The sequence below is a fragment of the Cryptomeria japonica genome, chromosome 10 (assembly GCF_030272615.1).
Source record: "Cryptomeria japonica chromosome 10, Sugi_1.0, whole genome shotgun sequence".
Classification (NCBI taxonomy): Eukaryota; Viridiplantae; Streptophyta; class Pinopsida; order Cupressales; family Cupressaceae; genus Cryptomeria; species Cryptomeria japonica.
Window position 1 is genome coordinate 7,091,076 of NC_081414.1, and position 72,089 is coordinate 7,163,164.

The 72,089-nt window shown below is 36.7% G+C and overlaps 1 protein-coding gene across 1 annotated transcript; it reads right to left on the reverse strand.

Annotated features, from left to right (window-relative positions):
- Nucleotides 1-26,604: 26,604 nt before the first annotated feature.
- On the reverse strand, nt 26,605-54,146 carry LOC131069395 (protein BOBBER 1). Its single transcript, XM_058004793.2, has 6 exons — nt 53,451-54,146; nt 51,207-51,379; nt 51,002-51,050; nt 50,729-50,895; nt 26,975-27,058; nt 26,605-26,863 (listed from the first exon to the last, which is right to left on the reverse strand). The coding sequence occupies exons 1-6, from the start codon at nt 53,866-53,868 to the stop codon at nt 26,825-26,827; spliced, it is 930 nt and encodes a 309-aa protein (XP_057860776.1). The 5' UTR covers nt 53,869-54,146; the 3' UTR covers nt 26,605-26,824.
- Between the last annotated feature and the right edge of the window lie 17,943 nt (nt 54,147-72,089).

Here is a 72,089-nt window from a genome sequence, read left to right on the forward strand (position 1 = left end):
ATTCCTTTCTAGGCTTGTTACAATTTTTTGAGCATATTTGCACTATAATGCCATTTTTTGGCTTACAAGGCACTATGGACCAAAACTAGAAAGAAAACTTGAGAAAAATTATCTAACTAGCTCTAAGATAAACTTAAACTATAATGAAACCTAAAACACACACCTGGACTCTTACAATAGTCCTTTATTCAATTCTTGATCCCATCAGGATCAAACAAGCCAAAATTGTGAAGGTGCTCCTGCACCAGTGTCTAGGAATAATTAGAACAATAATGTGGAACCTAAAAAATCTTGTTTTAAATGGTTATTTCTATTACAAAAGCTACCTTATAAAGATTATGTTAACAATAATAATATATGCTTTGTTTGTAGGAAACTAGAAAGCACCAAACATATCTTCTTCGAATGTTTCATTGCCAAAGAAAATTGGATGTTATTTGCTACTAACATGAAAGGATGAAATGTAAATATTGTTCAATTTGAAATATTTTTGTTGTTATTATGAATATGAAAAAACATTTCAATTCCTTTTGGAATCTTCTTTCTATTGAAATTCTTTAGCAAATCTAAAAAATTAGGAATGAGGATAAATTTAATGGGGTTGGGAGGGCACTTACTGAGTCATTTAAGAGACTCATTATTTTCAATGTTGTATTGTAGGCTACTGTTACTATGAACATATCCAAGTTCAAGTTTGAAAAGTTGTTGGAAGATGGTACAATGAGGGTGAACCTGAGTGAGGTCTCACATGGTCATACATGGGTAGATACTAGTGAAGAGTATAAACCCTTGTCAAAGGATTGCAGTAATTTGTCAAAGGGTATAATGAAGAATGTACGAACAAGGAGAGGACCAAAGGGAAAAAACCAATTGGATTAGCAAACTATTGGTAAACAAATTTGTCACTGTGATTATTTCTTTGAAACTGGCCCTATTTGCCCAAAGAGTAGTGACAAACATTCCAACAGTTGGAGAGATTGCAACCAAACTACAATCTTCCTCTGCGTTTTAGAGGGGCAGCTCCCTCGTATGATGGGGGTATTTTGGGATTTTTGTGTACTTTTAACCTGAAAGTACAGAAAGGAAAGAAAAAACAATACTAAAGAAAGTAGATATCAGAAACCCCAATGCAAGACACACGAATACACACTGAGATTCCAGAATAGATAACCATTACAAGGGGGGTTAAGCATAAGATGGGTTTAAAATATGCAATGATGATTAAAGAAGAAAAACAATTCTCAACATACGAAGGGATAGGCTATACTAGCACATACAAGTCAAGATACCAAGAAACAACATGTTTCATCAAGTCAATTACATAGACTATTAAACTAAAAACCAATAGATCCGACCGATACACAAAGGGATTACTAATTTAACATACGAGAAATTAGTAACAATAAATCATGAATACATTCAACACATACGAACTCAATGCATTGTTAATTATTCTTTTGAAAATATACAAATCCAAAAGCTTTGTGTACAAAATGTGAAAACCAAAAGTTCTCAAAAAGTTTCTCTAGAAAATTCTCTAGAGTTTCCCCTCTGTAAGAGTTCCCCCCCAAAAGAAAAATCATTGTATTTATAGGCTAACAATCCATAACTACTTTTCCTAACTACTTAGAATAACCACTTGGAATAACCAACTTAGGTGCCCACTTAAATTAACTACCTTTTCTTTTTCAAGTTAGAAACTACGTCACTTTTGCACATAAAGAGTTTGGTTAGGAACTACTTTACTGTCATGCAAAAAGAGTCAACTTTCTAAGCTTGGTTACAATAATGACTAAAGTCACATTTACAAAAGATAATTTAAAACCCATTGTATCAAAATAAGAACTTGGTGTTAGCTTTGCTAAGGCACATTTTCATCTCTATCTTATTCTTTAGTAACACTTTCTAAAAACACACCCTGCATTGAGCGTTGCCTGTCTTTGCTTGCTTAATTTGTACACTATTTCACGGTATCGTGGTTCAAAACAATCATGATGGTCATAAAGATTTAAGATAGCACTAGTTGGAGCCAACTTCTTTGAAAACCTTGGTTAGGATAGACATGTTAATGTGGGCATTCAAGTTTCTCCTAATCCATGAATCATTCATTTACCAATAATTTATCCTTCACATAAATATGCATTAACTGTATGTTAATGTTCATAGTTTCCTTCCGTGAGCATGCCATTCCCTGGATTAAGATGTATTCTTGTGTGAGGTATGATTAATATGTCTCTTCAGATGTGTAGGAGATTCCATTTGGAAGAAATTATTTCCCAACAAGAAAAACCGTGTAGATTCCATCTAATGGCACAACTCGTAATGTACCGTAGTGTTCATGATTATCCAATTCACAAAGATGGTCCATATTTGCTTTTGAGAAATTGCCACCAGGGTTGTTGATGAAGAGCATTTTCAATTGTATCAGTGCACATAATCAATATCCATATTATAAAGAATATGGAAAGTAATACTTAATTCCTATCGATGCCTTGTGGAGAGAATGTCTCGGTTGAACTCAATCAGATGCCATTTCATTTCGATCATTATGTCAAACAATTCAACAACATTGTCCATGGTTCCACAATCTACATACATGTCAAGTAGCGCAATTGCAACTGTGAATTTGCCATCTTCATTTGCCAAATCGATTTCACCAACTTTATATTCATATGATAATTTTGCACTGCCAGTTACATTTATTTGAAAGCTTCCAAAGCCTTTCCACAAATCCATTTTGTGTCACCGTGTTGTACTTATTGGATTCTATGAGATTGACACCTCTTTAGAGCACTCTGTCAAATCGTTAAATGCCACACCTTGGCTGCAATCTTTGTGCCATGTGATGACATCTCTTTGGGTCATAGTATCAAACATATCGCATGCCTTCTGCATTCTTTTCCATAGGCCGTGTATTGATGAGGATGTAGATGTAGAGTTTTTGTCTTACACCAATTGATCACATTCACTTGAAAGATTCTCAAGCATGTTCTACAAATTCATTTTGTGCATGAATGTGAAGTGATTCCATTCCATGAGATGACATCTCTAAAGCATTTTGTCAAACGGTAAACGTGCATTGTCTATGCCTCCACATTCCATGTGAGAATTCTGTCAAACAGTTCGCACGCATTGTATGGATGGGCTACATCACCTTTGTTGAGCTTCACAACACATTTATCAATGTGGGTGCGGTGGGTATCAAATCTCCTAAGGTATTTCTCTCCTTTTATGGAGGATCCTCGTGGATCTACTCTGCGAGCCTTACATAGTGGTTGCGTCCTCCCTTCCTCAATGGCTCAATGGGTGTGGTAGCATAGTATTATCGTCATACGTGTATTATGTATGGCTCTAGTCCCTTACCGACTAGGACACTGCGTGCTACTTACATTGGCATAAATGAAAGGCCATTACCATATACTCCCCCATGATCATACTTCTCAGTGGATTAAGAAAGGCATGGGTATTGAGCATCTAAACATCAAGCGCTATCAACTTTATGGATCCGTTCTCTCTATATTCTAAACTGCTCCAAGTCAAATTCATCATTCACCGCTACCTTTACTATCTTAATCTATGCATTTCAAACTCCAATCGAGTTCCAAGTCAACTGCATAGCATTGGACGACATAGGCCTGTGAAGGATAGTGGAGAGCTTCCTTGCAAAGCCTATTTTATGTTCATTCTTCAATCATTCATTTCACTCATTGAGATGACATCTCTTTGGGGTACTCTCTCAAACAATTGAGTGCATTGTCTATGATTCCATATTTTACATGTGCTCTGTTAAAAGTATGGACTTTTGGTTTATTTAATTGAATCAATATACTTTGATGGGTTTTCCCTTTACAATTTGTAAATCCGATAAAGCTTAGAGCAATGTACACCAACACATGCAATCCATGCCTTGTTCTTGTGTGCATATAAACTTGACCTGCAATTTTGCTCATCATTTCTATCTAAGGTATCATCTTCCATAATGAACGCCTAATGAATTCCACATTTTGCAAATATGTTGACATGGCAACTGCAATCATCGCTCTCCATGATTTTACATCTCTTTAAAAGATTTGTTCAAACTAGTAGCTTTGTTTGCCAGCACAGCAACAACCCATCTGATAAAACCCAATATTACTTATGTTCAATGGATGAACATAACTTATAACTTTATTTCAAATGCTCAAATAGAGGTTAGAAAGTTAGGATTTTTTAGCAACTGAGCATAATAGGTTAGGATTGCTCACTTTTTGAGAATTTCTAACCTATTAAGGTTATAAATATGAGATTTTTGAACAACAAAGGGCATTAAGAAAAGGATCACTTGCAACTATTCCATCAGAACCTACATAAAGACTTTTGATTGCTTTTCATCTTCAAAAAGGGCAGAATGGGAAATATATTGAAAACAATTTAAAATATTTGAATTATTTTTAAAAGAATAATTCAAATTTCCCATTAGACTTTAATGCCTTGATTTAGAAAATATGACCACAACTTTCAATTGGTAAGGAGTTAGGCTCCAAAATTCAAAAAACACCTTCAAGGTAGGAGGATGAGCAAATACCATCATTTATTCCTCATGATGATACCTAGGGTGAGGGGTTTTAATTGTTGTAGAGCAAGGAACATCAAATTTTGAAAGTTTAAAATATGGCAAACTGTGAACTGGGTTCAGCCAAAAACTGGTCATATGACACAAAACGATGCTTAAGACAATGTTCACAAACCGATTTCCATCAATTATTTGTAATTTTGAAAACTCATCCATTTTTCACATTTTGACTGGCACGTTTATGATTGATGACAATGTAGGTTAAGAACGACAACCTTGGATCACATGCTCACTCATTTTGTAGAGATACATATTTGGGCCTACTTTCAACATTCAGACCAATTCAAAGTTCAAAGTTTGGGTATTCCAAATGTGGGGCAACACAAACCAAGGTAGAGTAGGAGGGGCAAGGTACCACATGAATGAAGGAGAATGCTTAGGCATGGAAGTGGTTAGATCCAATGAGAACTTGTCTGACATTTACCCACCTCTTGGAGAACCTAAATAGGATTTTTACAGTGATAGTAGGAACTAGGAGATGAACTTATAATCTTTAGGTGTCATGAGTCAGTCATTTTTTTATATGAAACTATAATATGATTATTTTTGTATATGGGTGTAAAAGGTTGTACAAGGTTGTAATTGTTCCTTCTGTATATGGAAATATATGGACATTATTTCAACAGGTTTACCTATCAAGTTTGATACAATGGGCACACTTCTAAACTCATTTGTTTAAAACTAATCTGTTATTACTCTATATTTAATATATATAAATATAATTTTTATCCCATCCAAAGTATCCTGCTTGGCTTCCACATTGTTTCTCCTTCAAGAGATTGTCACTCATTGATCCTTTCGATATGCACAATTTGGTTCATTTGAACAACAAACCCTCCTATAGCATAAAATCAATCCAAGGTCTTCTATCTTCGCTAATAGGATTACTACAAGTTTCCTAAGCATCTTTAAAATTTCCATCATCTACATATAATTCCTTCAAACTATCAAAACCTACATTGTTAACCTTAATTTCACGCAACAACAAATTCTTCCTACTTAATTCATCAACAACCTTATTTGTTTGTCCACTTTTACGCATCAATACAAAGTTAAAGATTTGAAGATACTCTACCCACTTAACATGTCTTTGGTTTAACTTATGTTGGCTATTTATAAATTGCAAAGCATTTTTATGTATATTAACAATAAACTCGATAGGGAGTAAGTAATGCCTCCACTTCTTCAATGATTGAATCAATGCATAAAACTCAAGATCATAGGCAAAATATTTCTTCTTAGCATCATTCAATTTCTCACCAAAATAAGCCATTGGTTTACCTTCTTGACTAAGAACAACCCCTATTGCCAATCCACTAGAATCCCACTCTACTTGAAACACTTTATTGAAATTAGGCAACATAAGTATAGGGTACTCACTCACATTTTGTTTGAGAAATATGGAACTTCTTTCAGCCTCCAATGTCCATTCAAATTTCTTCTTAGACCCCTTAAGTGTTTCGTGATTTTTTCAAGCATGGGAGCAACTACATGACTGAATTTTTTGATGAACTTTATGTAAAATCTAGCAAGACCATGAAAAATTCTTGCTTGCATTGAACTCCTTGGTGTTGGCCAATAAATAATGGCTCAAACCTTCTATTTGTATATCTTTAGCCCATCCTTGGAAACTAGAAAGCCCAAATAAATCACCTCGGTCTGCATAAAGACACACTTCTTCAAGTTAATCTACAACTTTTCTTCATGTAACCTTGTCATAACCAATCTCGAATGCTCCAAATTCCCATCCTTGGACCTATTAAACACCAAAATGTCATCAAGATATACAATCACAAACTTTCTGAGGAATGGTTCAAAACCTCATTCGTACGCCTCATAAAGGTACTAGGTGCATTAGAAAGTTCAAAGGGAATAACCAACCATTCACATAGAAAATTATTGGTCTTAAATGTTGTTTTCCACTCATCTCCAAGTTTGATCCTAATCTAATGATAACCACTTTTCAGATCTATCCTAAAAACATATATTGAGTTACTCAAAAAATTCATTAAATCTTCAATCTTAGGAATTTGAAACCTATATCTAATATTTATCTTACTAATGGCCCTATAATCAGTGCACATTCTCCATTCACCTCCTTTCTTAGGCACTAAGATGGTTTGAATAGTACAAGGGCTAAAAAATTCCCTTATCAAACCTTATTTGAGCAGTTCTTCAACTTGCTTTCTAATCTCCTCATTTTCCTTTGGAGTTAATCTATATGTAGCCTTATTTGGAAGGATAGCTCCTGGTATCAATTCCATATAATGGCTAATACTCCTCACAAGAGGCAATTCATCAGGAAACTTTGTTGCAACAATTTCTTTGTTGGCATATGTGCAGAACTTGATGACATGATGATATTGTATGTTGTCATTGATGTCAATATGTTGAAGTATGAATCGGTATATTGAAGTAAGCAAACCGGTATATGTGAGAACCGATATGATATTGTGAACTGGTATATGTGAAAAAGTGAAGCGGTATGTTGAAATGAGAACCGATATATGGGAAGTTTTGTATCGGGGTTTCACTTGGCATGACTACTGGTTGATGGTCTCAATTTCAGGGTTTCCGGTTGATGCATTCCAAGCCTGTGTGATTCAACCAATGACATCTTGTGATGAGTTAACATTGTAAGATCAGATAGTGTTTCCACATCAGCCTTGTGCGCATGAAGGATTTCCTTGAGGATCTTGCATGGAGATTGATCTTATCTACCTCGGGAATGCGCGAAGTCTCTGTAAATGGTGGAGAACGCGTGATGGGTTATCAACCTCCTGAAGCGGCAAAGAATGAACGTTGGAGAACATCTTGAGATCTGTTCAAGACTGTTGTATTCAATACAGTATGATTAACGATCAGGATTGAACTGATTGAATTGTAAAACCTAAATGTTTAGGGTTTACGGTTTATGCTACCGACCTATCTATTTCCTATAAGGTCGATGATGTTTTTCATTTTGAATTTGTTGACAAATGTTATGTGTGTATCCTAGTGAGTGATACTTGATTCTTGCCAAACCGGAGAAGTGTGGTGATACCTGCAGAGTGTGATTGCAGAAGAAAAGGAGCTAAAGTGAATCTGCCTTGGCATTGAGTGTTGTTATCAGATCAATGTATTACCTGTTGACCTCTAACCATTTCAACAGTTGGAAAATCCCTTAACCGGGTAGCTTTAACAGGATTTTGTGTAAATCCTTTAACAGGGTGACTCAATTCAATGAGTTCTTCAAATCCTCTTGTGAGGTAACCTTTAACCGGGTATTTAGCCATCCCTTAATCGGGTGATCCCTAGCAGGATCGGTTCCTAGCAGAACCTATTGTAAAAGTCTTTAACCAGACTAGGCTCCTAACATAGTGGGCTTCAAAAGAGTTCAAAGAACAGCTTGTGAGTATTCATCCCCACCGTGGTTTTTCCCAATTGGGTTTCCACGTGAAAAATAAGTGTGTCATGTGTGATGCTTTAATATTCTCTGTCAAGTGGTAAAGCATGTTGAGCCAGCAATCATTATATTTCTGATGATATATTACTTGTTTATGCATAATGGTGAAGTGGAAATGAGATATTAGATTGTGTAGAGATCTAAGTGTTTACCGGTTTATGTCTTTTATACTCTCACTGTGTTTTATCGGTAGTGCCCTGAAGTAGACCGGTGTTACTGTTTACCTATTAAAGTACAGTCTTTGCAGTCAAACTGGTTCAGGGAAAGTTTTTGCCTGTACTGATTCACCCCCCCCCCCTCTCAGTACCGGTTTGGCACTAACTGATTCATCATTATTCATCATTCTTTATGCTCCTCTAAGATTCCTTGTATCTCTTTAGTGAATCCCTCCAATGTTGTTGATGTAAGGACAACCTTGGGTTTGAGTACCAAAGCATATCCCATTTCTTCATCCTTCATGGTATGTAAAAACTCCTTTATACTCACTACCATTATTGTATTGTTGTTTCTACTGCTATTGTCCCCTTCTTGTTCTTTCATAGGCAACAAGGTATGCTTGATATCGTCCTTCTCAAAAGTGTAGGTGTTCTCTCTTCTAGTATGTACTACCTTCCTATTAAATTGCCAAGTTCTACCAAGCAATACATGACACACATCCATGGGCATAACATCACATAACACACTATCCTTATAACTACCAATCTGCAATTCAACAAGAGCTTGTTCATCTACCAATAATTGGTGTGCGATGTTTAGTTTTCTTAAGGCCTAACTACTTTACAATCTTTGTTGCAACAATATTATCTATACTACCACTATCAATGATTAATTTGTAACACTTACCTTTTCCCTTACACTTGGTTTTAAATAGAGTTCGTGTTTGGACTGGTTCTTGACTTTCCTTGGGTGTCTTTAACAATACTCATTTGAACAACAATGACTCTCCTGATTTTGGTTCTTCTTTTTTATGGATAGGTTAACCCATACTCTCTTGGCCCGCTTGCATAATTTGATTACTCCTTTCAAACTTTGTATGCCTTCTTTGTGAATATTTAGGACATTCCCAAATTTTGTGGCCAACATATTAATTACACTTCAAACATTTACCAGCAAATACTCTGCCTCTTCCTTGAAAACCGCCTATTCCATATGATCTTCCTCCCTTATTCTGTTATCCTCCTCTTTCAGTATTGGTTGTCCCATTGGAACTTCTAGCCCCTTCTTCTTGATGTTGTTGTTGTCCTCTTCCTCTAAATCCTCTTCCTCTCCTTCTTTCTTATTGGTTTTACTTCCTTGATAGTTTCTCTCCTGCCTTAATGGCAAGTTGATAAACCTTTTCAAGAGTTCTAGGGGATACAAGACTCTATTTCACACTATCGGATGCTGAGAGGGGGTGTGAATCAATATATACTAAAACTTGATCAAAATCATTTAATCAAATTAGGTTTCATAAAATCATTCATCACATATGTATGAGAGTAAATAACTGAAATAGTAAACTCATCCATACAAGAACAACAAAAGCTTTATGTGGAAAACCCAAACTGGGAAAAACCATGGTGAGAATCAAACTCACAATATATGTACTAAATGTTTACAATGATTTAGGTCATAGCCCAAGGAGCTCACTACTTCAAAATTGTAAGCTAAGGCGCACAAAGTTAGGGCAAGATACAAAGAGGACTTGCACAGCTAAAGATCACTTCTCTAGGTAAAGATACAAACTCCAATACATAAATCCTTCTAATACATATATGGTGCAATCACATACCACGAAACCATAATACAGTATACCAAAGTAGTCACCTGAAATAGCTATACAATTTCCAAACCAAACAAAAAGTTATCAATCCTCCAAAAACACAACATATCAACTATATTTTCCATCCAAAACACCTCTAGATAGATTCCATACATCTGCATAACATTTGTACACAATATATTCATACACAAGTTTGATGCACTCATTCCATCATATCTGCATAATCTTGAAAGTACCTTATTACAACATCATACATACCTACAAACTTACAACAATACACCTCTACACCATATTACTACTAGACCAGAATCAAGACTACTAATCATCAACAAGCTAGATGTCAATAACAAAACTTGACCACATTAGTTCTCATATCACCTTCGAACCAACATCTAAAGCATCAACAAGTTATACATCAATGACAACATAAACTCAAATATGCAACAATCTCCCCCTTTGTCATCGATGGCAACACTTGCACATCTATACAATGTACTTCTCTCTCTTTGACATAAAAGACAAAGGGAAACGATATTCACCATGTTATCTGTGTACATTTGTAACTCCCCCTATCAATAACAATCACCCAACACTCAAAATAAAAAAGATCAGCTTGTATATATGTACCTTAAAAAATAGATCATCCAAAAATTGTCCAAGAAGCTAGAAAACTCTATGCTTTATTACCAGGCTAAACATCTTTGAATTGTTTCTTTAATTCCATAAGAGACTAATCCTATGAACGAATAGTAGCAGAAAGGATTATGCTATGACACTCACATTCAAGACACAATTTAGTACAACATCAAAAATATCAAAATTCTGCAAACTTTGGTCAACCTTTTCAGCATCGACAAGCAACTTGATAAAAGAAGAGATTCACAATTCCACAAGATATTTAAGAGCACAAAACTATCCCTTGTACTCGTTTCTTTATCTTTGTTGTAAAGACAACTAAAAATAAAGTTCTTGAATCCTAGATCTCACATCACCATTACTGTCTCTATAGATATCGAACAAGTAGGCTAACTCAATAAGATGAGACTCAATTGAGTCTATCTCTTCCTTAAACTTCTTAGCAAAAGTTTTCCTTAAACTTCTTAGCAAAAGTTGGCCACCTCAAACAATAGCAAGATAACCATGCAGCATCATCAACAACCTTTCTAAAACCATCCAAATAAATTTTGAGATTCTGAAGTGCCCTTCCAATTTTTTGTCATCTTGTCGGCCATATTCACTTCTATACAAGGTTCTTCTGAACTAATACTATTAGCACCCTCTGAAGCTATGCACTCAGTAAGAATATCCACTAGTACTTCCAAAAATAGGTTAGCAACATCATTAGGAACAAGGTTGTTCTAGAGTAGATGTGTAGTCAATGCTTGCTCAATGACTTCACAATCCTATGTAGGTACCGTAAGGTATAGATTACTAGCATACTTCAGACCATTAGGCCACCTAATCAAATCAAGCACTTTGTCAACTTCAAGAGAAATTTCCCCATAATATTTAGGGGAGGTCACCAATTCATCAACATCCTCTTGCACAATAACCTTCTCTAGTTCACCTTCATCACTCTCCACAACTATAGTATCTACACTCTCCTTCTCAACTAGACTTAGAAGTTCATACTTTAAAAACATAGAAATAGTGGAAGATGCCTCTGTAGATGAAGTAAATAATATCCTGGTACTTCCTTTAGAAGTCATGCCAATATCACCTTCTACCTTTCCAACACAATTCTTCATAATCTTGTCAATGTTCCAAATCTTTTCTCACTCAAATCTTAAGACAAATTAAGATGAATTTTTGCAATAGCCATACATTCATCTTCAAAAAAATTCACAAATAAGATTAGATACCCATGAAGTTTGCAACACTACTGCCTCCATAAAACAATTGTCCTTATCCACCATGAAAGTAATCTCATCTTTGTACCAATCCCTAACATTCAGAGAAATCCTAGTTTTGATAATATTTTCCTTTCAAAGATCCATGAAGAATTTGCAGCAAGCATCATTAATATCATCCAACTTATCTAAATATTCTTTAATTTGTGCACTATCTATCATATGTTTCTCCAAACAACATTCTCCTTTCCAGGCATTGCATTCAGAAAATAGAATACCAAATAGACAATAAGAGAGCCATATTGAAAGGGGCACTTTTCAGCTTTGGTCATACAAAGATTGTCCAACAACTGATGCCTTAGGATTTTACACAAATCATGGTCCTTATTCTCCTTAGTCATTTGATAAGCAACATAGACTGTTGTCAAGGAGGAAGATCCTTCCCAGTTTCCGAAATAGACTTTATATGAAATCCCATTGTCACATACCTTACACCCAAATTTACAATGCTATCAATTTAAAGGAACCACTTGTTAGATAACACTCCACTCAACTTATTCCATTCTTCATTATTCATGGACTTCAAAATAGGAACCTTCCTAGCGGAGCATAGATCGATTACATCTCTTAGGGCTTCCTTAAAAATTATATACAACTGATCCAACCACAATAAATCTTCATGCATTCTGCTCAAAAATAACTCTTATTGCTCCATTGAAAAACATAATAAAATCACTCCATGTATTTGACCCCATGTGCCCTAGACTGGTATATTTAGATTTAAGGTTTTGAGAGTCATTGGTTAGATGGGCTCTCCCAAAATCATTGATTTTGTTATGATCATATTCATCCAAAGGAACATGAATAATGTATATCTGCCTTATGAACAACTTTAGTGGGAACAAGAGAAAAAACATCAATAAGGTCTTCCATCGCGATAATAAATGAACGAGTTTCAAAAAATAGGTTGAGGCTCATCAAAAATACTAAGTGATGCAAGAGCATCCCCGGTTCTTGGCAATCTTGCATCAACCAAAGATATTTCTTTTTAGTTTGTTTCTATTTTGTAGTTTCAACATTTCTTTCTAAATTTTCTTGCATTTTCTCATTGGATCTTGCGAGGCTGCATTTTTCTTGTAATCATGATTATCTTCCTTATTCCTGAACCACGAAACGTTTGGATCTTTTTCCAACAAGTTATCGCTTCCGGATTCCGAGACAATTTTCTGGCATAGAACACTGGAACTGCTTGGACCTATTTGCTATTGGCAAATCTTGCAGATCCTTTTCATAGCTTGCTTAGCCTCAGTTCATTGATTCCAATGTTCGTTGGCGTGTGGCCGACCTTCCCTCTGATCCCCACTTCTTCCTTTGGATTTTCATTGGCGGAGGCCAACCTGGTGGTTTTACACGTTTGATCTTGTTCTTCGGCATTTGATCCCTCTTGAGCCGACGCAGATATCTCTTGAGCATATAAATCAATGTAATTAAGAATCATAACTAATTGGAGAGGAGAAAGAAGATATATCTTAATATTTAAAGGTCCGGAGCTAACTAATTATGTAATTGAGCATGTATGCAGCAGTCCAGTGAGCCAAATTCTCTAGCTCGGATGTTACTAGTCGTTTGTATTAAGTTTTAATGATCTAATTCATTCAGTTTTGCATTACCTCCATCATCTTGTCTTGCTTTTGTTTTGTTTACTCTTGTTGCATGGTCAGGATAGATATCTTTGAGGTCCCTCCTAGGTGTGACTGCACCACTCATAATCTTGGAATTAGCCATTAGAAAAGAACAATCTCAGAAATACCTTTGGTGAACTGCAACAATACTTTCACTCCTTTTCAAATTTAACAACTCCTCAAATGCAAATGCATGAAATGAAATCGAGAAAACAATATATATCCAACACTTAGGGTTTTTAAAATGTTCCAAAAAAAGTCGATACTTTGTACACTCATAAACCAAAATAAATGTTTCAGATCAACAAATTCATACAAAATCCACCTGAATAAGCTTCATAACTTTTGTCATGCTAAAAACAATTCAGCAGCCGAACCATAAGGGGTCACAATAGATCTGTGTTAAGTTCTTCTCCTCAGATAATGCTATCTAAATTAGTTTCTGGAAGAGGGGTCGACACCCACAGTAGGTGCGAGTTCATCTTCAATCTTCTTTGCAACTTTATCTTCTAATTTCTTTACCCAAGTCATCTTTATTTTCTCCTTCTCCTCATTGATATCATTTTTTTTTTTCTAGATCATTAGTCTTTTCATTCCTTTTTCTGTAGAATTTATCAATATTTCCCATTTCATTACAATTATAACATATTGGATTTCATTACAGTCCACTTTCATTCATTCTACTAATGCCACTTCTTTTTAATCTCCCATTTGTCTTGCACTCAACACCTTTGTGCCCATATACATTGCAAGCATAACAATAGCCAATGAGAGGATTAATATCCCTACCAAAACTTGCTTCTCCATAACTATTCCAATTCATCCTACTTCTGCATTCACTTTCCTTGTGCCCAAACCTATTGCAATAGAAACACTAACCATTAAATGTTTAATTTTTAATCTGACTCCTACATTCACTAGCTTTATGTCCAAATTTGTTACATGTAAAATGGTTACCACTAAAAGATGAGGAATACCTGGATAGAGCAGGAGGAGGTCTCCTAAATTTATTCAAGTTTTGAAAGCTTTGATATGAAATAAGGTCTTTCTGATCTTTAGAATCCTTCAATTCATCCTTGACCTTTTCCATTCCTTTGTCCTTTTAAGATGTCTTGAATTCACCATTTCAAATCCAAGTCCATCTTTCTCTTTAAATTTTGTTTTTAAGAACTGATCATTACATCAAGCACCTCATTGCCACCTTTGAGTTTTAGACCATTATATATATGATCCTTTGCATCTTTTAGTTTCTTCTTAAGCTTGGTCACTTCTTATTTAAGACTGGAGTATTATTTAGTTTTCTCATCAAGCTTCATTCCAAAATCATCAATAACCTTCTTTCCTTTATCAAGCAAACTTATCAAGTAAGAAATATTTTCTACTACCTTCTTGTGTTTTTCTTTGCTTTCATCTAAGTCTGCCATAGTGGATCTTAACTCTCCTTCCATATCAACAACACCATCAACATCATCCCAATCACTATGACCCATAGCATCAATGTCATTCAATTCTTATTCGAATATAATGTTCAAAATCCCAAATCTACCTCAATGGCTAAACTGTCTCTTTAGGAACCAAAACTCTGATACCAATTGTTGAACACTACCAAATGTTGAGAGGGGGGTGAATCAACATATACAAAAACTTGATCAAAATCATTTAATCCAATCAGGCTTCATAACATCATTCATCGCATATGCATGCAAGCAAATAATGGAAACAATAAACTCGTCCACACAAAAACATCAAAAAATTTACATGGAAAACCTAAACTGGAAAAAATTATGATGAGAATCAAACTCACAATACATGTATTAAATGTTTACAATGATTTATGCCATAGGCCAAGGACCTCACTACGCTGGACTTGCAAGCTAAGGCACACAACCTTGGGGAAAATTACAAAGAGAACTTGCACAATTGAAGACCACTTCTCCATGGTAAGATACAAACTACTTGTCAAGATACAACAAAGATAAGAAATTGAAATTTAAGAAGATAGCATCTACCAATATGTAGGTAACAATCCACAACTCAATACTCATTTGTTTCAACTTCCAGTACTGCATTGCATCACATTCGGACCTCTGCACCTCTTCACATTAGCTTCGCATATCACACATCACTTCAAAATTGCATCATGCTCTAATCTATATCAATCACACTTTTTATCCATATCATCATTACTCAATTAATTTGTCTTTTATATATCAACTGGATCTTCAATATCCTCTATAAGGTCAGTTTTGTATAGATGTAGCATGTATATGTGTCATTGACCCAAAAACAATCTATACAACTTATGTGGAAGACAAAAGTGACGTGTAAAGACTTACACTAAGTTAGCAAACCTTCCAAATATCTCCAAAAAGGTTCTACACTTCACCACATACAACCGTTTGGACCAAAGCACATAAATCAGCTCATACCAATCTGTATTTCCCAAATACTTTTAATCCGAACCAAAAATAGAACTTGCAAACAATTGCGTAGGAAACATAAAGTGCCAGTGAACAAGAATCAACATTCTACAACACCATTAGGGTACTAAAAAGTTGAGGAATGTAGCACATTCCTCTACAACATCCTGTAACGACATTATCCTTGAACATAGACATAAAATAACTCTTGCAACAAAATCATCTATCCACTTGAAGAAATATAAGGACCAATATTTCATAATCATTCCTCTACAATACATACATACTAGTAATACATATTATGTACAATCACAAACCACCAGACCATGCTACAATATATCAGAGCAATCACTTGAAATAGCTATATAGTTTCTGGACCAAAGAGAAAGCCACCAGTCCTCCAAAAACACAACATATCAACTATATTTGTCATCCAAAACACATTGATCCAGATTGTTTCAAAGGAAGGTATCTGGATTGATCTAGAAAGGATAAAGGTCATCCTTGGAACTACTTATCTTTCCTTCAAATAGGATTGGTGTTAAGTCTTTCTTTAGACAAAACAATTTTTTGAGGAATTTTGAACCTGGTTTCTTAGAAATCACTAGGCACACTGCAAACATGATGAAAGAGAAGCAATCCTTAAAATGGAGTGAGCCCAATAATAAATATTTTGATGATATTAAAGGAGAAATATCTAAAGCACCAATGTTAGGATAGAAAAAGGCTTAGAAGAGGATAAGCGAATTAATAAACAAATAAACATTTATTCAATTAGTAGAAGAAAAAAGGATAAATAAATAACTATATTTATTTATTTAATTAGGCTAGCATAATTTTAGGTGTCTACATTTTTCCCCTCTTTGAGACAATGTAGTTTATCGTGTTGTTTCAAAGATGATTAAAACATAGTGGCTAGGATAGGGATAAGGATTAGAAGCATGATGCCCTAGTCATGGGATGTATGATAAGTTTGTAGGATGATGCCCCCTTGAGAGGACATATGGGTTAGGAGAACACATGTGTGCTCTCGACAAGAAAGATCGAGGATAAGGCTAGAAGAAAATGAAAGAGGTGATGAAGGGGGTATGGATAAGGAGATGGTAAATCGATGGCCATAGAGGTGGTTTGGATGAGATTGGATATGAGAGATAGAGATGAATGAGAGTGATGAACCCTTGCGCTATATCATCATTGAGCTTATTATGGCAATCGGATGCAAGTATCTAGATCAAACCTATTGAATGTGTGAATGGTATCATTTGCTTTATTTCATGATTTTCCATATTTTATGGTTCTTCATTGATGTTGTGTTGGATTTCATTATAGATCTAGGGTTTGTGTGGTTGAATTTGGTTAGGATTTACAATATTGAGGAGTTCAAAAACAACATAGACGTTTTGGCATGCCTAGTGGAACTAGGATTTCTATTAGATTTGTATTTTTACAAGTTTTTCTCACCCTATATTGTTGTTTTATAAAAATATATGGAGACTAACATTTTGCAGCTAGGGTTGGAGATACACGCTTAAGGTTTTGGAAACATTTGATCATATCTCACAAAAAAAATGAAAAAAAAATTGTGCACATTTCAAATGATATAACGAGTTCTTAGACAAAAAATTAGAATTTTGGATTAGTTTTGAAGTATTTATAAAAAAAAAAAAAATTCCTAAAAAATAATTTTGGGAGCAAATAAGTGAATGTTTCAGATTTTATTATATTTATGGAAAGATATCGTAATTCTAGAGGGGGTTTGTTCTTTGTGCTTTTAATTTCTATGAAAAATAGCTAGCCAAAAATCAAATCTTTGATTATTAGGGTTTCGCAATGATTTGATAATATCTCACAAATGGCTATGAATTTGTGCACAAAATGTTTTTTGAAGTTAGGAATGGTATATGGAGATTTCAATCCAAAAAATTAAATTTTTTGGATCATTATTTAATTTATAATTTTTTTGTTATTTTTCATAAAAAATTAATTTGGCAAGAAAATCAATGAATTTTTTGAATTTTCTTATATTTTTGGAAATATCTTGAAATTTTAAAGGGGGTATGTTCTTTTTTCTTTTAATTTTGATGAATAATAATTCGTTAAAAAATAGATCTATAAAAATTAGGGTTTTTCTTTAAATCTACTTTCAAGGGCTCAAATCAAGGTGCTTTTCCAAATGCAATGTCCCCTTTTGGGATTGTCCTAAATTTTGCCCTTGTAGATATCAAACTCTACTCATTTTCACCCTTATTAATTCTGATATTAGATATTGATCCATTGACTTTCTTGTCTTCTTTGATCTTAGGATGATTCCTACAATTCCCCCTTCTCAATTAAATTAATCTCTTATTTATATCTTCATTTGTGGGAAGTCACACCTCTTCATAAGAAATGAGTCATCACTCTTCATTGTTGCCCATTGAGAATTATAAATTATTCTCCAAATTGATCTCCCTTGGATGTCCTCAAATGAGACTTTCCCCATTTTATATCCTCCAATGTGAGGGACAGTCATACCCCTTCACCATGTTTGCCTCTTTGCAAGGGTCACAACCTTTCATAATTACCACTCTTTGAAAGAGACAAACCTTCATCATTAATGCTTATTGAAGAAACCAATTTCTTATTTTCTTCTCATTCCTCTTACACATCTTCTATTCTTTCATTCTTTCTTCCTCCATCCTTCTCCCCCTTTAAAATGAAGTTCTCTCCTCCCCTTTTTATCTCATGTTTGAGGGAGTCACATCTTTTCATCTCATGCCTTTTGACCATTCATTCTACTTAACTAAATTTTAGTTATGGTTATGTTTAATTTGATTCTTTTATATTTTTAGTTTGAATTTTATATTTTTTTATGCTTTTCCATTTTAATTTTATTATTAGTATTTATTAAATCTTATTTCAAAAAGGGGGCATTACACTAAAAAATTTACATTTTTAGAAAGCTCTCAAAATTTTAGCAGGGGTTTTTTCTTTGAGGTTCGATTTTTGGAGTAAAAATCATTGCAAAAAAATCAAATCATGTTGACTAGGTCAAAATGAAAAAAAAATTAAAAAATGATAATTTTGTGATAAGCTTATAATTTATTTGCATATATCTTATTGCTTATAGGATTTCATTATCATCATTGAAATTGATTTCTCATTATCTCTAATATCATAAGGAATATATTTGTGACATAACATTTTTTTGCTTTGGCTATCATTTTTGGCATGTTCTCACAAACAATTTGAGGATGATAAAAAGCTTGCTTGGAGCTCATGATTGGATGAAGGGGTTCAACACAAAACGAAAGAATTAAAATCAAGGTGCACTTGTTTTAAAACCGTCTCCTTTACATTTTGAAAAGTGCTCATAATGTTTTCCATTCATCATAGAATCAATTCTTTCTTGCTTGATATGTCTTCCACATATCAAAAATGGGATTAAAATTAATCATACACATTTTGATTTTGTTTTAAAATAAACAAGTGCCTTTTCATCCTCAAAAATACTTATATATGATCTCCTCTTGCAACCCAGCGGTAACCTTGAGTGGTTAGAAGTAAGTGGCCTTATTTTCTTTTTTTAGGAGGTTTTCCTAGAGAAGTGATCACTCTAGGGGACGACATCAACTCCAATGTTCCAATAGAGTATAAATAGCGAGGGTGAATTTAAAGACACACCTCTTGGAAGTAAAATACATTCAATTTGGGTTAAGCCTCTAAGAACTTTATACCTTAGAGAAGTAAAGATGAAGAGTGGGTTACCCTTTCCTCCCAGCTATTTGGAAATATTTATCTTTCATTTCACAGATTTAGGCCTCACAAACCCTTGTGGTATATAGGGGATACCCCTATTTGAGATTGTAAAGCATATAAATGAACCTTTTGGCCATCATTTCTTATGAATAGAAGGAGTGGCAATCCCACTTGAGTAGGCTTGTTGGCGTGTCTTATGTGCTTGAATGTTTAGACCACCTTTCCCACTTGAAACCGAAAGAGGACACATCATCCAAATTGAGCCATAGGTTTCTCTTTTTGCATTTATTTCTTGTGTGTTTTCAAATTTAATCAAAAATCCAAAAAGGAAAAACATTTCAAAAAATAAATAAAAATAAATAAATAATCTTTTGCCAAAAACACCTCCTCCACAAGCACATACAACCCAAACTCAAAATTCAAGGATTGGTTTCAAAAAATGGTTATTTAAGTTAAAGCGTCTAAGGCAAGATCCCCAAAATCACTCACATTTTTCCAAACAATAAATATTCAAAATACCTTCTAGAATACACTTACAAGAGAGGAAGAAAGTTTACACCTTTGGGTGAACCAATTTAATCAACATTACAAAAGCTAGTTGCTAGTAAGCTCATTACCTTGCCCAAAAATAGACCTTTTGAACCTCGAATCAAACCATCGTGGTGGAATGATAATGAATTTTATAAATACCATAGAAGCCATGGACATAAAACTTCTAATTGCTCGATATTGAAACACCTCGTTCAAGATCTTATTGATCAAGGTGACTTTACTATTGAAGAAAACCTAAATAATTCACCTAATGAGGAATTAGGCATGTGTCAAGATACTCCTTCCAAGCATGATCAAAATCATATACCTATGTCTAGCAATGGCTCATCCCAAAATAAAGCTTCCATCTATCCCATTATCCCCTCATCTCCTAAAGCTTTACAACATCAATCCCCACCATCTCCATCAAAAAATGCATCCAATGATGACAAATTTCAAGTTTACCCTCAAGGGTTATCCACAATAGAAATCCAAGCTAATTCACTTCTTGATCCCACCCATGATTCAAAAATCCTAGAACCAATGCCATATGCTCCACCTCCAATCAAACCCACTCAAGGGAGTCTCATTCAAGATCCAGTCCTATAATTCCAAAACATGGACTTCATCCATGAATCCCCCATTCATATCCAAACTCATACCCCATGTCAAGAGGATAATCCAAAGTATGAAGAAACAAGTCCTAAAATGATTCAAGATCAAGATCCAAAATCTTTTCCATCCCATCCATTTTTTTACCAAGATCCCATCTCCCTAGAATATCATGGTGATCCACTTTTAGCTTTTATTTCCATTCATAAGGATCCCACCATACCTTTTTACTCCACCCAAGATGATCCCCTTCCATCTCAAGAACAAAGTATCCTTCCAAGTACCACTCATAAGCTACTTCCTAAGAAATATCATGTTACCCCTTCCATCCTTTCCAATGATCTTATTGAAAATTAAGAGAAAAACATCATTTCCACTCCATCCAATGATCCTCTTCCATGTCAAGATGAAAGTATACCTTCATCTCCTTGTCATAATCTTCCATATCCTCCTCAAGATCTTATCATCCCTCCTAATCCCCCTCATGATCCTAATCCTCCTCAAAATCCCATCACCCATATCCAAGCTATTCACAAACCTCTTACTTATCAAATGGGTTCTTCCACTTTCATCCAATCCCGTTTACTTCATGAGCTTGCCCTTCCATACATACCATATCCTCCTCAAAATGGACTTGCATTATGTTTCAAAAGCAGCTTCTTATTGCTAAAAAGATTTTTCAAATTATGCATTACCAAGGAAAAGGATTAGACATCCATGAACAAGGTATATTTGAACCCCTTCATATAAAAGGAAATCCAAATGGTCATCGCCTTGGGTACATAACTCACTCTAAATATGTTAGTATCCATTCTAAATCCCACATTCCTCCATCTAAAACCAAATATGCACATCCCCCTTTATCCCTTCCATCCATCTTAGGTTTGTATACCCCAAAACCAAAGCCTTCATTCCTTCCATCCATCTTGGGTCCTCATATCCCTCCATCCACTATTCATATCACCTCTAGCTCAAAATCCCCTTACCCTACCATAAATCAAGGTCAACAAAGGCACACATGCTTGAGATCCCTCCAACCATCTACTTACATGAACTCATCCAAAATACCTCCATATCACTCTTATCCACCCATCACTCCCAATACCCTTGGAAGCAATTTGGATGTCAAGCATACAGTTCATAAGTTCAAAAATCCACATATATTCAAAAATCAACATGTCCCATCTAAAAGACATGCAAAAACAAAGCAAAAAGTGATCCAAAATAAAAAAGAAAAGCCACAAATGCCCAACAAGCAAAAAGAAAAATAAAAAACCATGTGGATTCCTAAGTTGCTCATAGAAGCAATGCATTCCAAAGAACCAAAAAAGAAAGAAAAACAAAAAACCATATGGATTCCCCGATTGCTCATAAAAGACATTATCCAAAGGAAAAATCAAAATTGGCATCCAAGGGCTTCCTTCACTCCTCCATATAAACATCTCCCAAAACTCACTAGCCTAAATTCTCCATCATCACCTCCATCCATTTTAGGTCTTTATGTCCTGAAATCCAAATCCACTTCTCCATCAAAATCTCAAAATCCAAAATCCATTTTTCCTTCATCACTCTACCACCCCTCAAGGTGTGTGTCAAAGTGGATCTTGCCAACATTTCCATCCATCCCTCACATCCAATCCTTTGCATAAATCCTTAACCCTTCCATCTAATCATCCATTTCATCTCCCTTTACTGTCACCCTACCAATGTGTTTGAGTGTAATTTCAATAGCCATGGTCCATTGTAGCACATATGTCAGGGGTACCATCCAAATAATTAGATACTTGAGTCCTTTTCCATCTTCTTACATGCATCCATTATCTTCAAAAAAGTAAAAAAAATAAAAAGTCAATATATATATATATATATATATATATATATATATATATATATATATATATATATATATATATAATGTGCCCAATGGTGAAAACCAACTCTTCTGGCACCTTAGGCAAGTACCATGATGAAAACTTGGCAAACAAGCGTCAAGTGTAATCTATTACCCTCTTGCATTCTACACTTGGGGAAAAGCTTCATCCATGTTATCGTATCCACCTCATCCTTTATTATCCATCTTCCTTTATCATTGACCTCATCCTTTATTATCCATCTTCCTCCATTATCCTTCATCTACCATTATCTCTAATAGCCCCCATTATCCATTATTCACCCTATCTATCACAATATCCCCTTTTCCACCTTTGATCTTGACAAGGCTAGGAATCTCTATAAACGTCAACATCCTTTGTTTGCTTCACCTTATCCACACCCTCCAATCAATATTCATTATCTTATCTATTTATTACTTCCATCATCCATTACCACCTATTACCTTGCTCATCCTATCTTTATCTTATCTCCATCATATCCATCACTTGATCAAAACCAAGGACATAAAATGCAAAACATATTTTTAGAAAACCTTTTGACATGTCCATTCCTATCAACACCATGCTATCCAGAGCACCATGTCATCGCCTTACATTGTCATAACTATTCCATTAGCTTGGATAAACATGTTTTCCCATCATGAGATAGTCCTTGAAAACCAAATCAGCCTTAATTCCATAATAAGTTGCCTCCATCCTTCACTTATCCATGTCCCTCCCATCAATCCATTCATTTGTTCATAATGCCTTATGCCTTACTAGACACTAGGGGCAAAGAAATACATCTGTCTTGAGAATAAATCCTAATATATGTCTTATACCTCAATCAATGACGTGAAAAATGTTTAAAAATAAAAAAAATTGAAAAACTTTTAAAATCCAAAAAATTGAAAAACTTTTAAAAATTAAAAAAACAATAAAAAAAAATTGAAATCCAAAATAAATTGAAATAATTTTAAAAAATTAAAAGAAAAAAAATGTATATATATATATATATATTTCAAAAATATAAAATTCATAATAAATTGTCTTTTGCTAAGACATCGACACTTTGAACAAACACCATCAAAACACCGACCTTAACAAATCATGGATCAACAGACAAACTACCAAGCTAGTTTGCAACTTTACCAATCAATTGTCTATCAATTTTAACATCTTTTCTAGAACAGGCACCATATCAAATATCATGTTCTATAAGTACATCTTTCCTACAATGGACATCTCAATGTGCCTCTACAGATACATTGTTCCTAGAACAAGCACCCTACTAGATATCATGTCTTATGGATATATCTTTCCTACAATGGACATCCTATCATGTCCTACTGATACATCTTTCCTACAATTGACATCCTATCATAACTTTGGCAAGAAGATATAAATGGTTGTTGACTTGTTTGGTCCAGTGAGTTTTATCTTTTCTTTGATTTATCCTTATCATGTTTGTATCATGTTTCTGTGCAACTCAAGGATATCCACAAGTGATTAGAGTGGCTAGGATGGATTATGATTTTTATCATTTGATTGTTGTTTGTGGTTTTCTTTATCACTCCACACAAATGATATGAGTCATCTAGATTCCATCATATCTAGATACTTGCATCCAATTGCCATAATAAGCTCAATGATGATATATCACAAGAGTTCACCACTCTCATTAATCTCTCTCTCTCATATACAATCTCATCTATAATTACTTCTATGGCCATCGATTTACCATCCATCTTCTACGGTTATCAATTTATCCATACCCCCTTAATCACCTCTTTCATTTTCTTCTAACCTTATTCCCTATCTTTCCTTTTGAGAGCACACATGCGTTCTCCCAACCCATATGTCCTCTCGAGGGGGCATCTTCTTACAAACTCATCATCCATCCCATGACTGAGACATCATGCTTTTAGTCCTTATCCCTATCCCAGCCACTATGTTTTAATTTTCTTTGAAACAATGTGATAAACTACATTGTCTCAAAGAGGAGCAAAATGTAGACACCTAAAATTATCCTAGCTTAATTAAATAAATATTTTTATTTATTTGATTATCCCCTTTTCTTCTATTAATTAAATGAATTTGTATTTGTTAAATTAATTCATTTATCCTCTTCTAAGCCTTTTTCTATCCTAATTTAATTAATTCACTTTTATAGACCAAAGACACATTAAGAACCATACATGCATTTTTTACTACCAAGCACGCATTTGTGCACCAAATACGTGTCAGGACTAACCATATATCCATTTTAGCACAATCTAATCCTATCATGTTTTTGGCTTTCCTAACTTCCTACCATATTAATGATGCAATAAATGCATGAAATCAACAACAAGAAGATGTACTTACCGGCTCACTGTACTCCTTTGGTCGATCTCGTCACACTTGCTTGAACCTATAGAATCGCTTCATTGTGTCAACCATTTTTATAACTACTTTGCTCTCCTTTCTAAACTCAGTTTTGTGCTCTAATCTCTAAAACTGATGGATGGAAATGAGGAGATCCTTCCCCTAAGTGCCTACATACAGGTGCTATACCTCTAATTGGTCGCGGTGACCTCTTTTAACCTCATTTTTTTCCAAACTAACTTTGTTTTTGTTGCTTTTCACCCAACCTGTCATTTCCTTCATAGTGAGAGATGTTTTGAACCCTTTTCTAATTTTTCATGCAATCTCTCAAAGGGACATACCATTATCCCTGCCAAGGAAAAATCATGTTTCAATTAAATTTTATTCTTTGAAACAACATGATAAACTGCATTGTCTCAAAGAAAGACAAAATATGGACACTTAAAATTGTCCTTTAATTAAATAAATATATATTATTTATTTAATTTTTTAATCCTAATGTCTTCTATTAATTAAATAAATATTTTTACCTATTTAATTAATTCATTAGCCTCTTCTTTCTAATTTAAATAAATATTTATTATTTATTAAATCCCTCCCCTTTCTCTTAAATTAAATAGAGATTTTATTTATCTAACCCTTCCTCTATTAATTAAATAAATACTTTTATTTATTTCAACACCCACATACAGCTTCAATTTATGTATTTTTATCCCTTTTTGAGATTGAGTTTTGAGTGCAAGACATGATGGAGCATAGTTAAGATCTAGATCAACAAAATTGTTACCCAACTGCGCCACGTCGCTTAAAGGTGGTAGTTATGGTTTCTCGAGTGGGAGTTCGTATTCCAGCAGAGGATGGGGCTGCAATAACATGAGCAATTGAGGAAGAACTGGACCATAAATTTTACCTGACCCATGTTGGCTCGATTTTGTGCCATTGTAAGCAACCCTCACCTTTATAATTCTATGTTGTCTTGAATTTGGGAATTCTCCAAAAGATTTCACAAAATAATAACTAAGCTGAACCTCCTTTTTCTTTTTCTTTTTTTATCTTTGGTTAAAAAGAAGAAATAATACAGTAGTATGCTTTTAAATATACATAATTTAGTTTGTTTTCAGTTAGAAATCATTACTTGACCATCTTCATTGTTGCCAAGATCATTGGGGTATGTTGACGAAGACGGATGTACCATTTTCAGTATATTATTTTATTTATTTTATTTTGATGTTGAGACTTACACTATATGCACATTGACAACAAAAACAATGAATTTTTTATCATTTGTGTGTCAACTCTCATGTGGAATCTCAATTCAGCTCTAATGTTATGTAATAAGGTTCTATAATGTATATGATGAATGCCTTATGTGCATAATTGAAATTTCTTATATATTTTTTAATTTTCCCTACTTTTTAAATTGTTATCCCTTACAAAATGGCCTCCCAGAAAGCTGTCCTGGAAACACATTCTCCTGTCTCCTACCATCCCCTTCCCTAGAACTTGGTGGAATCATAGCTAATGTTACATAGGAAAGAAGAATGATTCATCGTGATGTCTACCAACCACCTTACAACATAACATATATACAAATGCAAAAGAAATCAGCATGATGCCTACCAACCAACTAGTAGCATAGCATATATACAAAAACAATACCAATCCAGATTTAAACAAGACATTGATGTTTAAAGCAGCATAATGCATCCAAGGAAAAAGAAAGAAATAAAGTCTATTAATGTCCACTAATGACCATTGTTGATTAATAACCCAAAAATTACAGCAAGATACAATAGCAGGCAGGAGTGCCTAGTGTCAGATTACAGTACCAGTTCTAATGACTAGCATGATAAAGGACAAAAGACTAATATCCTTCCACACACTTTATATTGATTCTCAAAATGCAACCTCTGCACACATTGATAGTGCTCTTCCTATGATATCTTTGCCTTTGAGAAGTCCATTTCTGGGTGCTGCAAAAGTTCACAGAAACCACATAAGATTTCCAAACAAGAGAAACTCCAAAAACATGAAACAGACATTGAATTGAATGATGATGCAGGCAAATAACTAGAAAGACAAACCTGAGACATAAATTTCTTCAGTATTTCATGTTTTTGCTGTTCCTCACTTGTAGGTAATCCCATGGCCTTTTGCCGTTGATCAAACTGAAAATACAAAATGGAAATCTTTAAACAAGTAAACAAAAAACTTGATTGGACCATGTGCCATACATTAATTAAACATTATAGTAAAAAATTATTTTTGGTCATGCATCATATACAGCCTGATCATCTCATAAATTACTTCCTTGTACAGGAAAAAACCAGTTGAGCAGCATGAAACCTATCAAAAGGTTGATTTACAATTCATATACTTCAATGAGAATAACTGTTCCTCTCAATATAGATTACGAAGTTCCAAAATTTAATCATCACAATGTGACATTTCAACTATCTTTGCTTATGAAAGATAAGTTTATTCACATATCAGGAGTTATTAGACAAAATCCTCCCTTCTTACAATCTCATACGTATTCACTAGTTTGCAAAGCTTTCCACTATACCCATTAGTATTACCATCAGCATTAGCAGAGTGTATGCCCACCAGATTTTAAAACAAGTGCTAATACTCCCAATCCAAGTGATATCATGACAATTCAACATAGTTACCAAGAAACTCCAATAGAAACATGGACAGTATACTTATTCCCATACCCAAATTTCCAACGATTACATTTACATATAAAATAGTCATCTCCTTATTCAATAATAGGTGTACGCTAATTTGGTTGGTTTCTTGTTGTACCAATGATTACATTTACATATAAAATAGTCTTCTACTTATACAATTATAGATGTACCCTAATTTGGTTGGTGTTCTGTTGTCCCTATTTCTGACCTTATAAGAAATTTTGATCTTTTCATTCCACTGTTAAAATGCATCATTGAGTCACCGCCAGAACATACCAAAAACTTTCTCAGTCCTTGTCACTTGGCTAAATGTCAAAATCTTCAAGTGTCAAAGTCTTTGAGTTGATCGCTAGCTCTAACCAAGGTTTCGGCTTTTCTCTTACTTGAATACTTTTCCTCCATTTTCCCCATTCCCCAAACCCCACATTGTCCAATTGATCAAAGTTGTGAGCTTCTATATTGTCATGATTTCTTTTCTTTCCCTGATTCTCTCCTTTTTCTTTCCTGTTGGCGTTTCAAGTTTTTCGCTTTCCCACTTCCTTGTCTACACTGTACATTATCCCTACTTCCTTCGTGCCCCCAAAACTCAGGCTCTTGCTAGTTTTCCATTGTTTGGATCCAAACTTTCAGGCATCCAGCTAACTTGGTATCATGTAAGCATCAAGCCAAGTCCAAGCCCTGGCATTTGTTACTCTTTTGTAGACTCATAGGTTTTTCTCTACACCATTCCAAGAGGATGCCTATCGAGAAATTCTAACCTCTAATTACCAACATGCTACAGAGTTTTATGTTCCTTTTGTCCCAACGTATCAAGTATCCTCTAATCCCAATCCCCACTCACCTACGAGGCAATGAAGATGTTAGCATTCACTCTTGTACCCACTTACTAATTTTTCCGTAAGTATCATGTTTTGCCTCCTCTCATACTTCTATTATAATTTATGGGGTCAAAGCCAAAAAAATTCAAGTACGAGGATCTTTGGGTCAATCTTGACTTTGGTTGGGGTTTTTAGGTTTTCTCTACCTGTCCACTTTTCCTTCAAGTTATCGGTTTCCAAATTTCCCAAAGTTCCAAACCTTCAAACCTTCTCATGCCAACTTGCCCTCCCTCAAAATTCATTTCCCTAGCAAGCATGCATATTGTTCCCCTTTTTCCCGAACTCCAACAAGCAGCAGGTTTGTTGACTTTATTTACCTTCATGCTCAAAAGGTAATATAAGTATCTAAGAATCTCAATCCTCAAACCTTACTAGCTTTTTCTCTTTCAGGTCACACCCAAGTTTTTTTGGAGTTTCTCATCCCTATTTCCAAGTTGCATGTAGTAATTCAGAACCCCAAACCCCACCACCCTAACAGGCATTCCGATTTTCCTTTTCCCTTATCTTTCTAGAATTGGGTAATTAAAACCTTTGCTTTCCATTCCCCATTCCAAATGGCATGAAATATTTACAGCCCTGAATCTAAAATTTTATATTTCAACTAATCTCCAAGGCAAACTATAACAATAGTTATGAAGTCCCAGCCCCTTTCAATACAAACTCTCAACAGAATTTTCAGACCTTCAAAGTTTTCCATAACATCTACCCCCTTGCAGAATTTGTATGCAAGTACCCAGATTCTCAAGTTCCTGCCATTCTTCTTCCTTAGCCCACAGACTTTCAATTCCATATCTACCTAGTATCCCTACACCCAATCCTCAGTTCCTTTGTCCCTTCTAGCAAAGCCACACCCGGTGGTATCTGAACCTTCAGAGCCCTACCAAGAATACACATTGGCTGCGAAACAAGTGCTATGATAACCATGCCCCAGTCAAATATACATTAGTGAATGTGTATGGAGAATAATTGTTCAAAATCATTTGTAAGCCCTAAGGAGGCAATTGGGCAGTTACACAAGGGAGGGAAATTTTTCAAAAGGCAGTGTCTAAGAATTGTAATGGTATTCAACCTGTGATGAATTCTTGTCAAGGAGAATTAAAGAAAAGAAGATTTTGAACTTTTGGAGTCTAAAGAAACCAATAATTTCATCTCAATTTCTTGTGTCCTATATAAAATTATTACTGTATCTTTTCTCACGTTAGAGGCAGTGGCACTAATATCTTTTCTTATGTTCGTTGTGAATCCATTCATCTCTCTATTTCAAAAACATTGTTGTGCGAAATTTTAACAAAGCTTGTTTTCTTTTGAATCTACACTTACACAGTCCTAAAACCCTACCTTTCCACACATTTGTCAAACTCTTTCTTCCATTTGGCAAATTGTTGTGTTCACTATTGTAATATTTAATTGTCTACTAAACTCCATACAACCTCAGAAAAATCCTTGTGAAGTGTACAATTGTATGTATTCCTACAATTTTGTCTTTGAATTAAGGCAGCCTCGCCATCTTGAGCAGGAGTTTTTACCCCAATAACTTTCGGGATTTGATAGAGCAAATCCATTCACCAATAATTTTATTAGTGACTCTGCTGGGAACTCCAATCTAATCATATAAGTAGTTCTTCAATAATATTCAAAAAATGCAAATTTATACAAATGCACATGTATGACAATCTGGTGTAACAGTCCTCTGATTTGACAACCCAACATTGAGTGGTTAGACGGAACAAGAAGACATAATAACTGATTTGAGGAACATTTCCTAGAGAGATCGAAGATCCCAGTGACAATATCATCAAGTCGATAAGATACTAAGCCAAGAAGAGGACCTTGGACAATTATATTCAAACAGAAGCTAACAGAAATCTGATCAGAGGATGATATCCTATCATTATTCAAAGAGTGTTGGTCATTCCACCAGCACCACAACAAAAACTAACCTGACCATGCATAGCCAACCCAAAGAACTCAACAATAAACCTCCAAATGTGTAATGTTCCCTGATGGTACGGTGTGGCTGGCGAGGCAAGGGAAAAGGCCGTACGGTAAATAGGCCATACGGTGGTGAGAGGAGTGGCCGTACAGTGGGATGAGGAGAGGGTCATACGGTGCAAATGCCGTACGGTGGAGTGAAGATTGTACGGTGGTGTGAGGGGTGGCAGTACGGTGTGAATGCCTTACAATAGAGTGAGGGAGACCATACAGTGCAGATGATGTATGGTGGTGTGAGGAGGGATGGCAATACGGTGTGACCGTACAGTGAAGGTGCAGAGGTGCGGTTGGAGTTGGATGGGGGTACGATAGTGGGCCGTACGGTGGGTGTATGCTCGCCAAGTTCCACCCTCGAGCCCTTCAGATACTTAGTCAGTTCGAAGTTGTATAGCGTAGTGGAATGAATTATTATTATCACAAGCACAAGAGACTTAGGTGTAGATAATGAATATTCGCACATGCACAGGAAATTATATTGATAATGATCACACAACAGATTACACAGACTCGGAACAGAAGTAGACTAGGGTGAGAAGGACTCCCACTGAAACTGCGGATGCCAAGTAGGGAGGATCTCTCACCTCCGAAATGACAGACAAGTTGAACTCCAACTGGAATTCGCACAAACAAGAGAAAATACCAAAATTTGCATACCTATGACAAAGACTAACTCAGCCATATATATGGGCTCCAGGAAACTTCCCGAAGGGTTACAAACGGCCGACACAACCAACCAAGACTTGCCTAATCTAATTAAATAAAAGGGCCCGAAAGATTTGTTATTAAATTTGGGGAATTTATTATTTAATTATATCGAGGAGATCACAGTCCTTCCGGGCCAAAAATTGCTTGCCCTCAAGCAATTGCAGGCTTGGATGCTCCAGAATTTGCTCGCCTTCCCAGGTGGCATCCTCGATGGGTAGATTCTTCCAGCGCACAAGGAACTCCTTGACTCTGCATGATCTCAACCTCTTTTCTCTGACATCGATGATCTTCACCGGCTCCTTCTTCGTCAATGGATGGCAGATCCTTGGATACTGTGACACGTTGCTCGACGGCCTTCTTCAGACATGACATGTGAAACATATTGTGAATCCGACTCCCCTCAGGAAGCTCCAACTCGTAGGCAACTTCACTCACTCTCTAAACCACCCTATAGGGTCTATAGAAAGGCGGCTTCAACTTCGCCTTACCACTTGTCTTCAAGGAGGATTGTTTGTGCGGTTGAAGTCGGAGGTATACCAGATCACCAACCTCAAAATTTTGCTCAATCCGGTGTCAGTCAACATACATCTTTTGCTGGTTTTAAGCCCTTTGCAGGTTATCTTTGAGAGATGACAGGATGTCTAAGCTCTCCTGAAGCCAATCTTTGGCCCTCGGTGCATGACTGTCTCCCAATGTCAGGTCAACAAACGAAGAAGGTTCATAACCATACAGTGCTTTGAAAGGTGGCATGCCTATTGACATGTGATAAGTGGTGTTGTAATAGTGTTCACCCAAATGTAACCAGCGAACCCAAGCCTTCTATTGAGCTAAGACGTAGTTCCTGAGATAACCCTCCAACCATTTGTTCACAATCTCAGTCTATCCGTCTGTCTGCGGATGGTAGCTCATGCTGGGTGATAACTCGGTTCCTGCCAACCGAGATAACTCCATCCAGAAGGTACCCAAGAAACGGCTATCCCTTTCATTGACTATGCTTCGCAGTAAACAATGTAAGCGGAATACCTCACGGAAGAACAACTTCGCCACTTGAACTGCTTGATATCCTGTGGGGATGGCAAAGAAATGTGCTTACTTGGTCAAGCGGTCAACTATGACGAAAATGCAATCCTTTCCTTGCACTCTGGGGAGCCCAATAATGAAATCCATCGAGATGCTATCCCATTTCTGGTCGAGGATTGGCAGTGGTTGCAGCAGTCTCGCCGGTAGGGTATACTCAGATTTGTTCTGCTGACAGGTGGAGCATTCTCGTACATACTGCAGGACGTCGTTCTTAAGCCCCTTCTAGGAAAACCTTTCTCGGATCTGTCTGTAGGTTTTCAAGTATCTTGGGTGTCCAGCCAAGGGAGAGTCGTGCATTTCCTTTAGAATCTCTTCCTTCATCTTGGACTCGGGTACTAGATAAATTATGTCCTTGTAGTAAATGATGTCGTCAACCACCTTGTATCGGTCATCCTACACTTCACCATCCATCAGTTCGCAAGCAAAAGTGTTCTTGGAGTATTCAACCAACAGGTGTTCCTTCCAGTCCGCCGAAATCTAGGATAAAGAACATATGGCTGGCCTTCTTGATAGGGCATCAACTACCACGTTATTCTTGCCCTTCACATATTCAATGTTGAAATCAAATGCTTGGACTTTGCTCACCCACTTCCGTTGTCGTTCATTTAGATCCCTCTGCTCCAAGAAATATCACAAGTTGTCTGTCCGCACAACAAACTTTGCCCCGACGAGGTACTGCTGAAACTTCGTCAGTGCGTGCATGATGGCGAGCATCTCCTTGTTGTAGATGGAGTACAACCGCTCAACTCCCGAGAGCTTCCGACTCTCGAACGCAATGGGGTGATGCTCTTGCATCAACACTGCTCCAATGCCTTCTCCCGAGGCATCGCACTCTAGGATGAAAGGGCGAGTGAAGTTTGGTGCCAAATCTGGACACGTACTCATAACTTCTTTTAATTTGTCGAAGGTCTGTTGCGCCTGCGCATTCCAACGGAAGGATCCTTTCTTAGTCAAATCTATCAGTGGTGCCTCAAGCTGTGAAAATCCTTTCACAAACCTTCTATAATAACTGCACAAACCAAAAAATCCACGCAGCTCCGAGAGAGTCTTGGGTGGAGGCCAATCCAAAATTGCCTGAATCTTCTCCTGGTGAACTTGTACCCCCTGGGCGCTGATGACGTGACCCAAGTACAGAACCTTGGTCATTCCAAATTCACATTTGGACCTTTTGGCATACAGTGATTGTGATTCCATAATCCCCAATACTTCATCCAAATGCCCCACATGTTCCTCCCAAGTCTTGTTGTAGATGAGTATGTCATCGAAGAATACCAATAGGAACTTACACAATTGCTTGTTGAATATGTCGTTCGTGCAGGACTGAAAATTGGCCGAAGCATTGGTTAATCCAAACGGCATGACCAAGAACTCATAGTGTTCGTAATGGCAATGAAAGGCTGTCTTTTCCACATCTTGCTCCCTCATACGGATCTGATAGTAGCCGGAGCGGAGATCAATCTTGGAGAAATAGACTGCGCCATGTAGTTCGTCCAGTAGCTCATCGATCCTGGGAATGGGGTATCTATTCTTGATAGTCTTTTTGTTCAGTGCACGGTAGTCAACACACATTCTGAGAGTTCCTTCCTTCTTCTTCACCAGTACCACCGAGGACACAAAGGGGCTAAAGCTGGGTCGGATCCATCCTTTATCGAGGAGTTCCTGGATCGTTTTCTCTATCTCATCCTTGAACTTCTTCGGGTGGCGATAGGGTCCTTCCTCCAACTCGATGGTGTGCTCAAACCCTCGGTGTGGGGGTATACCAAGCGGAATATCAGCAAAGACCAAACTATGCTTATCCAAAACCGACTGAAGTTCCTCATCCTGGTAGTAAGTCGGTTGCTCTTTCATAGGTTTTGTCGAGATCAAGCAATGTGTTGCCCAGACTACTTCATCATGTCTGAAGATTGCTTCCATCCGTTTGGCGGAAATCTCCCTTGGCCCGCTATTCGACATTCCCCTGAGAACCACCTTCCTGCCATCCACCTCGAATGAGAACTCCATCCGCTAGTGATTTGTGTTGCCTAGAACACTTGGCCCAAATAACTCTATTTTGAATGAAAAAAGATTTTCCTTTCAGAAAATACAAAGGCTATACAACTTAAAGGAAAAAAGTTGCCCAAAGGCATGGTCTCATTACAAGTCTTATTTGATAGGCATGATAAATACATCAAAAGCAAAACCCAAGGTGAACCAATCAGCTCTTTGAAATTAGAGAAAGTTAATTATGGTTCAAAACATGAATCCAAATGGGTATGTGGAGGCATGTGTAGCCCACGTAGGTAAAAAAAGAGAGGTTGATCTCATTGTTAATAAGGTTTAAGGATGTGTTAGTATGGTGTTATGATCACCTAAAACTTCATGTCCAAAAAACTTCAGCGGAATTTTCCCCTTAAACCAAGTGTGGCACTTGAGGCACCTTTTAGGCAAAAACAAAGGCAATACAATCCAAGGTAGCAAGAATGATCTTCAAAGGAATACAAGAGATGCTTTGAATTTCTCCTCTTCGGAGATATTATTGTTAGAATATTTGTCATTGATGTCAAAGGTTGAATTGTGTTTATTTATGTCTATTGGTTGAACTCCCTATGTGCCTGGTTGGTTGAGCTCCCCTTATTCTTGCTTGCTAGAGCTACTTGGTTGCTTGTGTACTTGAGCTATATGTATACCTGCTTCAGCAACTTGAGTGTCTGCATCAGCAACTTGTTTGTGTGATTACTTGTTTCCTATCAGCTGCCATGTCAGATTATTGTGCCATTTCAGCAAGTCAGCAAGTCAGCTTATATTGTGTGGGGCCACCTCTTTCCAATGACACGATTTGTGAGAGAATTAATTATCGCATTTTCTTTTAAAAATGATACTTTGGTTCGAATTTTTGGTGGTGTGTTTTAACTTTTAATTATGGCAGAGTATGGTTGAAGGGAATTTTGTTTTGGAAAATATCGTGGAACCTGTAGAGTCACCTGGCAGCCATTATTGAAGCGTTTTTTTTGGTGCATGCCTTTGCTTCAAGTTGTACTCACAACATTTATTGCAGACGCTTTTTTTTTTAGGTCATGAACTTCATGAAGCTCTTTAGAAGATTATTTTTTCTCGTCGAATATTTTTTTATGAAATGGTAATATATGGTTTTTGGCGTATAAGTTGTTGCACGATATATATCTCTGGAGCAGAGTTAATGAAATTTTTTCTTTATGTGATGCTGTTAGTACTTGTTAAGGGTGGTGTCGGCAATTTTCCTTTTGCAGCGTTCATATTCTCATAAACCACGTTTTTGCTAGAAAAACGTTTTTTTTAATATGCAGGGATGTATGTCTGGGTATGGTGGCTAGGAGTTTCGATTTATAATAAGGTGATTCTTCAGGCATGTGAGTTTTTGTTTTTGGTGGGTGCATATTGATATACATACAGAAAACACAAACTCAACAAATTGATGATTTTTGAAGATCCAGGGATGTTGTAGTGTTGTTAGAAAATATTTTCAACTTGTATGCACCAGTTCTTGAGTTGATATATTTTAAGATATTTGTGTTGGAGATTTGCTTTCAGTTTTAGTAGGCTAGGCCATATCCTTGATGTTGTGTTTTCAAAAGTTTTGAATGTAACTTAACCTAACTTCTACGAGAGACTGATTGGTGAATAATTGAGGGGTTGGAGCCTCTGTTGATTCACAGTTGGTGATGTGAGGAGAGTTGGAGCTCTCTTTTGATTATTGTTTTGGGATCTGCGTTGGTGCCCATTTGAAGTTAATGGATGTCTTTTGATGTTTTTTCACTCGAAAGGGTTTTCCACGAGAAATCTGTTGTTATTGTTTTATTGCTCCTCTCTTTGTGTTTTGAGTGGTTTCTGCTCTTAAAAGTTTAAAATTTCCGAGTTCTTCTCAATACTGATTCACACACCCCCCCCCTCCCCCTCTTACTATTGTCCGTGTGCTTCTCAATTGGTATCAAAGCCAGTACCTTCTACAAAAGCTTAAAAGCTTGAAGGTTGTTTCTGTTTGGTCGCAAAATGAATGCCTTATAAGGACTAGCAACAAATAGGGCTCCTCTATTTGACATTTCTAATTATGCCTTCTAGTGTGTCAAAATGAGAGCAAATCTGATGTCTCTTGGATTCAATGTCTGGAACAATGTTGTGTCAGGATACACACCTCCTCAGAATCCTCCATCTACTACTGATGAAAAGAGAGCCTTTGAAAGCAACGCAAAGGCTATGAATGCTATTTTGTGTGGATTGTCAAAATCAGATTTTGTGAAAGTTATGCACTGTGACAGTGCTCAAGCAATGTGGGATAAGCTTAAAAATGCCTACGAAGGAGATGAAAAAGTGAGGCCAAGCTTCAGACTCACCAGATGCAATTTGAAAGTCTAAAAATGAAAGAGGAAGAAAATGTTGTAGCATATTTTCTAAGGGTCGATGAAGTGGTTAATTACTTGAACAAAATCTTATCCTCTCTTGAATAAAATCTTCCCAAATGCTAAAGTATGTGATCAATTGGAAGACTCCAAGGTTTCTACTGTCAGGTCTTGACATGTGGATAAGCTCACTGGTTTGACGTGATATCATTGGAATCACAATGGGACTTACGTTGTATATAAATGTTTGAATGTTGTTGGAACTTGATCATCCGATATTGCAATCTTATGATGCTTTCTCTCCTAAGCTAACTTGAATTGAAGAGAAAGGACAAAAGGAGGAAGGGTAGTGAAAGACTAATCTACTCCTAGGAATGTAAGAAGTAGTGAATGACTTGGTGAGATTCTACTTGACTTTGCTTTGACATCAATGAACAACTGCACAAAGCTAGTGTAATCTTCTAAGGTAAATATATGATGTTCAAATTACCACAAACAACATAGACACCATCAAGGAAATGCATATCAATGTGTGAATAGCAATTGAAGTTAAGCTTGAATAAGGATTCCAATTGACCACGCAAGGCAAGTTTACAATCAGCAAATTGCTCGTAGTATGGATGTGCAAATCTCACCATTAATCATCCACAAGATCTTCCATTCAATTAACCAACATTAGAACAAATGAGAAGTAGAAACCATGCAACTTGTTGAAACAACACGTTTCATCATATCTTCATTCAAAACAACATATTCATTTACAAGTCTTAGCAACAATTTCTTCTTCTCCTACCCTACTCTACTCTAACTTTTAATTCCTAATTGCCTTAGCAACTATTCTTCTACTATTCTAACATTAGCCCTTACAAATGAGAGCAATGAGCCTTATATAGAGGTCTCATTGCAATGAATGGCTCAGATTGACTCACAATCAATGGCCACGATCGAAAGATAGAAACCCTAATTAGGGTTTGTTACAACCACCGTTACATTGGCCAATGAGAGATTAGGATAGGTAAGATAAATAATATTTGATGTGGCGCCATGTGTCAATTATTCCCTCCTTGAATGAATGTTGACTTGATACCCTTTGATTGGACGAATGGTGACTAGAATGCCACCTCAACTTGCCTTGTAGACTTGATCAATTTTGCCTTGAACATTCTTCATGATGCTTGGAATTCCATGTGATAATTTGTATTTCATCCTTATGTTAGGGAATTCCTTGAACTATTTCCTCCTTAACGTTCTCTGAATTTGAGATCCCTTGATGTAGCTCATGTCTCGGATTTGCCTTTCCTTCATTTGTTCACCATCAAGGTGAAGTCTACTTCATGTTCGATCTAGTCCACATCTTTGTTTTTTTGAAATCTTTGTCTTGAAATCCTCTTCTAATCTTTGAAATGTTGATCTTTCTCATTCGCATTTGTGGTGTTGTCCTTGCACTATGCTTGTAGAATTATCTTGGAGCTGATCCTTCATCATTTGTTGCCTTGAAGTGTTCGGCCCTTGGTATCCTTGCAAGATGCATCCCCTTTCACCTCAAGCCTTGATCATCATGCTTTCCTTCCTTGTAGTAGACCTACAAAACAAACAAATATTGAATCAAACACCTATGGGATAAACTTTGTTTCAACCTTGGTGGGAAATCAATCCTTGTAGGGACTAACTCAGCCCTTGAAATTTATCATTGTCTTCATGATCATTTTCTCATGATGGAAATTCGAAGGTCATAGGGACTCCTTGCTCTTAGCAAATTTCACTTCATTTTGATGCCTTACCCTTGGAGTGGAGATTCGATCTCCATAGGGACTCCTCATTCCTCATGACTTATGCTCTTCCTTTGTAATTCTGCTCTCAAGTGGAAATCCGACCCTCATCCGGATTCATTGTCCTTGAAAATGTTGTGTTGATTTGATCACCATTTGATGGAGTGGAAATTCGAACATCATCAGTGTAAATGATGTTCAATTTACATTCAAAATGCAAGTTGTATTCTATTTTGAAATGATCGTGTTCTATGTATTACTGAATTAATATATGAATCTGACTATCTTCTTATTTGTGGCAGGTGAGAGGAGCATTTGTTATTTTCTACGTCCTATCTCACGAATGCCATTCAATATATGTATATAACAAGTGGGGTACGATCAAGCAATGCCTTGATTGGTCATGACCGATCAAGACATTACTTGATCGTGCCTCTTTGTTAATACCAAACAAATGCATGTTCATTACTAATGTCAATCGGTATGTAAATACTTTAACACCCGATGACTATCGGTGTTTACATAATACTAATAGTCGATAGTTATCGGCATGTGTTTAGCCTTAACAGCCGATAACTATTCGGTGTATACTTAACAACCGATAACTATCGGTAAACTTTATCATGCCACCCGATATAGAATGGAGCACATATAACCCGATATTAATCAGTGTTTGATTAATCATTTATTATTATCAATTATGTTAATTGATACAAATTGGAATGCATGAACATGCTTTAGTAATCGATGAACATAAACAAATGATATAGTATGATTATCAATGTTAAGGATTTGATCGAACTGAATAGGTTATTTATATGCACATGTAGAATGGCTATCAAAGAGGAATTAATTGCTTGAAGGTTTCTATCATAATTATCGATATGATAAATGATTGAATGAGAGACTTCATTTGTCTCTCATTCAATCATTTATCTTACCGAAGCTATCATGTATTAACACTCCCTCTTAGCTAGGTAAGATGAATGTAAACAATATATTCAAGCATCACAATTCAATTGATAGTTAGCATTCTTTACTTAATTTAGACATTCTAGAAAATCATACCACCTAATCACATGATATGAAGTATCACCTAAACACGCGATACAGATGTCCATCACGTCAATCTTGTGATGACAGGATATCACTTAAGCATGTGATATCAGTATTGCCTAAACACACAATACTTAAGGATAATCATATGAGGAGAATTAACTTCTCATCTTATCCAAGTTGTGATATGTGCACTAACACTTTATACAAATGTTTTATCACAACACAATCATGGCACATCCATGATACACCAGAGATCCAACATGATAACTGGTTTGGACATTATAAGATCATCACCTTATAATGTCCCCATACAAGTGTTCATTAGCATGAGAGATCGTCATCTCTTAGATAAGAACTCAGGGGATAAAAATCCAAAATGTCCTATCATAACAAGAAGCTTACAAGTTAAACATCTTATTGATATGCAAAATACAGATTGCAAAGCAAATTACCTTTCTATCATACCTAAACCTTTTCTGAAGTGATCAATCTTCACTTTGGAAAGAGGTTTGGTCAGAATATCTGCAATTTGATCTCAAGTACAAACATATTCTAATTGGATCACATTCCTGTCTACCATATCTCGCACATAGTGGTATGGAATCTCAATATGCTTGGATCTGTCATGGAACACTGGATTCACTGAAAGTTTTATGCAGCTCTGATTGTCACAATGTATAACAGTGGGTTTCATAGGCTCTCCAAACAATCCCACAAGCAACTTCCTAAGCCATACTGCTTCTCGGGCAGCCATAGAAGCTGCAATGTATTCTGCCTCGGTGGAGCTTTGAGCTACTAAAGACTGCTTCCTGCTGATCCAAGATATCATGGTTGAACCTAGAGTGAAGCAACACCCTGAAGTGCTCTTTCTGTCAGTTACACTTCCAGCCCAATCTGAATCTGTAAAACCATGGAGGTTTATGTCAACTTTCTCATATTTGAGACCAAGGTTTAGAGTACCTTGTAGGTATCTCATGATGTGCTTTACTACAACCAGATGTATCTCCTTGGGTTCACACATGAACTGACTTAAGGCATTAACTGCATAATAGATATCTGGCCTTGTATTAACCAGGTACATTAGGGACCCAATTATCTGTTTGTAAAGAGTAGAGTCAGTGGGTTGTGACTCTGCTGCTGCTTCTTTAAGTTTATGTAAACTGGTTTCCATAGGAGAGGTCATGGGCCTACAGTTTAGCATTCCGAATTTCTTCAATATATCTAAGGTATACTTCCCTTGGTTTAGTATAATGCTATCAGAATTCTGCCATACTTCCAATCCTAGGAAGTAATGAAGGAGTCCCAAGTCCTTCATGTCAAATTCTTTGGATAGATCTTTCTTGGATTGATCTATAAGATGATCATTTCCTGTGATTAATAAGTCATCAACATATAAAATCAATATTAGCATATCATCTTTATTTCTTTTGTAGTAGCGATTAGGATATGCATCATTCTTGGAGAAACCTAGTCCTGAGAGATGTCAATTATTTCATACCAGGCCCTGGCAGCCTGTTTAAGCCCATAGAGAGCTTTCTTGAGTCTACACACATGAGACTCTGCATCATAGACTTCAAACCCTTCAGGTTGCTCTAGGTAGACTTCTTCTGAGATCTCACCATTTAGAAATGTTGTTTTAACATCCATCTGGTGTACCTTCCACCCCTTAGATGCTGCAATGGCTAATACAACTCTTACTGATGTATATCTGGCAACTGGTGCAAAAGTTTCTTCATAATCTATCATTTCCCTTTGAGAGAAACCTCTAGCTACAAATCTAGCCTTGTGTTTCTCAATACTACCGTCTGCAGCATGTTTAATCTTAAAAAGCCATTTAGATGAAACAACAGATTTCTTAGTTGGCCTAGGAACAATCTCCCAAACATCATTTTTTATAATGGACTAATACTCTTTAGACATGGCATCCTTCCATACTTGATGTTCAAGAGCCTTTGATACATTGTTTGGTTCGACTTTAGAGAGATTATTCATAAGGGCAACATAGCTAGTGAATCTGTTGGGTCTTTTGCTTTCCTTGAAGGTTCCTGAAGGAGCAACAAACTTCTGAGCTTCTGCTACAGTTTTGGTGGCCCATAGTGGTTTTTTCTTGAGGTTTTCTCTAGGTGGACTTTGAGTTTCACTTATAGTTTCCTCGGGATTCTCCCTCTGAAGCTCAGGAGTAGGATCTCTATCTATGCTAGGGGTAGGTATATAGACTTCAGAGTTTAGAGAGCTTTGGGCTCTTTTGAAGGCTAAGTCTTCTTCAAAGATCACATCTCTGCTTAGTTCAATATTCTTTTGGCCAGGTATATAGATCCTGTAAGCTTTGGAGGTTTCACTATATCCTACAAAGATTCCCCTTTTTCCAGAAGGCTGTAGTTTTAATTTTTTCTCCTTAGGTACATGAATATAGACAGGGCATCCAAATATCCTAAGGTGGCTAATATCAGGTTTTGATTTAGTAAAGACTTCCTCAGGGGTTTTATCTTCAAGATGAAAGTGGGGACATCTGTTTTGAATATATACAGCAATGCTAGTTGCTTCTGCCCAAAGATTGATATTTAGATTCTGATCAAGAATCATAGCTTTGGCAGCTTCAACGATTGTCCTATTTTTTCTTTCAGCTATCCCATTTTGTTGAGGGTTATAGGGTATTGTTAAATCCCTCTTAATCCCTGAATTTTTACAAAACTCTTTAAATAATTCTGATGTGTATTCCCCCCCATTGTCAGTTCTTAGGGTTTTAATTTTATTCCCCGAGTAGTTCTCTATTAGTGATTTGAATTCTTTAAAATTATTAAGGATCTCTTCTGATTCTTTATATTTCAGAAAGTAGATCCAAGTTTTCCTAGAGTAGTCATCAACAAAAATTATATAATACAGAAATCCCCCCAATGAAGGTACGGACATAGGTCCACATACATCAGAATGAACTAACTCTAAAATTTTACTTGTTTTCCTAGTACTATTCTGAAAAGCACCCTTAGTATTCTTACCTAGGGCACATCATGTGCATGCCCCTGAATGATATTGCTTTAACTTGGGTAGACCTGTGACAAGGTCCCCCATTGATGATAAAGCTCTAAAATTTAGGTGGCCTAGTCTTCTGTGTCATATTTCATTTGCATCTGTGGTCTCATGAATTAGGGCTAAGTTGGGTTCTGTACATAGCTCATACAAATAGCCTTGTCTTTGACCAATTGTTTTAACTTTCTTGATGGATGAGTTCTTTGGCCAAGCCAGTACTTTGTTGTCCATGAAGGTTACTCTGTATCCATTGTCCTCCAGTGCTGATATTGAGACTAGATTTCTTTTGATGCCTGGAACATATAACACTCCTCTAAGTTGTAATGATACACCCGACTTTAGTTTGATGGTGCAGGTTCCAACTCCTTTGACAGGGTGTGTAGAATCGTCTCCGATAGTTACTTCCTCATCATTCTCTTCTTTCATGGAGTCTACTACTTCTCTGAATCCTGTGATGTGTTTGGATGAGCCACTGTCGATCACCCAGGAGTTCACTTTGTTTGATGCATGATTTGTTAGTGCTGAATAGAGTACATACTTCTCGGAGTCTTCTTCCCTTTTGGATTTTCCTGCTTTGGCAAATGTGGCTTGTTTAGCTCTTTCTAGACATTTGGCAACATAGTGCCCAAATTTGTCACATCTGTAACACTGAATTTGAGAGAGGTCTTTCTTGAAGGAGTTCTTGCCATGACGCCCTTTTCTCTTTCTGAATTGCTTCTGCTTGCCTTTCTTATTTGAGTTCGTATTAAGAACTTGGAGATCTTCATCTATATTCTTCTGTTTGATCCCTTTCTTATTTTGCCTTGATTCCTCTTGGAGACAGTCAGCCTTCAGCCTATCAAACTTTGGAAAGTTATCCCTTGCACTGATGCCTTGGACGAATGTTTCCCATATGCTAGGCAACCCATCTAGAGAAATGAGGGTTAATTATTTGCTTTGGATCTCATATCCAAGGGTTGCCAGTTCATCCCTTAGGGCAGATATTCACATGAAGTAGGCATTGACTGATTCTCCTTTTGTCATGGCTATGTGATTTATCTCTCTTTTTAGAGCCAAGGTTCTACTAGCATTAGATATCTCAAAAGCATCTTCAAGTGCTTTGAACATATTGAAGGTTGTTTCATGTTTCCTTATAATGGGCATAATGTTGTTCCTCATCCCATCAACTATGATTTTGATAGCTTTATCATTTCCTTCTCTCCAAATTGCTTTGTCAGGTTCAGTCTTAGGTTCTTCAGTTTCAGTTTTTACAAACGTTTCAACTTTATTTTCTTTTAGAATCATTTGAATTTTGAATTTCCATGCGAAGAAGTCATCACCTCCTGCAAGCCTGTCTTCAAATCTGATAGCACTAGCCATTGATAGAATTGTGATCTCGAATATATGCTTGATTTGAATTTTACGTAAAATTGAACAACCTCAGGTTCGATTTAACTATAGCTCCGATACCATGTAAATGATGTTCAATTTACATTCAAAATGCAAGTTGTATTCTATTTTGAAATGATCGTGTTCTATGTATTACTGAATTAATATATGAATCTGACTATCTTCTTATTTGTGGCAGGTGAGAGGAGCATTTGTTATTTTCTATGTCCTATCTCACGAATGCCATTCAATATATGTATATGACAAGTGGGGTACGATCAAGCAATGCCTTGATCGGTCCTCTTTGTCAATACCAAACAAATGCATGTTCATTACTAATGTCAATCGATATGTAAATACTTTAACACCCGATGACTATCAGTGTTTGCATAATCCTAACAGCCAATAGTTATCGGCATGTGTTTAGCCTTAACAGCCGATAACTATTCAGTGTATACTTAACAACCGATAACTATCGGTAAACTTTATCATGCCACCCGATATATAATGGAGCACATATAACCCGATATTAATCGGTGTTTGATTAATCATTTATTATTATCAATTATGTTAATCGATACAAATCGGAATGCATGAACATGATTTAGTAATCGATGAACATAAACAAATGATATAGTATGATTATCAATGTTAAGGATTTGATCGAACTGAATAGGTTATTTATATGCACATGTAGAATGGCTATCAAAGAGGAATTAATTGCTTGAAGGTTTCTACCATAATTATCGATATGATAAATGATTGAATGAGAGACTTCATTTGTCTCTCATTCAATCATTTATCTTACCGAAGCTATCATGCATTAACAATCAGGACACTTCAATGTTCCTTACTTTTGTCTCAGCTTGTGATAGGTAATTTGAACAATCAATTTTCCATAATTAACTTAGGTTCAGATTTCAATCAGAAAATTGGAACTATGTAACATAATTCTGGAAATACAAAGGATTTGATCAAAATTTGGAAAATTTGTCCTCAGAAAACCTGATTTTCAGACTTAGGAAAAGTCTGATTTTGATGCTTACGTCTGAAAATGCACCCTTAAACTCAGAAAATGAATGATATTTCATTGTCTCAGGTCTGCTTGCTGAGTTTAAGTGTTTGAGAACCTCTGAAAATAGTGTTTCAATGGCTGGAAATGATCTTGTTCATGGCGCAATCCATATGTCTAAAGCAATCTGCCCTTACCCAGCTGAAAGTCACCACGTTTTGCCTAAATCAATTGCTGGAAGCAACGTATGTGCTCAGAAAAATGGCTGGTAAAAATGTCTCAAATCTGATAATGGTGTCTTTGACCAGCAATGGTGCCCTCTATGCTGTAGCAAACTCCTCCAATAATGGCGCACTTGATGCCTTAAGCACAAAATCACAGTCTCCCAGCAATGGCAAACTTCAAACTTGCTCTTCCAGTTCTCCAACTGTCAAATCAGTCACAAAATAATGTAATATTAGGTGCTGGACTGTATGTTTTATTCATGTTTTTACCTTGCAAACACAACCAATGTGGGATAAAATTTGCCCTTACCAGCCAAGTGGAAAATCGATATGCATCACTTGACCTAATAATTCCAAGATCTCCATTTCCAAACAACCAGCCTACTAGAAACCAAATTGGCAATATGACATGACTAAATGATTGATTCAAGAGCTTATTATATAGGGAAGATCAGGAAAACATATTCTTGTGCCCATCCATTAGTCCTAGGGCTAAAAAAATGGTCCATGACACTTACGCATTGACTATCACATGCTAAACAAAATCTGTGAAATAATTATATTCTATTATTTTGAAGATCTTCAAGAAGATAAAAAAATATACAATTGTATCAGTAAGTATACATAACATGCTATGCCCTTAATCCACTGATTGTATCAGAAGATGTGTAGCTAACTTGTAGCTAACATGACCCTTGATTAAGTTATGTGATCATTTATTTACTCTTGTTAAGGTAATTAAGTCATCCTAGGTGTCATCATAGCAATAGTGGATCACCTCACCAAATTTGCCCATTTTATTGCAATATCCCATCCTTTTATAGCAAGTATAATGACAAAAGCATTGATGGAGAATATACAAAAGTTATGTGGTACCCCCAAGGTTATCATCAATGCTCAAGATCGTATGTTTACTAGTAACTTTTGGATAGATTTATTCTCTTGTTAGGGTACTCAATTGGCTCACAACTCTTCTTATCATCCCTAGTCAAAATGGGCAAATTTGGGTCACCAATAAGTGCTTGGGGGGTATCTTCATTGTTTCACTTCACATAAGCAATCTCATAGTGTGGCTTGGCTATCATGAACCGAATGGTGGTACAACACTTCAATCTGTAGTTCTTCAAAAATGTCCCCATTTATAGGCATTATATAGATACCACCCCTCATCCATCACGTCAGCATTGAGGGTGACAAAGAGTTCAAGCTATGGAAGATCATGTGAATCATCAACAAGTATTTTTTGGACTCGAAGAGAATTTGGTTATGGCACAAAATTGAATGAAACAATATACTGACCAACACCCTAGCAAAATGAGTTTTGAAGTGGCTGATTGGGTTTCCTTAAAATTACAACCTTAAAAACAAAAATTCAAAAAGCAACTAATAAAGAATAACAAGTTACAAAAATTCAAAAAGCAACTAAAGAATAACAAGTTGTCACCAAAATATTATGGTCCATACCAAATTCTACAAAATATTGATAGTGTAGCCTATGAACTTGAGTTTTTAATTTTTCATGCAAAGAAGGTGATTGATCCACATCCCTACGCGGTGTTATCAAGAAGGAAGAATCAACTTGGAATCCAGAGTTATTTCTCCAAACACGCACAAAGAAGTTGAGGACCAGGACTACCACAAACTATTTCATTCAATGAAAAAAATTACTAATTGAAGATGCCATATAAGAAGATGAAGATTTTTTGCAAAAGCATCCACAATTGATCTGCATTAAGGACAATTCTTCTCATTCAAATCGTGTCCAACTTGATCCATTGATTGTGTCGAGCAATATGTGGCCAACTTATGGCTAGCATAGCTCTTAATTATGTTACGTGATCAATTATTTAGTCCTATTTAGGTAATTAGGCCGTTGTAGGTGTTATAATATTTAGGTATTGAAATTGGCGTAGATGGCAACCATGGCACGATTAGGTACATATAAAAGCCAGTTGTTAGTTTATTACCGTCATATTTGCAAATTGTATTCTTCTTGGAGACTTTTCAAGGTTTGCCCCCTCAAAGTGGCTTATTATGCACAAGTATTATCAAGTATTTGCAGCATATTTCCTATTCTATTCTTCTCTTGTGCAAGTTATTTCATTACATAACATATCAAGGATTCCTCAAATTGTGGAATAATTACATGCATAGAGATGGTGAAACATACCAATTTAATTCAAGACAACATGTGAAAGCACACACATAAATGTTGGACTAATCAACTTGTTTATCTAAAAACGAGAACTAAATTTCTATTTTGTTTAATTCCAATCTCCATCCTTGAGTTCTAAACTAAAATAGAGATTGAATCAACTTATTTTATTCACCCATGATGAAAAGGAGCAAATTAATCTTCCGTCATTTTCCTTTCAAATTTGCAAGATGACTAGAAATAAAAATAGGAAAAGACAAAGCATCACCACAAATAAGTGATAGTCTATCTTTGAAATAAATAATACCTCACCAAAACCAACTTGAAGTCTGATTAGTATTTACCGTTAGCCTTCAACCAATCCTAAAGATATTTGGAAGAAAATATTCAATTTAAAGATGAAATGAATAAACGATTGGTTATGCCTTTCCCCTTAACTAATGCACCAACAACATTCATGCACCTACAAAATAATATACTCAATAAATTAGCTAACTCTTTCATCGTCATCTACTTGGACTATATTCCCATCTTCAACAAAGTTTGTCAGAGTCCATTGAGTATGTTGTGTAGGTCCTAGACACATTACACCCATACAAGATGAGCACCAACTTAAGAAAGCATCCATTTGGTGCCTCACAATCCCAATGCACACACTACATCATTGGTGGCATAAGTATAAATATAGGTTCAATAGAGGCCTAGAGTAATCCAATATTGGTCAACTCTGCACTCTCACAAATCTTGTGAGTTTTCTCCTTAACTAATGCACCAGCTATATTCATGCACCTTACAAATAATATGCTAGTGGAATTAACTAGCTCCTTCACCATCATCTACTTAGATTATATTCTCATCTTCAACAAAATTTGTGAGGAGCCCATTGAATGCATCATATAGATCCTAGACACATTACACCAATACAAATTGAGCACCCACTTAAGAAGGCATACATTTGGTGTCTCACAATCCCAATGCATACAATACATCATTGATCACATAGGTATACATGTGGGTTCAATAGAGGACCAGAGTAATCCAAGGTTGGTCAACTCTGCAATCTCACAAAGCTTGTGGGAGTTTTCTTGGACTTGCAAAATTCACAAACAAGTCTTCCTTGAATTCTCTAAAATTGCATGCTGCTAAATCAGATTATACCTGCAAACGATATTTTCAATTGCTCATGCACAACAATACACCTTTGAAGAGGACAAGCAATGCCATTGCATTGTGCTAGTCCTACCCATGATAGGTAATCAGCCCTTCAAGATAAAGATCAATATATTCGATTATGCCATCAGCATTGTACCCACATAGCATTGACAACTAGAGGCATGTGGTTTCGAAGTTTTCAGTGCAGCAATACTCCACCTACAAGAAAGAACTATATGGCATTAAGCAAGTTGTAAAACAATGGCTACATTACATCTTGGAGAAAGAGACCACCATTCACTTTGATCAGAATTCCCTTCAATTCTTAAAATCACAGAAGTAATAGACCATGAGTGCCAGATGAAGTCAATGACATGTTTGCCACAATTCCATGTGGGAATCAAAAACAATAAGGCAAAAGACAATAGATCCTTTTCAACTAATGATAAAAATACAAAAAATGTGACAATGCACATCGCACACTTCATGATTTCAAGGTGAGTAATATAGTTTGGTTCAATCCTAGAAGGAACTATTTATGCTTCCAATCAAAAGATCAAACTGCTACACAAGAGTCCTTACACCATACTTCTTTTTGTGCTTGATCCAACACCATACCTAACTCTTCATCCAATCTTAAAGTGGAACTCCTTAAGTCAAAATTTAAATTGCTGCCTAAGCCAAAAACTCCACCAAAAGATTAAATTCTTCAAACTACAACAATGCACACCATCATGCCATAACTTAGTTGTTCAGAGTAATTAAGGCTAATCAATACAAATCAAACTATGTGGGACACTACAACCTTCAACGAACTCCAATTCAATTTCTGAAGCTAATTAAAGACACAATGGAACCACTGTTCCCTGGCACATCCTCAAAAGCCTATACACCCATCATGCTCACACAAATAGAAATGTTGGAATACACATGGCATAAAACTCCAACACCATTATCTCTGAAAATAACTTCCATCCATTCAAGCAACACTCTATTAGTTTTCCCCAAGTTGGTGCACAAAGCTTAGAGTGCTTTCATAGATCAGATTGGGTGCCACACCTACTGACACTCCAATGATCTTTGCAACATCAAAGGACCCCATGCAACAGAGACCTAGAAGGTGAAAGCCTGAGACTCCGTGAAACAACCTACCAACAAGAAGGTGATCCATTGACCATTATACAACTGAAGCTTCTTATAGCGAGCTATAGTTTTAATTGCCTCACTTATTTTTTGTATATAAATGTAATTGTACTCAAACCATAAAGTTGATAAGTATAAGCATTGCAACTAATTAAATTAGTTAGAAAGCATTTCTCCTAGTTTCTAATCACAGGAATTCTCATTCTTGACCTTCTAGTTATCTGCACCCATATGTAATATACCTGTTTAGTTTGCCTAGAAGGACATTAGTCTATTACTCTGCCTCATGATTCCCTGAATGACAAATATAATGAATGTTTTTTGTTACATGTTCATTATAACAGCATCCTGATCTTCACAATGTAGATCATTCATCCCTCGTGGATCTTGTATTTCTTCTTGGTTGAAGGTTTTGCGGACTACAAGAAATGAGTGTTTAGTACCAAAACATATTGACAAAAAGATCAAGAGTATAGCATGCTATAAGTGCATGTTTTTGATGTTCTTGAATACCTTTAGAAGGAAAATTGGCTCGTAAAGTTGCAAGGGATGATAGAAATAGAAGATATGGCCTTAGCCTTTCTCTTCTGTGTTTCCATTTTATGTATACAATTAATTTCAGCAGTGAAACTCATTTATAGGTCAATTTCCAATTTTCTTAGTACAAATAAAAGCACTTACTATGAGGAAAGCAAACATAAACAGCCAAAATTAATTCATTTATGTGCTACTTACAGATTACTCAAGAAAAATTAGCTATGGAATATATGTGCTAATCAGAGATCAGTTAGACGGTATCAGGTAACAGACAAAACAAAATAGTATATAACTGAGCAATTTTTCAGGCACGTCAACAAGTAGACCACATAAAACTTGACAAGTTTAAAAAACGATAGCATGCAGTGATATCTAGTCAAAATCCAACAAAAATAAAATACTAATCATACACACAACCATGTTTAAAATGGAAATATGCATCTATTTTTTTATCAGTTAATATTTATCAGCTCCAATTCAGCCACACAGGGACTCAAATTTGACAAAGGCATAACCAATCCATGCAAAGTTTAGGTTACTAAAAGACGGCACCAACACTTGCATAAATCAGAAAGAAAAACATGGAGCGCTCAAACAGAAAATTTAGACTTATTTTTCAAAACACATGGTGACACTTGAAACGCTAGAGAAAACACAAAGAAAAGATTTAGTAAAAAGTTAAAACTCAATACCATCATTTTTTCCACTGTCTGTCGTGTTTCTGCATCCAGGTCAGAAAGCTTGCTATTCTCAGGCTCTACTTTTTGAGTATTGATTACAGGTTCACCTTTCACAACACAGTTCCACCACTCCATTTGATTCTGCTTTGTCAGTAAAATTGAGAGTACCTTACCATCCTCTGCTCACAAAATAATATTGTCAGTTTAGTAAGTGTGCCAAATAATAGCCAAAAGATAGCATGACAATAACAAAAGTAAAATATATATACAGCATTTCATAATTACCTATACTCCAGAAGCAGTCATCCACTTTAACCGACTTAGAAAGTTCACCCTGTTCATATATATAAGTATGAATTAAAACTTATAACATAAAGTAGACTAACACAACCAAAGTGGATGAACTGCCCTATACACTTATATAGAATACTTGAGAAGAACAAACATCTCAATATAATTGATAGGGGTTACATTGAGAGACATTACTTACGTTAAGGATAAGATTATTCCCTTTCAGCCCTGCCTTTAGACTATTCTTTTTAATTTCACAAATAATGAATCTTCTTACAGTGCCAGGTGGAAGAGGTATGGTAATTGTAACCTCAGATAAAGTCTGTGTCCAGGAATAATTCTCGAGATCTGCTCCATTACCAGAGTTTGGATCTGCTCAACAGATGCATCCAAAACCATGGTCACTGAGTGTGTGAAGCTTAACGTATAATCAATAGAATATGCAGAAAATGTATACAAGCCATTTTTTACAGGAAAATCAAAAGACCAAATGCATTGTTATTTTCAGATGAAGGTGTAAGCATCTCGAGATACAAAATTTGAACCAGCGACTTCTTTATTAGCATTCTACGTACTCCATGGGCAATTAATATAAACAGAATAATCCACATGCTTCTGAATGAGAGCATAGGAGAGCCTTATAAATGAACACAGGTAATTGAAGAAAACTGATGCTTTAGTAAAAGAATCTCACAATTATGTTCACGATTTGACATTTGACATAAGTCATTAAACTGATTAACTAGCAAATTTCCAGAAAAATCTATTTCCAAAGCAATGGCTGGTCCACAAAGGTTAACTGAACTACAATCTCACTCTAGTGAAATTTAGGGGCAGTTTTGTTGAATAATGTTGGAAATAAAAGTTTTCACGGGTTTTTTAAATGTCCCTTAAATACAAGTAACTTTACAGATAGTTGCATCATAAAAAAGGTTAATTTCTCCAAAGGTTTCAATCTTAGAGAAGGGAATAGGTTTTCTTCTTGATAAGTGTACAACCAGAAGAATACAGAGAATTGGAGATGAGGATTTCATGTGCTTTCTACAGTAGTTTCTTGGATAAACTTTATCTAAAAGATTCGCACTTGATTGAAATGTGGGAATTCAAAGCTGGTCATAATTGAAATTCAAATTGCTCTATGCCTGCTGTCCTATTTTCTGCAAATAATTCGTTCTGGAAATCAAAATTTTCTAACATGGGCATAACATCAAAACAATCTGTTCAGAGTTTGAGAGAGGATTGAACACAGATGTGTTTGTAGGCTGGGTCCACAAGTTAGAAAGCTATTTTGATACATCATTGCAAATTTGCAGGGACGGATGAATTCAGTCATACCAACAGGGCAAGTTTAATTTTGGCCAAAGAAATGATCTCAAAGTTAGAAAGATAGATAAAGAGCTCATTCAAATTCAGCTCTTGAATCCCATTAAAGTGCTATATAGATTATAGGGCTCATAAAGCCTGACATTTCCCTAAGAGGACGCCGAGCAATGGTGGCACAAGAAATGTTTCAAGTACAAGAAACTGAAGCTCAAATAGAGGAGAGCTTAAGTAACCCAATGTAAAGAGACTTGAGAAGATTACTGGAACTGAGAACTCCCAACCATTCCTATTGCTTCTGTATTCTCTGAGGGGTTGACTCCATGAATGCTGGGAAAACTGCAATCTCCGACTAAAAATGAGAAGCTGCCAACTCATTGGAAAGAGTTTAGGTGAGCACTAGAAGAGGGGTGAATTGCCATGTAATCATTTTCTATGCAATTTTCTAAAGCATCTGTAGAAAAGCAGTAGCATTGAATTGCCATGTAACCATTTTCTATGCAATTTTCTAAAGCATCTGTAGAAAAGCAGTAGCATTGAATTGCCATGTAACCATTTTCTATGCAATTTTCTAAAGCATCTGTAGAAAAGCAGTAGCATTGAATTGCCATGTAACCATTTTCTATGCAATTCTTTCCAAACCTCTTCTCTAGGATGGCAGTAACCTTAAATTACCACGCGCCCATTTTCCTGCAATTCTTTTCAAATAAATCAGTAACAGCCAGTGAGTAAATACTGGATGGTCCTCTAACATAGACGACAGGCTCATTTTCTTCTAAGCTCCTAAATACAATATCAAGCAAAAAAAAAATTACAAATACTTGCGATCATTAACTAATATATTAAATTAAATAAAGGTCCCACAGAGAATGGCTACAGCTCTTATATATCCTCATCAGTGTTCGCGTGCAAAGATTTAAAAAGTGAAACGGGAACAAACCGAATCTGAAAGTTTGCTAAAATTGAGGAGCGGTAAATTTTAATAGAAACCCTTCAGTGGATTGTCAAGAAGTAAGTTAAGAAGCTCCCGGCACTTTTAACCAAATTCAAACAAAGCTTAAAAACCTATTTTTAAAATTGCACACGAAATAGTGTGAAGTAATAGACAACAAAAAGAGCTAACCGAGTCCATTCTCGTCAGCATTTGAAGCGCTGAGCTTTGGGCCGGAGCTAGAGTTGGAGCTAGAGCTAGGGTAAGGGTTCTGGGTGGGATTTGGGACCTGCTTTTCTTTCATGCGCTTGTTGTCTTCAGTCTTCTTAACTTTTTCAAGGTCTGATTGGCGCTTCTTTTCTTCAGTATCCTTACTCTTGGCCAGGGAAACAATCTCGGCAATTTTTCGCTCGGCTGCATCGTCTTTGAACAAATCGTGCTTCCTCCGCAAGAAATCTATCACCTTTTCGACAAAATCAAGAGGCGCTTTCTGCTCTAAAAGTTTCTCAAGAACATCATCGTAAGGCCCGTTTGATGCAGAGGGTTCTGCTTCGGCATTTTGTGTAGATTTTTCTTCTTCTTCTTCGACGTAATCTGTAATGATCGCCATCGTCAATGATTGTGAGCAAATAGAGTTGCAATTGCAGAACAGTAGCAGGACAGAGTATCCTTAAGTCGTCAGTTCATGGAATGGTGTAAGAAGACAAGGCTCCGGACGTTCCCGAGAAGACAAGACTTGAACAGTGGGCGTGGCGGGTCCATCCTGGTGATCGTCCCAGGGTGACGCACTGGGGAACGCTCGGCGTAACTTGCGAGATTTGATCAATTGCTTTAATAAAGTTCAAATTGCTCCCAAAGAGACAAAAAAACTCGACCTCCTTAATCGTGAAGTCCTAGAAAATGCTCTTCGACAATTTCTTCGCAATTTCGAACTGGAACGTCTTCTTCAGAGGTGTACGGAAGATAATAATTGCAAATAATTACTCCTACCTAGTATTTTACAAGATATAAAAGACATGTAATATTATGTTTAAATAAAATGTTTGATTATTATTATTAGTTCTTGTCATAGGCATAGAACTATTTGCAAGGCCTATTTTTTAACTAGTTATTAATAAAAAATAAATTAACAAATTAAAATTAAGAATTTTTTCTATCAACAAAAACTATTGATTTTAATTAAAGTATAGATGCAAAATTTTTAACTAAGAATATTAAGAAAATTAATTATCTTCAATTTAATTGGTTCTTAAATTTTAGGCGATATGGGAGAACTTTCTATTTTGAATCTTTTTAAGAGATTGCATAATTGTTTTATGCTTTATTCCCTTCACTGCTAAATTGAATGATTAAGATCTTGACTTTTTCAAAACAATACTAAAATAATGAGTTTTAATTGTTTGGAAAATATTCATGATTTTTTTCCTATTTTTTAATATTTAAATACTTATATTTTTTTAAAATATTTTATAGTAAATTATTTTTTAATGGCTTATTAAATATCGTTTTTTCAAGGTAAAATAGGCTTTTTTAGATATCATTAATATTTTCAACAATTTAATTTTTAAATTATTGTAGAAAATGATCTTTTGGATTATTTTGTGTAAAAAATGATTTAACCATATATATATATATATATATATATATAGCTTGACGGATTATACATTAAAAAATGTTATGGATTATTTAATTTGAGAGTTATCTTACAAAAAAAATTCGATATAAATGTATTTTAGAATAGTTCAAGTTACATATCTTAATATATTTTAAATGTTAAAAACTTACAAATGTTGGAATTAATTTGAGTTTTATTAGTATTAATAACTAAAAAGTATCTTTATTTAAATATTGAGTAAATCAATTATCTCACAATGGTAAACAAATATGACCTTGGTCAAACAATAGTGAATGGTCAATAAATTTAAATAAATAGCTGTAAAATTTAAATATAGATGGAAGAATATTGTAAAGAAATTGAAACTAACATGAAAGTAAACTTGGTGTAGATCATTAAGTGCAACTAGACCTCCAATTTTTTTGGCAAAAATCAACTCCACTGCCTTCTTTCTCTCCACCGCCTTCATTCTTTTCTTACCTTAATAATCTTATATTGGATACATGTAGTTTGTTCTACAACAATATTTAACAAAAACTTTTCAAACCCTCATTAATATCACCATAACCATAACATAAAAAATTTCTACATTTTTATTGATTCTTACATTTTAGGAACCAAGACATGTAGACACTAACAACACATGCAAACTTTTTGATATTTATGTTGTAAACTCTGCCCACATCTTTACCAATATATAGCATGTTGCTTATACATATCTCTGTAATTATTTGGTATCCTATACTATAATGACAAAATAACCATTAATGTCTTTTTGTGGATCTTTATGTTATGTGTTGAGATCCCTTTTTGTTCGGGTAGGATCAATTTTTGTTGTTGGAGTGCTCAGGCATGGTTCTTTTAAGCTCTAATGCTCTCTTTTTCCTGATATGTAAAAGGTTCGGGTTCCTTTCAAAAACTTGTTTTTACTTAATCAAAACAAAATAACCGTTAACATTTGGCAAGAACTTCACTGCATTGCAGGCTTGTTATTAATAATTATTAATTAGTTAATGACATTTTTAAGTATCTATCAACAGAATTAAAATAGTTTATCTTGGAATTTTCTAATTTCAAATCAATATTTATGTTTTTTAATTTTTAATTATTAATTAAAATTAATTATCGTCAATTTGATTGACAAGAATTTTGAGTATTTTGGAGCTTAACAATTTTAAAATAAGAGAGGACTCATATTATAGGGCTTCAACAAAGGTTAAATAACTAGGTATAATACCACAACTTAGGGATAAAGCATCCTTACTAAGTAGTCATCAAACTCATTATTAAAGCACATTTATCTATCAACCTACGGATGTGGTACTTGAAATGGGCCAACACTATGTGTGCACTAGGAGTTACTTGGACTTCTACTAATCTAAGTTATTTCAATAAAATGAAATGTTGAAAACAAGTATTGGGAAGAAAATAAAGCTTAATGAATGTTGAGCATAATCTATTGATGAAAACATAACTGAAACAATACTTAATGAAAGAGTTTCCAACAAGTAGAAAGGAACTACTCTATTCTGCCTTGGTTGTGGGAACAATCACATAATGGAATTCCTATAGCTACAGGAACAGTCAATCATTGGAACTGCAACTATTAATTGAATAAAATCCATCTAGTAATTGAATGTACACAATCCTCACCAAGTGGGCCCCCTTGGGTGAGTCTCTCGATGTTTAACTAAACTCAGATACTCAAAACACCATGTCGTCCATCACTTCATTTGCACAGATAATAGTATCTGCAGAAAAAACATTCTTTATTCAAAATAACTTGTATGCCTGGAAGAACTGAAGATTACATATATTCATTCCAACCTCCTTTGAAGGAAAGGGTTGATGAATTTATAGGAAAGGAAACCCTAACTAATCCTAACTACTTAGCCGCTCAACTCCTAACAACTAGGAGGATGGCTTTTATTGAAAACATAAATCATGGAAACAAAAAGTTTGTGTTTCAATGGGACTCTGCTCATTTCAACAAATCTTGCACAACCTTTCCTATATTTCCCCTACCAATAGACATGTAAAATAAATGTAGTGTAAAGACGTAGACGCTCTAACTTTCAATAAAAGAACGGAAACTCTTTAACTTCAAACAAATCTATAATTCCTCTTGTAAAGCGGAAAAAATCGAACCCTAGTCGTTCTCCCCTCCCCAACTCCAAGGAGAGAGAAGGGAGAGTCACTAGGGTTGATGGTTTTCACTTAGGGGAGACTTTACATTCAAAAGAGGGGTTGAAACCCACAAGATCCAATCCGACGCAATGCAAGATTGGATTCTAAATGAGTTTCAAGGGTTAAGACATCAAGGATACCCTCTTTTGTAAAGAATGTAGATAGAAAGATTGAACTAGGAATGCATGTAAAGTAGGAAAGATTCGCTTATAAACAGAGATAGGGATATGGGATGAAGCTGCGGACCTGAAATTAGCAGTAAAATGTTGAGACGGTGTTGTTCTACAAATTTGAGCGAAAGTTGACAGGACGATGGCGCCCGGCGTGCACACGGTCCTCCGAAAAATCCGCGAAACGAAGGGGGATCTGTTCGTCTCTGCACAAGGATTCCAGATCTTCAATTACAGTCGTGTACCTGCAACCTTGTTGTAAGAATGTTTGTATTCTTACATGCGAAGGTGTAATGTATGTAGTGTGTTGTATGTTGTATGTGATCTCCTCTTCAATGGTTGAATCCTTGTCTTGAATGCAACACTTAGCCTTGAATGGAGATTTAGAATGATCAATTGGTTGAAGGAATACTTGAATGCTTGAATATCGTTTCCGCCTTTTTCCCCTCTACCCAAAATGGGAGAGGAAATGTAGTTTATATACTTGTCAATTAGGGCTGATAGACTGATTTTCCTGACCTTAGGCCGACCAGGAAATATTATTTTCCAATTTGCAAACATAAAGACCCGATGCCCCAAAAGAGACCGGGCCCAAAATAGGGCCAGGGACCAGGGCGCTGGGCGCCATGGTCCCACCTCCCGGGACAACAGGGTGCAAGGAGGGATCAGGCCAGGGTGCCGAGAAATGCAGTTTTTGATGTCATGAACAAGTTTCGGGGTCTCCATTCAAGTTCTGTGTTGCATCACCATCGTGAAGACCCAAATGCAGTCGAAATTGCAAGTGTCGCAATTTTAGGACGCTACATTTAGCCCCCACTCTAGCGGGAGTATAAGCGTACGCTCATACTTCCGGTAAAGTACAAGGAAACAATTTTGAAAAACTTTCACCACGTCAAGGAGGCAAGATACACCAAGCCCCCAGTGGACTAAGGATCCTACGACTTCGATTGACAAAGTAAAAGGGAAGATCACGAGGGAGAACCATGACTGTCAGTAGTAAGGTTCCCTCACTATGCGTCATGCAAGAAAGATATCAAAAAATTTCAAGGCAAAGCTAAATTTGTCAAGAAATTTTCAAGTATCTTGAAAAGATATGGACGGGATGTATGCCCCCCTACGTTAAAGCGATCGCACATGCCTCACCGGGGGTGATTGCTTTAAGGTAGTGATACATATAAGAAATGAGAAAGGAGCACGTTATCACAAGGATTTAGCCCCCAAGTGTGAGATAAACCCAAGGATAATAGACACAAAACACAAAGCACGAGGTGACTTCGCTTTCCTCGGGGTCAGTATGCTGTATGATAATTCATGTATATCATATGTATGTATGCATAATTGTTCTTCATTCCCCAATCAAGGAAGGTCACCTAGAAGAAGGGAACACATGTGTCTTTTGAGTCAACATGAGAGAGACCAAAAGAGATCTCAATGTTTTGCATCGTCCTCAAGTAGACAACACTAAGGACAACAAATAGAAGAATGAGAATAACACATAGAAGAAGTAACAAAAGAGATCAAGAGAGGAGGAGAGAGTCTGCTATGCTAATGAAACTAGTCTAGCACATCATCCACCCCCCGATCTTGCTGATCAATATTTCGGGAAGGTAGGAAACACGCTAGAGGAGGAACATCCAACACAGTAGATGGAGCTATCACAAGATCCAAACAAGGGCTATGTTCATGTTCCAAGCCACGTTGTTCTTGTCTAGGAGCTAGGATAAGTGCTTTAGAAAATTCGTTAGATAGATGGTTATCAACATCAACATATTCATATTCACTATCAGAATGAACAGGAGTAACATTTTCATCTATATCATCATCAAGATTTATAAAAATAGGATCTTTAACTTGCACGGGATCAAGACCATCATGCACCTTATGTTTAAGAGATTTTGGCTCAATTTATGGCTGAGGAGAAAATGGAATAATACTAGCTGAAGGTGTTTTTGGGGATTGCAAATTTTGAGAAGCAGCTGCCTGAGCTCTAAGATGACGCTTTCGTCGGCGTTCACGTGTAGAACGATTCCGTCTAGTCTTAGTAGGAAGTTGAGAAGATTGAGGAGGAGGAATGTTCTCATCCTTATCACTTGGGTGTTTAGGTTGTGGTCTCTTAGGTTGAACAATAGGAGAAGAGGAAGGTCTCTTCTCTCCATAAGAGGAAGGAGGAGGAACTGCTCCATATAAGGGAGGAATATTTGGTTTAGGAAGGAAACCAAGTCCATCATGACGAGGAGGGATAGGTCTACTTTTAGGAAGTTTATTAGATATAGGCATAGTCACATTCATAGGAATGGGTTGGGAATCTTCTTGAGGAAAGACATTAGTTTTATCTTTCAAAGGAAGAACTTCCATCTCAAGAACGATAGGAATGTCGAGTTTGGGTGTTCTAGGTTCACTTAGAGATAGGATCATATCTTTTTTCCACTTTTGATAAGATTTAAAAAGATGATCACTTCGCGGAGGAAGAGATTGAAATTGTTTAGGCCAAAAATAATCAATAGGAATGCTAGAAGTTCTTTCAGCTGGTTTAAAGAGACTATGATTGACAGTAACAACTTCACCATTATGGGGAAATTTCAGACACTTATGAATAGGATAAGCAATAGCTTTCATGGAAGATAGCCAAGGATAGCCTAGCTTCACACGAAATTGTTCAGATGATGGAATAATAGCAAAGTCCACATCAAGGGATTTGTTATGGACCTTAATAGGTAATGTAATAGAACCAATTGCAGGAGAAGAAAATGCATCAAATAGTTTCACAACCACATTTGTTTCGTCATAGATCACTTGATTCAATTGCAAAGTAAAAAGAAATTCTTCAGTAATGATATTAACCATACAAGAAGGATCAATAAGCACTCCATGGCAAGGTGTATTCTTGAATTTTGCAACTATATATAAAGGACCATCAGGTGCCCTGATAGTTTCACTGGAATCAAAGGTGATGGAAAGTTCTTTAGGGATTTTCTGTTGCTCCACAAAGTTAATCACATTCGGAGTCATGGACACAAGATCATCAGGTGAGACAGGGGAATCAGTAGTATCAATCACATTAGAGGTGTGAGAAGGTAATGGATCAGTAAAAATCTGAAGATTTTGGTTAGGAGGAGCTACAGATGTATTGCCTTTATCATTCACTCCAGAAACAGAGATAGTATTATTATCAATCAAATCTTGAATTTTACCCTTTAAAGCAAAACATTTTTCAGTATCATGCCCAGGTTGACGATGAAATTGACAAAAAGATTTGTTATCAAAATAGGGTGAGTTAATCTTTGCGGGATCTATTTGCCTTGTAGGAGGAAGAGTAAGCACATTTTGTTCCAATAACTTATTCATAATACTATGCAATGATTCATTGAAAGGAGTAAACTTTCTTTCTTTCTTGAAAAACTTAGAAATAGGAGGCACACCTGATGCCGCATTCACATTGTTGTTGATGATGTTTTCATTGAATTTGATGGACTCTCTGTTCGGTTTAAACTTCCCAAATGGTTGTTGACTACTATCACCCTTATCACTCGGAGCCATAGGATTTGCTTGTTCCATTTGACTCACACACAGTTGATAATGGTGAAGAGTTGCGCACAACTGTTGGAAAGAAGTAAACTCAGAAAACAGGAGTTTTTCTCTAATATCTTTTTGTAAATTAGAAATAAAGATTCTTTGAATATCATTGTCAGGCACTAGAAAAGAAATTTGAGCATACAAATGCTTATATCTACCAATGAAATCAGTCACTTTTTCTTTAACACCTTGTTTACAATGCATTAAATCAATCAAAGTAACTTTAGGACTTATATTGTTTTGAAATTGTTGAATAAAAGCATTTGCAAGTTGTTCGAAAGAAGTAATAGAATAGGAAGGCAACAAGCAATACCATTGTAGGGCTTTATCTCTTAATGTTCTAGTAAACAGTTTTGCAAGCAACCTTTGGTCATAAGCAAAATCAGTGCATATTGTTTGAAAGGTCTTAACATGTGCTAGAGGATCACCCTTACCATTATAAAGCTCCAAATGCGGAATTTCAACATGTTTAGGGGGGATAGCTCGAACAATGTCAAGAGAAAGTGGGCTCGCAACATCAAATGTGGGCACACTAAACTTAGATTGATTCATAGAGGCAATTTGTTGCTGTAAAGAAGAGACAGTTTGTGCAAGATTGTTAATGGTCACTTCAGTCGAAGAGTTCATATTAGACGTGTTAGATTGTGATGGAGGTGTTATGTTATTGAAAGAAGGTAGAGAGTAAGGTGGTGGGACACTATGATAGTTAGTCATAGGAGATGATTGGAAAGGAGGAACACTACAAGGAGGAATGGAAGGATTAAATGAATTGCTCCCTTGTGTCATGTTCATTTGTGGAGATATAATAGGAACACTCATTGAAGGAATGAATGAAGAAGTTGGATTGAATGAAGGAAGAGGGTTGATTGAAGAAGAAGGATTGCCCCCATGACTAGTGATCATAGGAGGAATGTCTTGTATTGAAGTAGTCATTATGTTTGATGTAAAAGTAGGTATACTAGCAATAGAAGTTGTCAAAGGAATAGAATGATTAACTTGAGTAGGAGGTTGTGTATAACCTAAGGTTTCGGCACAACTCTTCATTGGCATCACATTCGAATCCACAATGTGTGCAATACCACGCAAAATATCAATTCCATTCTTATCACTTTGAACCATACGCTTTAGACCCTCAATTAATGAAAGAGCTTCACTATCAGGGTATTCTTGAGACATCCATTGTCGAAAATCATCAAATTGGTTATCCAATTTTGAAATTTGTTCTACAGAAACTTCATGGAGAGCTTCTTCATCATTAAGAGGATTAGAGGAATTACCCATGTCCTCGTTAAAAAGGCCATTCAAATTAGGTTCCATCTCCTCGGTAATTACACCTTGGAAAGACTTAATTCTAAGGCTTCGTCTAATGGGAATAGTGTAAGTAGGGCTTATTGTTGTAAAACTCATGCACTAAAGAGAGAGAGAAGATTTTGAATTTTAGAGGTAGCAAATTTCAATAAAACCAGCCAATCTCCTAGATTTAAGTTGTTAAATGCAATCAGGACAATCTCCCGAAATTTCGGAAAAAATGTCTGGGACCATGGCGAACGGAGTGCACACAGTCCTCGCAACTTTTTTCGAAATTTTCAGGGATGAAAGTTATGATGATTTTAAAGCTAATCTGAAAAAATTGAGTGATTTTATGATCTGTAGATAGGCCAAATTAAAGTTGCAATCTCAAAATTGAACCCTACCAAGATTGTTGAAAAATGTAAAATTTGAATTTTGAAAAAGAGGGGGAAACTAAAATTTTGAATTTTATGATTTTAGAGGGAATGTTGAAAGCAATGCAAGTTTTGAAATTTAAAAGTTGACTCGATTTCATGCAAAATTCGAATTTGAAAGTGGAAATCAAGGTTGTTGCAATTAAACACTTAATTTCAAAAGTCACAAATTGTAAAGATTTGAATAAAACACTGAAATTTCAAATGAATGCTAACACACTTTTCAGATTTACGACTGTAAGAAACACAATTTTGATATGAATTTTAATTTCAACAGTTTTTGAATGATTAGAAGCCTCAATCCAAGCAATCGCTAGACCAACTTTAACTTTAATTTTGAAGGTGTTAAAATTGATAAAATCAGCTGAAATTCTGGATTTTAGCAGAAAAATACAGTAAGATCTAGCTCCCGAAATTTCGGAAAAAATGTCGGGGACGAGGGCGCTCGGGGTGCACACGGTCCTCGCAACTTTTTTCCAAATTTTCAGGGATGAAAGATATTGTGATTTTATTGCGGAATCCAAAGTTACAGCCGATTTGGAGGTGTTTTGATTAGTGAAATTATCAGCCAAAGGTTGAATCAAGAAGGTCTTAAAAATTAGGGTTTTGACATTTAACCACTTAATTTTCAGAATTAAAGCACAAATATGAATTGACAATTTGCAATAGAAGGGTAGATCTGAAACAAGCATTAACAATTAAACATTTCACAAGTTTAATTACTTAAAAGAAAATTTTAGGGTTTTTATGCAATTAGCCTCTAAAATTTGCAAAAGATCAAACATGGAAATGTAATTAAGGAAACAAAATTTTCAGATCTAACCATGAATAATCAGAATGAGGATGTTCACGTCGGGTTCACCAAAATGTAAAGCGGAAAAAATTGAACCCTAGTCGTTCTCCCCTCCCCAACTCCAAGGAGAGAGAAGGGAGAGTCACTAGGGTTGATGGTTTTCACTTAGGGGAGACTTTACATTCAAAAGAGGGGTTGAAACCGACAAGATCCAATCCGACGCAATGCAAGATTGGATTCTAAATGAGTTTCAAGGGTTAAGACATCAAGGATACCCTCTTTTGTAAAGAATGTAGATAGAAAGATTGAACTAGGAATGCATGTAAAGTAGGAAAGATTCGCTTATAAACAGAGATAGGGATATGGGATGAAGCTGCGGACCTAAAATTAGCAGTAAAATGTTGAGATGGTGCTGTTCTACAAATTTGAGCGAAAGTTGACGGGACGATGGCGCCCAGCGTGCACACGGTCCTCCGAAAAATCTGCGAAACGAAGGGGGATCTGTTCGTCTCTACACAAGGATTCCAGATCTTCAATTACAGCCGCGTACCTGCAACCTTGTTGTAAGAATGTTTGTATTCTTACATGCGAAGGTGTAATGTATGTAGTGTGTTGTATGTTGTATGTGATCTCCTCTTCAATGGTTGAATCCTTGTCTTGAATGCAACACTTAGCCTTGAATGGAGATTTAGAATGATCAATTGGTTGAAGGAATACTTGAATGCTTGAATATCGTTTCCGCCTTTTTCCCCTCTACCCAAAATGGGAGAGGAAATGTAGTTTATATACTTGTCAATTAGGGCTGATAGACTGATTTTCCTGACCTTAGGTCGACCAGGAAATATTATTTTCCAATTTGCAAACATAAAGACCCGATGCCCCAAAAGAGACCGGGCCCAAAATAGGGCCAGGGACCAGGGCGCTGGGCGCCATGGTCCCACCTCCCGGGACAACAAGGTGCAAGGAGGGATCAGGCCAGGGTGCCGAGAAATGCAGTTTTTGATGTCATGAACAAGTTTCGGGGTCTCCATTCAGGTTCCGTGTTGCATCACCATCGTGAAGACCCAAATGCAGTCGAAATTGCAAGTGTCGCAATTTTAGGACGCTACACCTCTAATAAATTCATTTGTTCTTCTCAAATCATTCCATAATCACATAATGTCATTCTAATAAGGTCATTACATATGTGAGTTCAATAATAGAAATAACAAATCTAAATTCATTAAATAGATAAAACATAATATTCTTTACAATATATGTATTCTTTCACAGAATTACATCATACAATTCCTCTATCTAGGATACATTACATAACTTAGGCATTCAATTGCCTTAAGCTAAATATACAATTATAAGATAATACACAATAATGAGATGAGATGCATCCTTTGATCTTCAATCCATAAGTTATCTTCAATCCAATCCTTTGAGTGAAGACGAGAACAAGATTTAGATGCTTTTTCCACCCAACCTTGAAGCATACGCTTCCCTAGAATTCTTTATCAAACAAGAATACTCGATCCTGCACAAATTTCTTTGCAAGAAGAATTCGACAAGCAAGATGGAATCTTGGTGCATGCCTAGAATGATACATGCATTTTCTATTATTCTAACTCATTTAAGAAACAAGCAAGATCAAAACAAAGATATGGTAGAGTGTCATAAATACATCCATCTATTTTAATGATCAATAAGTTACTCAGCCGAGTATATGCCATGCATAGCAATAAAATGGTTTGGAAAAGCAAACTATACTCTTTAAACCCCATATTCGGCACCCGTCTCAAAATATATACTTTCCCCAAATCACATGACTAGCATATGCATTCATCTAGCATGCCTAATAACTTCTATGTTTACTTCTATGAGTATGTATGTCAAGTATTTTCATTCATGATCATACATAGATCGAAAACAATTCAAACGTAAATTCCTTTACAAGAATAACAATCTTTCATTTTCAACATAAATTTAATAAGTTTAAAATAAAGAAGGTGTATCACATGTATGCACATATTTACATATAAAAAGAATACAAAAACAAAAATTATGAGTACGCGTTCTAATAAATCTAAGTGTCTCATATGTTCTGAGTTTATTTTCAGCATGTATTATCTCATTGTTCCAGTCATTCATCATCTATGTTTCGGTTTTCCGATACAAAGATCAGATTTAGTATATGTTTCAATAACAATAATGAATTTCCAGCATTCAAGTTTACATGTATATATTTACTTTTATGATTTCTAACTAAGTGTAATGTTCCCTGACCATACTGGTGGAGGAAGCAAGGGTGTACGGTGGTGTTGGAGCAGGGTCGTACGATGCTTGAGCAAAGGTCGTATGATGAATGGGACTGGGCATATGGTTGTCAAGAGAGGGTCGTACGATAATGTCGACGAGGTCGTACGGTGGTGCCAAATAGGTCTAACGGTAGTGTGAGATTGGTCGTACGATAGTGTGGAAGCAGGTCGTACGGTGGTGAGGAGGGAGTGTAACCATACGGTGAGGGAGGGCTACAGTGGACTTCAACTTGTCAAGGGGTTAATCTCCCGCAAGTGTATTAAGTGATGAATTCAAAATATTAGGAATCCTTTATGCATGTAAATCAGATTAACAAATATGCAACTGGATAAGTAACAATCATGAAATTCAAGATTTGCCAAATCCGAAACAAGAATACTTAACAGAATAGGGTGAGGGGTGAATCCCACCGAAATTGCAAATACCAAATAGGGAGGGTCTTTCACCTCTGAAATGGCGGAAACCAGAACTCCAACAAGAATACACATACCTACAACAATGACTAACACGACCATATATATGGGCTCCAGGAAACTCCCCGAAGGGTTACAAACGGGCCGACACAACCAACCAAAACTTGCCTAATCTAATTAAATAAAAGGGCCCGAAAGATTTGTTATTAAATTTGGGGCCTTACAATAAAGTAATTAGATTTATTATTTAATTATATCGGGGACATCACAGTCCTCCCAGGCTAAAAATTGCTTGCCCTCAAGCAATTTCAGACTTGGATGCTCCATAATTTGCTCGCCTTCCCAGGTGGCATCCTCAATGGGTAGATTCTTCCAGCATACAAGGAACTCCTTGACTGTGCGTGTTCTCAACCTCTTTTCTCTGACATCAATGATCTCTGCCAGCTCCAGAATTAGTTTCCCTTCTTCGTCGATGGGTGGCAGATCTTTGGACAATGTGACGCACTGCCCGACGACCTTCTTCAAACATGACACGTGAAAAACATTATGAATTTGACTCCCCTCAAGAAGCTCCAACTCGTAGGCAACTTCACCCACTCTCTGAACCACCCTATAGGGTCCATAGAAACGTGGCTTCATCTTCTCCTTACGACTTGTCTTCAAGGAGGATTGTCTGTGCGGTTGAAGTCAAAGGTAAACCAGATCACCAACCTCAAAATTCCACTAAATCTGATGTCGGTCAACATACATCTTTTGTTGGTTCTGAGCCCTCTCCAGGTTGTCTTTGATAGATGTCAGGATGTCTAAACTCTCCTGAAGCCAATCTTTGGCCATCGGTGCAGGATTGTCTCCCAATGCCAGGTCAACAAATGAAGAAGGTTCATAATCGTACTGCTTTGAAAGGTGGCATGCCTATCGACATGTGATAAGTGGTGTTGTAACATTGTTCACCCAAATGTAACTAGCGAACCCAAGCCTTCTGTTGAGCTGAGACATAGTTCCTGAGATAACCCTCCAGCCATTTGTTCACAATCTTGGTCTATCTATCTGTCTACGGATGGTAGCTCGTGTTGGGTGACAACTCGGTTCCTACCAACCGAAATAACTTCATCCAGAAGATACTCAGAAAATGGCTATCCCTGTCACTGACTATGTTTTGCAGTAAACCATGTAGGCGGAACACCTCATGGAAGAACAACTTGGCCACTTGAACTGCTTGATATCTTGTGGGGATGACAAAAAAATGTGCATACTTGGTCAATCGGTCAACTATGACAAAAATGCAATCCTTTCCTTGCACTCTAGGGAGTCCAGTAATGAAATCCATCAAGATGTTATCCCATTTCTGGTCAGGAATTGGCAGTGGTTGCAGCAATCAGGCCAGTAGGTTATGCTCAGATTTGTTCTGCTGACAGGTGGAGCATTCCCGCACATACTGCAAGACGTCATTCTTAAGCCCCTTCTAGGAAAACCTTTCATGGATCTGTCTGTAGGTTTTCAAGTATCCCGGGTGTCCAGCAAAGGGAGAATCATGCAATTCCTTCAGAATCTTTTCCTTCATCTTGGATTCAGGTACCAAATAAATTGTGTCCTTGTAATAAATGATGTTGTCAACCACCTTGTATCGGTCATCCTGCACTTTACCATCCATCAGTTCATAGGCAAAAGTGTTCTTGGAGTATTCAACCAATAGGTATTCCTTCTACTCCGTCGAAATCTGAGATAAAGAACATATGGCAGGCCTTCTTGATAGGGCATCAGCAACCATGTTATTCTTCCCCTTCACATATTCAATTTCAAAATCAACTGCCTGGACTTTGCTCACCCATTTTTGTTGTCGTTCATTCAAATCCCTCTGCTCCAAGAAGTATCGCAAGTTGTCGTGGTCTATCCGCACAACAAACTTTGCTTCGACGAGGTACTGTTGAAACTTCATCAGTGCGTGTATGATGGTGAGCATCTCCTTGTCATAGATGGAATACAACCGCTCAACTCCTGAGAGCTTCTGACTCTCGAACGCAATGGGGTGACGGTCTTGCATCAACACCGCTCCAATGCCTTCCCCCAAGGCATCACACTCCAAGATGAAAGGGCAAGTGAAGTTTGGTAGTGCTAGAACCGAACACGTACTCATAACTTCTTTTAATTTTTCGAAGGTCTGTTGTGCTTGCGCATTCCAACGAAAGGATCCTTTCTTTGTCAGATCTGTCAGTGGTGCCCCAAGCTGTGAAAATCCTTTCACAAACCTTCCATAATAATTGCACAAACCAAAAAATCCATGCAACTCTGAGAGAGTCTTGGGTGGAGGCCAATCCAAAATGGCCTGAATCTTCACCTAGTGAACTTGTACCCCCTGGGCGCTAATGACGTGGCCCAAGTACAGGACCTCAGTCGTTCCAAATTCACATTTGGACCTTTTGGCATATAGTGATTGTGATTCCATAATCCCCAATACTTCATCCAAATGCCCCGCATGTATGCCATTGAAGAATACCAATAGGAACTTATGCAGTTGCTTGTTGAAGATGTGGTTCATGCGTGGGACGGAAAAGTGGCTAGAGCATTGGTTAATCCAAACGGCATGACCAAGAACCCATAGTGTCCATAATGGAAACGAAAGGTTGTCTTTTCCACATCTTGCTCCCTCATATGGATCTGATGGTAGCCGGAGCATAGATCAATCTTGGAGAAATAGATTGTGCCATGTAGTTCATCCAGTAGCTCATCGATCCTAGGAATGGTGTACCTATTCTTGATAGTCTTCTTGTTCAGTGCATGATAGTTGCCACAAATTCTGAGAGTTTCGTACTTCTTCACCAATACCATCAAGGACGCAAAGGGGCTAGAACTGGGCTGGATCCATCCTTTGTCGAGGAGTTCCTGGATCGTTTTCTCTATCTCATCTTTGAACTTCCTCAGGTGGCGATAGGGTGTAGTGATAATGGGTTTTTCTCCTTCCTCCAACTCGATGGTGTGCTCAAACCCTCGGTGTGGGGGTATACCAGGTGGAATATCAGCAAAGACCAAACTATGCTCATCCAAAACCAACTGAAGTTCCTCATCCTGGTAGTAAGTCAGTTGCTCTTTCACAGGTTTTGTTGAGATCAAGCAATGTGCTGCCCAGACTACTTCATCACGTCTGAAGATGGCTTCCATCCTTTTGGTAGAAATTTCCTTCATGCCGCCATTCGACATTCCCCTGAGAACCACCTTCCTGCCATCCACCTTGAATGAGAACTCCATCCTTTTGAAGCTCTGCATGTATTGTTCGAGGGTCTCCATCCATTGAATGCCCAATATGACAACCGTGTCATCCAAATCTACAACAAAGAAATCGCCAGTCACCTTGTAATTTCCCATGGTGATGCTCAGTTGCGGAACCAAGTGAGTGCATGATAAGAGATTGCCTCCTGCCACCTTGACATCGAACCCTTCATGCTCCTTTGTACACAAACCCCTTCAGGTGGCGAGTGATGAGTTTATGAAGTTGAGCGAGGCCCCACTGTCAAGCATAACAAGAACTCGTTGCCCTTGGAGTGTACAACATACTTTAAATACACTGCACCTTGGGGTACCCGCCAGTGTGGGAATGACGCCCCCTCTCCGTACCAATGTGGAGATTCTCTCTGCCAGGCTGGTTTCTTCGGTAGATTCTTCCCTTGGGGGTTCACTTTTCTCATGCTCCTCTTCTCCATCGGACATCACTTCAATATAGTGAATCTTTCCTAAGCCCAAACATCCGTGTCCTGGTTCCCATGGTTCCTTGCAGGTGAAACAAAGCTTCTTCCTTCTGAGTTCCTATCTTGTGGCTTCATCGAGCGATGACCCCTTTGGAAAGGGTTTATTATCCTTCTCCCTCGGAACGAAAGGTGGTTTGGCATTTGCAAAATTTTGGAAGAGGAAGATGTTGCCATGTTATGGGCCTTTTTTATTGCTTCCGTGAGCATGTTAGGGTTGAACCCTTTCACCCAACCTTTCAGTGGTTCCATCAATCCGTCCATGAACAAGACCACCAATCTCTGCTCTAAGATGTCAATTACCAAGACAGATAGTCTCTAGAATTCTGTGATGTAACTATCCATAGATCCCGATTGCTTTAGTTGTGCCAACTCCTTGAAATTGAGTTCTGGATCCTTCCCGTCAAATCGATCTATGAGCTTCTCTATGAATTCGGCATAGGAAGTTATCTGGTCATGGCCAAGAGTGACCATTCCATGATGCCATCATTCATGTGAGACCCCTTCCAGGTGGAGTGTTACAGATTCGATAGCTTCATCTGCAGGCATCGGGTTCAGTTGGAAGTAAGTATTTGCTTTTTGAACCCATGCTCATGTCGAGGTCACTCCGGCCCCATCAAAGGATGACAAGTTGATCTTTCCAACCTTCTACTCGATGTCATTGTTATACTGTACATAATGGCCCCGACTTCTGTCACCCGAGTATTTCATCCGGAGCTCCACATAATCCTTGAAGGATATGTCCCCCTTGAGATTTGCATCCCTCCAATCTTGGTTCAACTGTGCTTGCATCTCCTGAAAGATGGGCTCTTGCTCCCTGCGTGGTGCTTCTGATTTCTGAGGAAAAGTCGGCATCAACGACTGTGAATGTGAGCGTTGGACGTTTGACATTCCCGTGACCAAATCATCACCCTGCCCATTTTGTTCTCCATTCGTTTTTCCCAAGGTCAATTGTCGTAAGGTTTCCTCCATGCTTTGTTGGTGTTTCTCTCCTTTGGTTAGGGTGTCGTTGAGCTGAGCTTGGCTTTTGGTTAGCTCCCTTAATAGTGCCACGACTTGTCTTGCAGGATCCTTTGGTTCCCCCATTCAATCGATCGAACGATACCTCCTTCTGGTGTACACTTGCATCTACTACACGACAGGCTGGCAAGATCACAAGCTTTGATACCATTTTAATGTTCCCTGACCATACTCGCGAAGGAAGCAAGGGTGTACGGTGGTGTTGGAGCAGGGTTGTACAGTGGTGCGGTCGTACGGTTATTGAGCAAAGGTCATACGGTGAATGGGACTGGGTGTATGGTTGTCAAGAGAGGATCGTACGGTAGTGTCGAGGAGGTCGTACGATGGTGCCAAGGTCATACGGTAGTGTGAGACTAGTTGTACGGTAGTGTGGAAGCAGGTCGTATGGTGGTGAGGACGGAGTGTAACCGTACGGTGAGGGGGGTATGGTGGACTTCAACTTGTGAAGGGGTTAATCTCCCGCAAGTGTATTGAGTGATGAATTCAGAATATTAGGAATCCTTTATGCATGTAAATCAGATTAACAAATATGCAACTAGAGAAGTAACAATGATGAAATTCAAGATTTTCCAGATCCGAAACAAGAATACTAAACAGAATAGGGTGAGGAGTGAATCCCACCGAAATTGTAAATACAAAATAGAGAGGGTCTTTCACCTTTGAAATGGTGGAAACTAGAACTCCAATAAGAATTCGCATGAGAGAGAAAAATATCAAACTTCGCATACCTACAACAATGACTAACATGGCCATATATATGGGCTCCGGGAAACTCCCCGAAGGGTTACAAACGGGCTAACATGACCAACCAAAACTTGCCTAATCTAATTAAATAAAAGGGCGCGAAAGATTTGTTATTAAATTTGGGGCCTTACAATAAAGTAATTAGATTTATTTTTTAATTATATTGGGGACATCACGCTAAGTTTACTGGTTTGAATGTTTTCTACAGGTTCGTAAAAGTTTGGTATAAATCTACATATTATCTTTTTTCAGATTGAGATTTGAGAATACATATATTAGAATATAATGAAAATCCATCTACTTCTATATTCAGCATATATATGCGTATATGTATATATGTATACATGTGTGTGTGTGTGTGTGTGTGTGCCTATATTTGATTATGTTGTGTTGTGTCTATTAACTGCTATTTTCATCTTATTTTAAAACAAATCATACATAGATCCTATAGGTAATAGAGATAAATAAATGAGAACAGTTGAAAGGAGATGTAATCTGGAAATGTTTTCATCTTCCTCTGATGTTGAAATCTGAAAGTGTATATTCATTCA

Coding starts and splice junctions, on each gene's coding strand:
- LOC131069395 (XM_058004793.2), bottom strand. CDS start 53,868: ATGGCGATCATTACAGATTACGTCGAAGAAGAAGAAGAAAAATCTACA. Junction 51,051..51,206: donor GGAATAATCTTATCCTTAAC/GTAAGTAATGTC, acceptor ATATATGAACAG/GGTGAACTTTCTAAGTCGGT. Junction 50,896..51,001: donor TGACTGCTTCTGGAGTATAG/GTAATTATGAAA, acceptor TTTTGTGAGCAG/AGGATGGTAAGGTACTCTCA.